This window comes from Struthio camelus, chromosome 13, assembly GCF_040807025.1.
Source record: "Struthio camelus isolate bStrCam1 chromosome 13, bStrCam1.hap1, whole genome shotgun sequence".
Taxonomy (NCBI): domain Eukaryota; kingdom Metazoa; phylum Chordata; class Aves; order Struthioniformes; family Struthionidae; genus Struthio; species Struthio camelus.
The window spans coordinates 7,891,256-7,950,411 of NC_090954.1; the positions used below are offsets into that span (position 1 = coordinate 7,891,256).

The 59,156-nt window shown below is 44.9% G+C and overlaps 1 long non-coding RNA gene across 1 annotated transcript; it reads right to left on the reverse strand.

Moving 5' to 3' along the window:
* Positions 1 to 979: 979 nt before the first annotated feature.
* Positions 980 to 19,175, reverse strand: LOC138069169 (uncharacterized). Its single transcript, XR_011143991.1, has 3 exons — positions 18,892 to 19,175; positions 4,639 to 4,897; positions 980 to 4,161 (listed from the first exon to the last, which is right to left on the reverse strand). It is a non-coding gene; the product is annotated as an uncharacterized lncRNA (long non-coding RNA).
* Positions 19,176 to 59,156: the final 39,981 nt, after the last annotated feature.

Consider the following 59,156-nt stretch of genomic DNA (forward strand, 5'->3'; position numbering starts at 1 on the left):
TAGGCCCTTGCCATGGTTAAAAAGCAAGTATACAGATGTGTGCTGCTGACAGATGGTGCCTGGGTGCCCAAGGACTGGTTTGTGTGCCTCCACTGGAGCATCCAAGGAGTGGAGTGAGAGAAGGAAGCACAGAGAAACTCTCTGCCCCTCAGTCACACTCTCCTTCCTCTTGTTGCTCTCTTGCAGGACAGACTCAGGGTTTGTGCTCACAAGGGACTCCGTGTGGCTCCTCCAGTCTCTTCGTTGAGCTCAGGAGAGCCCAGCCACTTGGGGTGAGAATGAGAGACGACAGGAGAGCCAGTTCGGGAGGATCGTCCTGTGCACATATCCTGAGAAAGCTGTGCGTTCTCCCTGCCATAGCTACAGATGTCTTCTGAGCCCTTGGGCAAGTGTTTACCATTTGCATAAGTGGCTCCAGAGCTGAAGTGCCTTTACAAACGAGTGGGGAAGGCTACAGTCCTTGACATTTGGTTCCTAGATCACATAGATATTTTCAACAGTTTGCCCTTAATTTTCTGTTAATCTTCAGTAAGACCTAACTCATCCTTAGCCCTCCAGACATCTGAAGAGGACATCCACCAATGTCTGTCAGGTCTTTTGGAGCAGACTCCACAGGGTGGTGCCAAAAAGGTTTTATCTGTGTTTACACCATATATGGTCCCATCCTTTCCCTAAACACCTTGCTGGAAGAAGGAAATCACAATCCAGAAGTGGTTTAGGGTAAAATCAGGTATTCTCATTTCTTTGTCATGCCTCAGTCTGACTGTATCCAGCTACCTTCCTGTTTTATACTGAGGCTGTGACATATTTGTAGTGGGAATTCCCATAGAGTTTTTGCTCTTGACCTGAAAGAGAATCCATGTCCTGAAGGAAAGGCAGTAGCTGTGTTATGCAAGGTTTAGGGGGCAGGAGGGTCCTTTAAAAGTGAAGGCACTTGATGGAAATGATCACACTGAGAATCTTGGACACAAACATCTCCAGAACATGCAGAGATACTTATTTTGCCAGTTACAATCAACAAATTTGCCTAACTGGGGACCATGTCTAGAAGCAAGAAGGGTGTTAAGCACTAAGATACCAAGATGATGGGTACAACAGAAGATCCTGGGTACAATTCAGCCTCCAAAGCTCACATGCTGCTTGCCTCTTCTCCTCAGACCACTCAGGACAGCCAGCTCCATCAGGCTTTGTTCTGTGATGCGAACTCTGTTTAACTTCTCCCCAAGTTTGGGGAGAAGTTTGCAGCACATCCCTCACTCGTATTGCATACACCACCTAGTACACATCAACTAGTTTGAATATTTCTGCTCATTAATGAGCATAGGCTAAATTCAGAGTAGCTGCATGAAAGTGAAAGGCACTGAGTCTCATGACCACCCAGACTCTTTATCCATCCCAGCCCATTCTGGAATGTCAGAACAAATATTGTGTGTAACTCCTTAAACAATGTAAGTAATTGCTTTTAGATGGGTTATTGTGTGTGGAATTCATCTAGGAGATGGTATCTGTGAATGGTGTTTTGTGTTATTGGTGTATTTTAATAGCACGAGTGATTACATCTCTGGCTAGTGTTTTTATTTGCTATAGTATAGTAATTGGGTGATTTTAATCTGTGGTGAGTTTTTTTTTTTTTTTTTTTTAAGAAGCTAGCCCTGAGGGAACTGGTGTAAGATTGTCTCTTCACTGGAATAAACAAACTCAAATTTTCCCCTTCCACCAGCTCATGTGCAGAACACTCACTCGGGATAAAAAATGCTTTCGAGTGAGACTCTAAATAGAAAAAGAGCTTGGGTTTTCTCTTCTACTTAGGTGATTAACCTCTTTGATGGAGGTACAGACTCAATATTTTGAGTGGCGTGTATCCTCCAGAATTCCTCCCCGCCCCTTCAGGGAACAGGAACACTCTCCCTCAAATCGCTAGGAAAGTGCTACAGTGAGGCTCAACTTCCTCCATCACAAAAAGACTGTGCGTTATGTCCTAGGACTTTTTTGATTGCATTTCTGGGGATGTAATGCCTTACATGTTTTTGCAGCTTGGCTGCTCCCACAAGGCAAGCAGGAAGTGTTAACCCAAATGCCTTTGCTGGGGATGTTGCTGCAGTGATGGTCCAGCCCTGGTAACCAGCGTATGTCTCCAGGAACCCAAGCTCTGTGCCTGGGCTCCCATTATACAGTCACCTGCATCCAGCTCTTTGAATCCATGGGGACCTCCTTGCCACTAGACACCTCTGGGAGGAGTTTTCTGCACTTACGTTTAGCAACCTCACTCTCAGAAAACTTCTCTCACAAGGCTGCTGAGCTGTTCTCCAGTGCATGGCAGAAGACCAGGGCAGGTAAACTGAGAATCATAATTAAGTTTTTAATGTATGGTTTGGGATTAATGTCTGCTGGCTCAGTCCCATCTCCCCAGAATGAAAGAAATTAATACAATGGTCCTGAAGTGCCTGTAAATATTTCTGCAGTGAATTGAGCCCTGCCCAGCCATTGATTTCCCACTTCAAAGGTCAAAGTCATTTGGTTTTGTAACAGCTTATGTAACTATCTGATGGGAGCAAAAAGCAGGGAGAGGTGTTTCAGAGACTTCGAGTGGCAGATGGCACGACTAGAGAGATCCCACATTTCCCAAATGCAGTGCTACAGGTCAACACAGATCCGGCCCTGAGGTTTAGGGAGGGGAAAAGGCAGCAATGCCACTGAGGGTGTTCTCATGGGCAGAGATCCTCCCTTCAAGCCACCCTGCTTTTAGCTGCAGAGCTTCTAGCACCCTCTTTGGCTACTCTGCCAAGATGCTCCCTTAGCCTGAGGACCATATGGCTGCTGGGTCCCTTGGAATTAGGATCTGAAGCGCTCTTTTCGAAAGGCTGTGCCTGTCTGATGTCTGTGCCTGACAGGGTCTGCTACACAGCTGAACAGAAGCAACATGCACAGAGCTCATACAAGACATTCATTTCTGAGGCGATGCTATAAGTAGGGATGCAGTTAAAGGAAGCAGTTTCATCTTTAAAGTAAAATTGCCTTGGAGGTCCAGCAGCTGGTTTCCTCCGGTGTAGCCCAATGCCAGGTGAGAGCTGGTGTGTTGTGTTCTGGTCTTGTCTCACCCCCTGGGAACTTTGTGGAGTAGGTAGAAACGTGCTTCCCTGCAGCAGCACGAGGGACAACTACATTTTTGTTTTGTTTTTTAAACTCTCTCCATGCCACCAAAATTCCTCATCATCCCTGTTGTCCCTGTCATTTATGAATTCATTAGTCATCATTGTTTCATTTGTAATGTAACCACAGGCAACCAGTTGGGTATATGTATGTTATGGATCAAAACACTCATAGGGAGAGATCTGCATGCATCAGTGCTGGCACCAACTGCTTCCTCTGCCTGGGATTAGGAAGAAGGGTGATGGGGCACGACTGGTGCGGACAACACTGGCTTCTGGTCCGTGCGTAGCTCTGTGTCTGCTTAGGGAACATGTGGCAGACGCACATCCCAGTATCGGCAGCTGCTTTTGCTTCTCAAGACTGAAGGATGTTGAGAGACCAATGTTCACATCCCAGAGCTGGTAACACCGGGCAGTGTGCATCAAGATGGAGATATATTGCTCCAGAAGGAAATGACAGGAACTTTTCCCTGGCATTCGTTTATAAAACCCTTGTTTCTGACCAGAACATCGCAAAGAATCCTTAGGTTTTTTTTTCTAAACTGCTCTTCCATAGTTGAAAGAAAGAGACTGATGTGTTCACAGCTACCTGAACCCTATGTCCCCAGGGAAAGACAGGGAACAGCTTTTGTAGATGGCCTTGACACTCAGCCAATGTGGCTAAAGTGGGCCAGGAGCTATGGCCACCATTAACTTAATTTAGCGTGGGGCTTTCTCCTACAAAGACATAATAGGTGTTGAGGTGAAGGCTTCCTTTCAGCTGTAATTCACCCCTTTAAACAGTTTCTGTGGCAACTTAAATATCTTCCAAAGTGACTGTCTAAACTTAAAATACCATGGGTGGTTTCACAGGCAAAACGCAGCTGCAGAGGAGACCTGGTGGTTAGCCATGTCTGATGACAGCTACAACCATCCTATGCAGCATATCCCAGACAAGATCACTCTTCATCTGGAAAAAGAATGTTGTCCCTTTCCAGATTTAGAAAATCAGGGTGACTTTGGTTGATAAACCCTGAAAAGACAGAAACAATTTATAAGAAGGCATGTGTTCTCTTTCCTTGTAAATCTCCGTTCATTCCTATTGCATTAGTTAAGGCAGCTGTGGGGTTTGAGTGGGTGCAGCTTTAAAAATGAAAATTCTGTTTGAAGTCCAAAATAAATAGCAATGAATGTAGCCACGTGAAAAGGAATTATAAGACTATAAATATATGTTTTTTAAAAATAGCATGTCTATCATTTACCTGCTAGTAACTTCGCTTCAGGGGTGCTATTTCCCCAGCCAGGGTGGATGTGGAGGCTTTATGCAAGCAGGTAAAGCAGCCCGGAGAATACAGACTGGCTGCTTCTCCCCTCTCTACGATGCCAAGCATAACAGCCTTCTCCATTAGACAGAGTTTGAGACCAGGAGGTCGTGAGTCCTGGCTCCACCACTCCCTTTGCCAGCCAAGTCGCCAAACCTTTCCTTTCCCCCCAAGAATTTGAAACTCACAGCCTGTGTTATTATTATCCTTATGAGGTCAGCGACTTTTGTGGGAGACATGGGAGACCCCGGTTCACAGGAGCATGGCTGGAAGCGCAGGAATGAAGGCATCTGGTGCAGCCCCTGGAGGTGCAGCTCAGCGCAGCCAAGGCAGAGGTTCTGGGCAGGCCCCCAGGAATCGTCATTACCTCACAGGATTGGGCCCTCTTTGTAAAGCCATCTGCATCTTCTCTGACAGCCTCTATAACCTTCTTGCAGGCAAAATTAGCTGCAAAGTCAAGGAGAGTTTTATCTGAATTAGAACTGTATTAACTATCAGATTTGCCTGGTACTTATTAGAGATCTTGATACTTTTAGATGCTTTTTTAAAATAAAACTTTGCTGTTTCCTTCATGCTTGGAGGCTGCTTCTCAGACCTGTTCCTGACGCTAAAATTTTTCAGATGGGAGTCCAAATTGAAAAGCAGGTGCCTCGTTTTGAACCCTGAAGAGGCTAAACAGGAGATGAAGGCACAGCGAGCATGGAGTTTGAAACTTCTGCCCCGTTTCCCGTATGAGATTGCACCATCTCACTGTTACTCATTGCTCAGGCCCCTCTTCAGCACATTCATAGTCATTATCAATCAAGACTACAGCCGGGTCCTACTGAGATCTGGATTTCTTTAAGAGCAAAGAAATCTCTTTTTTTTCCTGTAGCATTTTCTCAAATTGTACTTTCCACTGGTGTCCTCAGAATATACCAAGGAACATAATCTATGATTTGACCTCCAAAGCACCTTCAATTTTCACTCTGTGGGCAGTGTCCGCCAAAGCCAATAAAGCCAAAATCTTCATTTACTTGCCTACCTTCTACTGACATATTTTACTCAGCAAAATAAAAAGTACATTGTAAGTGTTTAGCATTTGCTTTTTTGCTATGTGAGAAACAAGCTTGTTGCTTAGTTATCCATTATTTAAATACTGAATAAAATTAAATAGTCCAGTCCTTTAAGAAAAAAGGGCTAGCCCACATATATCAATGTAGCATAAAAGGGGAATGCGAGAGTCACTTGGCAAGACTCTCCATGTGTTAGTTCAGTGAGCGTTTTAACCCAAGGGGCTGAGGGATGATGCACCAGGCTGATCTGGTGTCCAGGATGATCACTGTTTGCATTGGCTTTTCCCCAGGAAGATGTACTTGTGACGTCCCTGAAGTGCTGAGGCTGCTGGTGCCAGCTGAGCTTGTGTTTCTGCAGCTCCCTGTTGCAGGCCATGCACTCACTCAGCCAGAGTCCCTGGCCCCGAGTGCAGCACTGCATGCAGCCGAGTTCCAGAGCAGCCAGGGTGGGCCAGGTGCTGGATATGTGGGAGCCCTGGACCCGGAGGAGCTGGAGGGCCAGGACAAGTCAGGATGGATGTGTTTTGACCAAGTTGGACAGCAGAGTAAGGTAAGACTGAAGTTTATTCCTGAAGCTGCAAGGAGACTGGGACTGCAGGGCAGGGGTAGGCAGGGCTGTCAGAAGACCCCAGGACACCCTTGGCTCCTCCAGCTCCTTCTAGCCACTTCCACCTGGAGCAGCAGCCCCTTTCTGGGGGTGAGGATGCTCCTTGTTGCTCCACTCATTTTCCCTACTTTCTCACCAGCACTCAGATACAGCAAGCCAGAATAAGAGGTCAGCACTGGAGGTCCAAAATCAAGTGACTTTCTAAGAGGGTGACTCTACGGAGACACGGGGAGCTTTTCCCCTGCCCCTGCTTGATGAGCAGGCAGTGGTCAAAACAAACTCTGCTGCTGAGATCCTGGTTGCTAAGCTCAGAAACCTTGCAGGTCTTGCAGATGAGGGGCTCAACCCAGGATGAAGAAGGGCAGATACAGAGAAAAGCAAGAAACAAAACATCCCTCACTGATCTACACTTAGCTATCACTTATACTATCACTTAACACTGATCTATAGCTCAGAAAGTAGGCTCCATCCCCAGAAACACCCATTTCTGCAGGTCTCTGTCAGAAAGCTGTCATAACCACTGCTGGGAAAAGGAATAGGGCAGGAACTTAATTATGAGACCTTCAACAAGGAGAGAGGAAACACCTCATTAGTAGTTCTGGCTTGCAGGAGGGTTATCAGATCTGTTTGATGTGCCTGTGATTATCCCCTTTACAAGAAATGTTCCCGTTAATCCCCAGCTTCCTGTTCTTGTGCCATGAGGCCCTGACTTCACAGCTAATATCATTGTACAGTCTAACAGCCAGGGCGTCGAAAGAGCCATGGAGCAGGGGCAGAAAAAAGGACTTGAAGACACAGGCGTGATCAATTATGCAACAGAGAAACAGGCAAAATGCTGGTAGTCTCAGAAGCTGCCTTCTAGGCAAAAGGTTTCCTGCATGTTCTGGACCCTCCATGAACTCCTGCCTCTTGCTAAACTCTGACTTTCAGCAAGGCTCGAGAAGGGAAGAGCGTCGTCCTTGTCCTGGTAGTGTTATATGACAAGGGGAGCGCTGACCCTTCATTCCTGGGGACACGCTATCAGCTTGGCAGCATACCAGCAACTGTGGTTTCGCATCTTCTCACGCGTCCCATTTGCCCACCTCAAAAAACTCTCTGGACTCAAGTCCCTGGCAGAGCTGCAGGGTATGAGGATGTGAAGGAAGGTGTCTGGTTGCCAGCAATACAGCTGAGCAAGAGTGAGGTGCAATGGGTTCTTCCTGCAACAGGGCACATGCAAACGTTTAAAATAAGAGTGCCTCTGACTACCAATGATGGTACCATTGCAGGTGATCGAGGGTGAGGCTGGAATTCAAGAATCACAACCTTTTATTGCTATGAGCAGTTGTAATAGCTAGTAGTCATCTGTCATGATGTGCTGTGTATTGGGACCCATAATCTTGCTTAGAAACCCACTCACCCAAGACTGGAAATGTTATACAAGTAAATTAAAAATCCCTTCCCTCAACAGCAATGTCTAGCAAGGCCAAGAGACCTGTTCATAATTGTTTGCTGCCTTTGCAGCTCTGCTCTGACTGTTATCGATCTCCAGGCTCCAGGGGCCAGTAAAAAATCTGCAGATTTGCAAAGAGCATAAAACTTGCAGTGGGTCTCTTCCCTCAGTGACAAATCTACTCATGTCCTGTAGAGAGGAGAGAACTCTTGAAATGGAAGAGCCTTCTCCTCTGATCCCCCTAGCCTGTAATCACCATGTACCAAACCCAGTGCACTGTCACAGCAGAGGAACAAACTGTAAGAAATCCGACCATGTTAATGTAACCTCAGCAGATAATCCAATCAGCTCTTCCTTGAGACTTCACCTCCTCTTTCTGTTGTATCTCCACTGGCCATGGGTCTGCTGTGGAATTAGCTGAGGCTGTGTCCACAGCCCACCTTGTTTCTGTAGGCTGCTAGAGTTGGGAAAAGCAAGGTTAAAAGCCAGGTCCCCAGCATGCTGTTAGGCTGACCTCCAGGTCTTGCGCAGCTAAAGAATCACATTCTGCAACGGGCCCGTCTCCTAGGGCACAGAAAGCACACACTGAGCACTCACTTCCACCCCAGGAGCCAAATTTCCGGGACCTGAACACAATGCTGAGATCCCAAGGGACAGTTCTGGAACTCCACCAGGGCTGAGTCTACTTTGGGTTTTGTCAAATTGATTTTTAGAAAGAATTTTAGCACAGCTTTAAATAAAAGCTCTGCCAAGGGACAGCTTTAGCTTCAGGAAAAATTTGCCCAGAGTTCTGCCAGTATATCTCAGCTGGGACCTGCAGCGCCATCTCCTCCTCTGACCTCAGCCTGCAAACCAGTTCATACAACATCCCTGCGTCCTGACTTCATCTTGTTATCCCATGCATTGGCTTCTGCCCATTTTTTCAAGCAGCACTCCACCCAGATTTACAGGAACACCTAATCATCTGGACCTGGAAGCAAACGCAAGGTTGCTTCTTGATTTTGTGGTGTGCATAGGTAGGAAGATGTCTCCTACAGATGCACCTGCTGGTCTCTAGCAATGGAAAAAAATGACACCTATTTAGTGGGTCATTTCTAATCTCCTCCATCCTACTGGTGGAAACACTACTGGAACTGAATTTCTTATCTGAGATGCCAGTTAAGCCAAATCAGCTCTCGTCTATAATTGGTCTGTTCATTTCCGGAACCTTCTGCATCTGTTGTTAGTTACTGATAGCAGTTACCCACTCCTGCTTCTAGGACAGTGGCTAGAGAGGTGGATGTTTTATATCCAGGTTATCATAATTAATATCACAGCTCAAACATGGTTAGCCACCTGTCACTTAACATATTGATTTGGAATAAGAAGCTGCAGGAACCTCAGTTTTTTAACTAACTGCTGCGCCCCTCTCTGTGTTTTTACGCACATCTTTATATATACCCAATGATAAAGCTTGAAGGATTTAACTGGAGACAAACGTACTTCATATGGGAATAGGACAAAGCACTTCAGAGAACTGAGCCTTGCGTCAGTAGCTTTTGGACCACTCCCCAACAAATGTTTCTGCTGATAAGGACATAGCATTGTTAGCTTTGGATCCATCACCCAATGGGAAAAAAATAGGCGCGTAGCTGCTGTTGCACATTCTACATCATGGATTTCTTAAAGGCCTATTGGCAGCCGAGGTTTCTCAATGGCCTAAGATATTCCTGACAGCTCCTATTTATGCAGTTGTTCAACAAAGGGTGATCATTTATTCTGCTCTGTCAGGGAGGCTCTCCTGAGAAAACAAGTGAAAAAAAGTATCTAGCAGCAACTGCTGAACTGAATCATCAGCGGAAGGTAATGACCCTGATTTGCTTCTCTCAAAGATAGCATTCATACGGCCAGACGGCCTTTAGTTTCGGTGAGACTTGTCTGACACAAGAGCCAGTCACGTGGACGAGGTACCATGGCTGAATGCTTTATCTCTGAATAGCAGAAAATCTGATTGCACCATAGGAAGACACAGCTTTGGACACCCCTTTCAAGCTCACTTTTACCTGGCAATACATTGCATAAAGTCAGAGGAAGAGTTAAAGCCCTTTTAATCCCACTGTATCAGCACTTGTCAGTTCATGGCCACAAGGCCCAGGGATGACAAGCATGCAAAGTACCGTTTCTCAGTGTGACATCCTCACTCCTGGGAAATGGAGAACAGGGACAAGTGCCAAGCTCCCAGTAGGGCACAGAAAGGCACAGTCCCAAGTCATGGGACTGTCTTCTCGCCCAGCACAGCACAAAACAGATAGGTATCTAATCTTCACACTAGTGGCTAGGTCAAGAATAGGACACCTGGACACTTCTGAGGACTTACTCATGCATTACAGCACATCTTTAAGCTCTACCAAGATACAAGGATTAGGGAGGGACTTTTTAAACTGATTTTCAAAGATTGCTTTTATATTGCTTTTTTTATGTGGTTTGGCACAGAAGCATTGCAGGTTTTTCAAGGGTTGGTTTGAGTAGGTCAGTGACCTTCATAAATATGCCATCAAGAGCTGGTACTAAGGTCTGGTACAGCAGAGAAAGGGCAGAGACAAAGGGCAGAGACGTGAATTTGACGGCTCTTGTGCTGAAGCCTCTTCAGCACAGGGTTTGCTTGGATCAGGAAGAGATTAACACGGATGTTTTTTGTGGCGACTACGATTTTGTAGTAGTGCTGGAAGGATGTGTGAGTTCCTGGATTCTTAATTCCCAGCCTTTTTTCCCTGAGAAGGAATGTTCTCTTCTTTTGTGGTCCACCCATCTGCTGCTTGTCTACCACCCTGCAAGGCACATGTGATAGGAGTGCTGTCAACTCGCTCAGACAGACAAGTTTGATTATCAGACTATGAAGGAAAAACCCTGCTAAAAAAATGGAAGGGCAGCAGGAAAGGGACAGAGCCCCATGCCAACAACTGGCTTCGCTCTTCTGCTTCTTCTTCATATTTCAATGCCATAATGTAAGCAAATACATATCTGCCTGCACACAACCTAGCATGCAACAGAAGCAAGCTACAGAATCACAGAATAACTTAGATTTGATGGAGCTCTGAAGGTCATCTAGTCTACCTATTGCTTGAAGCAAGGCCAGCTTTGCAGTCAGGTCCGGTTGGTAATGTTAGGCCATCTGCACATCACACAAGCGTGCACACAGAGCCTGGGCCAAACAAGCCTGCTCAAACTATTTGGCTCAAACTATTTGACTCAAACGATTTGATCTACAATAGGTCCCAAGCGTCTCCACCTGCACTCATACTCTTGCACACCTGAGACTAAATCTTTTTTAAGCCTGGAAGTTTAAAGGAGGCTTGCCAAGGGTGTGATTCTGTATCCCCATACAGATTCCCCTGTTCAGGTGCCACCAGTAGAACATACATGTCCAGAGCTAACAGATGACCCAGAAAGGCACTAAGAGACGCACTCCTGACTAGTTCTGCCATTGCCCATCCCTGAAAATACTGCTGATATGTCTGTATTCGTGTCTTGTGGGAGATTTGGCTGGGACATCCAGTGGGTAGGGGTGCAACACAACCATTTCAGGCCCTGGTATTCCTTCTGGAGAAGCTAACATATTCTCAAGAAGTAGAAGCTGGTATACTCTCTTGAAGAAGTCAAGAAAATGTCTCTTTCTAATCATCTGAATGTTGTTCATTCATGCCTCGTGCTCTTGAGTCTGTTTGTGGGCAGCATGTAGGTCCCATTTTTTATCTACTCTTCTTGCCATTTTTTTTTTAACTGCTCTACTTGGCAGTGTTTCAATGTATTACTGAAGATGCCAGTCACTACAATATATAGAACAGTTGCCCAGAGGCTGCAGTCTTCTCCAGCAGTGGCAGCCTTTCTTGGCATCTGGTGAACACTCCTGTATACTCCTAGTACGGTTCTCCCCATACTAGAAACTTGTGGGATCCAAATGGGGCCTTGGTCACTACTATTCACAAAGAGCACATCAGCATTTGGTGAAATCTCTTCGGAAGTTTTTGGTTTAGCAAAACCCTACAGTATGTTTGCACCAAGACAATTAGAGTTCCTTCCTCTTCTGAATAGATAGGTGTATATGTATATATGTGTGTATATATATATATGTGTGTGTGTGTGTGTGTGTGTGTGTGTGTGTGTGTGTGTGTGTGTATTATTAACTTGAAGAAAAGAGCTGTTTTGCTTTCTCTACAACACAATCTGTCAGACTAGTCCATGGGGTGGAAACCCTAGCAAAACATTAGTGTCTGGATGTTGCTCCTGCCCCTCTCCTTCCTCACCGTGTTTAATCTAGCTGTGAGGCATTGATTAAAAACATCTTTTGCTCTTATAATTCAGCATGGCAGAGGAGAACTAAATAGAGCAGTTAGTCATTCCAAAGAGCCTTTATTGGAAGTAATGGGTTTTAGTGTAGCTAGGATCTGGAATGTAAAGAGACAAGATACAGGAAAATGAAGAATCCATCCAAGAGTGAGCACTAGTTTTATTAATGCAGAGTTCCAGTAATTTGATTTCATGAGGCAAATTAAATGACTGAGCGTGTTAGGCACCACAGTTTAGGTGGCAGGACTGGAGTAGCTGTTGCGTAGGCTAATGAACCTCCTGTATGCATGAGGAATGCCTTTGTGTGTAGAGATGACTCAGAACTGCTGGTGTGAAGTAAAATTGCAATGCACTACCTCTAGTAGCAGCATAGAGAGGAAAGGTCTTTTATTGTCCCTGCAGTGCTTCAGCAGAGAGGAGAAGTGGTTATTTCATTGGCCAAAGCAAGGACCAGACCCAGTTTCCTGAGTCTCTTCTAGAGTCTTGTTGACATGCTGTCAATAGCCTATTGAATACTGTAATTAACTTTAAAATTTGCTAGTGGAGTAGACAAATAGGGAGGAAAAAAAGTAAATAGCTGCTGAAGAAATGATTTCACCAAAGTCCAAGATGGGAACATCTCTTTGATTTTTTGGGGGATTTCCTCCTCTCAGACTGAAAGATCGTTTATTTTTCTTCCATACTGTCACAGTCCTCATCATCTGAATCTATCTCTAGATGCAAACAAGCTGGAGCGGGAACCAGTCTACGGAAGACACATCTCACCATGGAGGACACATATAGCACGGTGTGGGCACAAGCCAAAACTTTTGGAGCTCGCAAATCACACACTGGTGTTTACCAGAGAGGCTCTGGACAGGCAGGAAGGTTGTGCACATGCCTGAGTCCACTCTGGGTGCTGCATTTTGAAAATACAGTCACTCTTGATGAATTGTTTCATAAATGACATATGTCGTGCTCCAAAATGCTCTGTGACTGACATGAAATTCTCTGGAAGAGGTTGGCTGGTGCAGAGCTACCAGACAGCCAACACAAGTATGGCACAGACACCTAATCTTCGTGCTAGGGAGGGACAAACAGAGCAGTGAGCTACTGCACCCAGTTCAGAGGTGGATTTAGCTGTGCAAAAGTGTTAAATCACCTTGGCATGAAAGCAAAACGGTTCCATAAAAGGGGAATGAGTGCATGTTTGGGAACCGTTTGGCTTTATGTTTCAATTGTATGTGCTCATTTTAGGGGAAGGATATTCTCTGTCCTTTTCTGTTAGCCACCTATTGCTTTCACTAGCAGTCAAGTCCCCTGTGTTTGGGCACCTCCAAATTGCAATGGACATTTATAGTAGTAGCGGGGCCTCCCTGCTGGGAACAAAGAGATCCTTTGTTGGTGACCCTCATTTTCAGCTTTAATCTGATTCGTCTCCAGGGCTTGAAGCTGAGGCAGAAGCAAGCAGGGGAAAAGATGGAATCAGAGGAAAGAAGCAATATGCAACAGAAAGTGATTTTTGCAATATTGACAAACTAGAATTGTCTAAAATTGGATTATTTTAGTAGTGCCTGGACAACATCCAGCAGTACAAGCCATTCAGATTTCTTTCTGTTCCATAGCTCAGGTTCTTGGTGTATTTCACATAGATGAACTCTGTGTTCTCTCAGCCTCAGTAAGGGTTCTTCATGTTGGATTCTATTACAGCTTCCTGTCACACTATGAAAAAATGTCTTTCCCATTAGCCTCTTAGGTATATGCAGAAAATCCCACATCACAATGGAGCTGGTCAAGGTTCTGCGATTTGTGTAATTCAGAGCTGGATTTGAAACTCTTGAAATTCTTGGGACAGAGAGATGAAAAATCAACTGATTCTTTGGGATTTCCATACTGCACGCCATCTTCAAGGGATGGAATACACTGTTACAGAGGAACATTTAGGACATTAGCTGGCAGTGCTCCTAGTAGTGAATTGCCTTCATATCTGACCATATAGGGTACTTAGATTCACAGTCCAAAACTATTTTAATAAGAAAACAACATGAAATCTATGTTTTGCATCCAGTGAAATTTTGTGTTTGCAAGCACTGAAATGAGCTTGCGGTTGTATATGGTATTGAGAATTTGCTCCTTGCATTTTAGCTTATTCTTGAAATATTTCAAAGTTATACCTTGGAGCAACATCTGATAATGCTAGCTGGACTCTACGGTTACAGGTAATGAGGACAGCTGTGTATTGAAAATGCAAGGGAACAACCTTTCAAATAGATTTTTACTGTTCCTGAAGAAGACAAAGCATTTAATATAAGAGAAAAAAAATGAAGTACAGTAGGGATGATGTCTCTTCTTGTTTTCAGCAATAAAAGCAAAACTGAATGGGTTTCTAAGTGCCAGGAGCAATATTTCATTATCTGAAAGGTGAGTCCATAAAAGATGGGTACTTCCTACTTTAGACACAAAACCAGGGAAAGCTTAAAACAGGAGCACTAAGATAAGGTACATTCTATATGGCCAAGAATAGGTTTATTTTCCATATAAAGGCAAGATTAGAAGTGCTGCATACTGATGTCTTGTTGTGATGAGACTATATCTGACTTAGATCTACATGAAGTTTAATAGTGCTGATATTCTCTATCCTATGCCCAGATTAATGGAGATGGTGACAGCTTTGTGAACAAAAGACAGAAACAAGGTTGTTTCCCTGTTTCAGGCATGTAGTGCACATGAAACAAGTTTTCATAGTTTCTCTGGAGGTAAACATTTGTTCAGCTATATGAACACCTCCTTCAAATCCTTCTTCAGGTGTCTCCAGAGAATATTCACCTCCAGAGAAAATTCTTTCTCCTGAAAGATGCTTTCTTGATTTTTCATTTTCTTCAACTGAAGATAAATTAGAAGAATAACAAGATAAGACTTTGTAACCATTTAGATTTTAAGACATTAAATTAAAGAATCAGTTCAGTTTCAAGGGCCTTTATACATCATCTTTGTGCTTTTCCTCTTCCAGACCAAGGAAAGGTGAGAACCAAGACCAGCGGATAGGAGAGCAGCTGCAACAGCGTTATTAAGACTGAAAATACAGAGACAAACAACAAGCTTCTGCAGGTTTTCTCCTATTATTTGATGGAGACATCTGGGAATATATGACGAACGCTTCCTGTTGCAGAATGGACGTTCCACTGATGCTATAGCAGACCATCCTTAACAGAATGCTTATTACCATGTCCCCTGGATTTTGAACATTTTAAACTATTTTGGGTATGGTTTGAACGTGCAGTGTGATTTGTACAATACTTTTGGCCAGGACACTGGGCAATATTAGCCTCATCCTGGAATTTTGTTGCAAGCTTCCCAGCACTGCACAGTAAGTCTGAAGATTATCTTTAAAGTTTGTGCATGCTGACATAAACAGAGCACTTTGCTGCAGAAATAAAACTAAAGAGAATTTCTGGCACTATTCAGAACAAATGCATAGTTTTGTGGTGACCTCTCCATAGCAAATGCAAAGCTCTATCTCCTTGCTTGGCACTGTATAAAATGTTTGGCATGTGAATGTGACTTGGTGGTCTAGGACTCAGAAGTCCCTAAGGGCCAAAGTATCCAAGCCACCTCTTAAGGTCGTTGTCCTCACTACACCGTGTATAAGCAGAGAAGTGCTATCCTTACCCTTTTTTTTATCCACAAGAAGTTGAAATATGAAAAGGTTAAGTGAGTTGCTCAGGGACACACAGGAAATCAATAGCAGAGCTGAATCTCAAAGTTGCATTTCCCAAATGCTCTGTGCGGGTCCTCAAAGCACTACAGAGTGGACAACAGGCTGCCCTCAGCCACAGGGCCAGGAGCACTCGCTACTAGTGGGGAGGCTACAGCCCACTTCAGCCCCACGCTGGATCTGCCTCTCACACAATTGCACGTCTGCCCAGTTGCTTCAGTCTGTTTCCCTGCCCGGAGAAGAAAGAAAACTGTAATTTAGCAGCAGTTTGACAGCAGTTGACCTTTACATGATAAGCAGTATTCCTCATTAGAGGTTTACTTTGGTTTACATTTATTTGTTCAGCTTCGTTTCTTGCAGGCATCCAAAATGAAACTGATTGGATTAGACAGGCAGGGTCTCTCAGCATCTTGAAGTAATCTATATGGAAACAGCAGCATGATCGTCATTAGGCAGCAGTTGCAGCAAACGGCTTTGGGGAATTTGTCTCCACTAAAGAGAGTTCTTGTGTCAGAGGGAGGGTTGGGAAAGCCTCAGCAAACAGCGTTTTGTTTGTCTTGGAAGAACTTTGGGGAATCGCAGGGAATGTTGGAAGTGATTGGTGGAAATGACCCTGTCCAGCCTTCTATGTGAGCCCCTTGGAAGCTGTTGCTTTTCTAGCTTCCCGGTGTCTCTTTTAACTCACCCTCCTCTAACAAGCAAAGCCACAGCTCCATTCTTGCTACATTTATGTAGTATGCACACAACATGTTTATCACTATAAACATGATGAAATCCACCAATATCAGAGCATGAGTTATGGACAGGGATGGAATCCTAGAGCTTCAGCCAGGTGTTCTGGACACCCACTTTGGCTTGTTTTGACAGAATTCACTGAATTGTTATAAAGAGTCCCTAAAGGTGAAATAGTTAGACAGCAGACCTTCACATGCTGCTTAGCATGTTTCAGACTGTGAATGGGATTTTCAAAGCACATAGCTTTAGTCTTATACTGCTGGCATGGAAGTCAGTGCCAGTCTATTCAGGAATTGCTCTTTAATAGTCTTCCTAACCCTGGGATGCTCTCTCAGCATCTCCCATGAAGAGAGCAGCTTTGCAAACTCCAGCAGTCCTGAGCACCAATAGCTCAGCAACGAAAAAGAGACATAAAGAACAGTCAGGATTTTGGAGCTGCTGGGCAGGTTTGAAATAAAAGTGTTTTAAAGTTTGACAAGGTTGTTGGGGGGGGGGGGGTTTACACTTTGAAAGTTAAGGAAAGTGGGAAATAGAAAATTATAGTTTCTCATTTTTCAAAAAGGTTCTTTGCAGTGGAAAGGACTTTAAGTGTACTGCAGAGCTCAGCTTAGCTTATTTCGACTTTTTTGTTGGGCAGGGATAGAGGCATGTGGTTAGAGCCTCCAGGGATCTTGGCCATGGGGAACAGCACTTTTATAAGCTCCTTTTAAAAGGAGCAGGTAGGAGGAAATGGTGTGTCAGGCTGTTTCCCGGGTCAGTCTATTCCCTCTCAGAATCTTGATAAATCCTATCTGAGCTATTCCTGAACATTCGATGAGTTCAGCTCAGGAGTGTTTGTCACTGAAGACAAGTAACAGCTAGGCACAGGACTGGGAATGAGAACTCATTCCCAAAATCAAACACCAGCACAAAACAAATCCCATTAGGTTACCCTTGCCCAAGTGTCTCCTGAGTATTAAACCAGTCAGTTTGGGTTAAAAATTCAAGATCAACTCTGAAACTAAGATACCTTACAAAATTTTCCTGATCCCTGGAAAAAAAAGCTTCCATTCAGACACATACATAAAACTACAGCTTTCTCCTTGGTTGACCCTGGGCACCATGCTCTGCTGCTGCTGGATGCTGCGGAGAGCCTGTGCTGAGGAGCAATGTCTGTGCACCTGGAGAATGTCCACTTGGTGCAGGGTCCCCTGAAGCGTGCTCCAAGTATGCCCAGGCTTCCATAGTTTCAGAGGGTCAGCAACCGGCGTCAGAGCTTGTCTTGAACCATAAAATGTTGTGGAGGGACTTCAGGAAGTTTGGAAAGCTTTGGGACATAGGGGTTTGGAAAGTCCTTACTCCCATCCACAGTATGAGGTCTGTTCCTTCAACAAGTTCCTGTTGGCAGGACCTTCTCTGTGCAGCTTTTCCCAAAAAGAGGTAATATACACTGAAGCCTAAACATGTTTGTTCACAGGAGGAACAAGCGCCAAGGCTCCAGCCCTGACTCACACATCCAGGCAGGCTCCTAGTGACAGTGCTCTGGAGAGATCTGCATTTCCCAAACAGATACACTGAGCGACTAACATCGCACTGCATCTTGGCGCAGCCTTATCAGCTCTGTCACCAGGATGACTCACAGGAAATAGCAGCAGCCTTTGAAGCTGCTGAACCAGGCAGTGGTGGTCTGTCAGCCTGGCACCATTCCAGTCCCAGCAGGAAAAGAGTAAGAGCACTCCCCTGAAGCCAGGGTAACATGCTCTTCCAGGCATTAGCCATTGCATTTATTTCTTTTGCTGCTGTCAGAACAGGACAGCAGGATCTGGCTTTTTGGCAGAGACGTTGGTCATGTTTTATTTGTTTTCAGGCTTTTTCACAGCCTCCTGGTCTTAGGGATCTGTCATACAAAGATTTGGTTCCATGGGGGAACCTTGGATGAGAGTCCATTCATCATCACAACCATCTGGTTCATCAACACACTGTCGGGTGGAAGAACTGGATCAGGAGAACCGTTTTGAGTAGATTGCTTAAGAGTGGTGTCAGCACCAGGAACAGAACCAGAACACTTTATTGCCACATTACCACTTGTACATCTGATGCAATAGCAAACAATGTACTCTGGAGCTGTCAGGAAAACATTCTTTCACGTCTTAGAAGCAAACACTTGTACAGATCCTGGATACTCAGCAATGCAGTGATGAGACAGAAACAATCTTTGCATTTTTTATTTCAAATGGGATGGACCGTATCCTATGATTTTTGGCAAAAGGAGTATGAGCAAAAGACCATGTGAATAAAATTCGAGTTGGCAGGGCTTTTTGGTTTAGATCTGAATTAAGACTCAATAATCAAAAGCAAATTATGATTTGTGTGTGTGCGTGTGCGTTGGCATTAAGTGATACCAATGCGATGTCAGCATGCATATGCCTTCAGCAATAGGTAAACATGCACTCTGATTTATATTCATGCCCGTATCACCTGGATATCCACACCAGAAATGTCTATACTCACACCCCAGTCTAGCCCTAGCCTACAAATTCTGTTAATTTTCTGGATTTTTTTTTACACGACAGCCACTACTCACAAGACCAGCATCACCAACAGTAAACATACCTGCAAACCGGAGATCTGCAGTACAAGTAGTCCCACCACTCTTTTGCCCTTTTTCGTAACACTGATTCCCTCTTCTCATGAGCCTTCCAGCCTTCCTGCACACGTCTGCCTATGTGAGGTTTAACTCTCCTCCTTGCAGTTTTCCCTAGTCTACCAGCACAGTTCATATAGATCTAGACTGGCTGTCAGTCCATCCCATTGACATTCGGGTTGCATTTCCACTATGAAGCAATTCTGCACGTAAGCACTCAGCAGCCTTTGGCCTGATGAGCATGAACTGCTGTGAACCCAAAAGCATACGAAACAGCTCTGGAAAAGGGCAAACCAGTTTTTACTGCGTGAAGCTGGATGCAGGCAGTACTTCTCATAATTTCAAGCAACAGAGCCAGCATCTCCCCCGCCCTGCTCCCATGGAGAGGTACTTGCTTTCCAAGAGGAAGAGGAACAGCAAGCTGTGGCAGGGCAGTCACAGAGGACAAGGATGGGTAGGGCATTTGAACCCGTGGAGTGTGCTAACATTCACAGAACTGCCCTTTAGATGGCTTCTTCAGCTGTGATCCTACAGTCTTCCAACAGCAGAAGGTACCAAGGGCTGCCCATCAACTTTCCTTGGAAAAGCGTGGAATAGATGTCATGCTAGGTACTCAGTAAATGCTAGACTATTTTTCAGCTCCCTCTGAGCTCAGGTGGCTTCCCTTTACCATGAGGACTCCCAAGGGACAGAGGGAGGTTCTCTGTGTGCCTCCCAGCTCATTCCTAACCGCACACTTGCCAATATAGCAATTGAAGAGTAAAAAAACCACTGAGAGATGTCACATAGTATTTCTGTAGTGATGGAAGCCACCTTAATATGGGGACCCAACCCTCAGGACTTCGTACATCCACCAAGCAGATCTGGCATCTGCAGAAGTGAATTGGTGATCGCTGACACACTTGATGGCAAATCCCAACGGCTCTTCTTCTCCCCGCCCTGTGGCCACACAGCACAGGCACTCTTAGGAAAACACAAGAAAAGCCACACTACTCAGAGCAAAGGCCCGGCTTGACCAACATCCTATCTCGAGCTGTGACCAACGGGGGATGATAAGGGAAAGAAAACAAGTAGCAGAACAAAGCTTGCATGAGAGCTTCTCTGAGGCACTCCCAGTTCTGGCAATCAGCAGCTAAAGGACTTCCTGAGTCAGAGGTTGCATCCAAATCACAGATATGAGCAGAGGTGACACACCAGAAATACTAAGAGCTGTAGACTTGTTTTATAACATAGGATCATTGCAGAGGGGAGGTAGCTGATAATGTTTTCAAAAGAAATAAAGATCGGCCTCGATGTACATCCCATCAAGGAGGGAGAGTCCGACCACCCTCCCGTTTGGTTTCACCCTGTATGTGCTGTGGGTTGGGGAGGTGCAGTCTTGATAAGCCGTGTCTACAACATGGAGACACTCTCACACAAGCTATAGGCAGGAACGGGAGGAATACCTGTAAAAACAGAGCAGAGAGGGCAGAGTGGTTGGGAGAGGAGGACGGGCGCTCGGGGGGAAAAGGAGAACAATGGGGAAGCGCTGTGAACCATGGCCGTGACATGGAGTAAACCCTGCCTGGCAGCCCCACCTGCAGGACCACGTGGCTTGCCTCTGGGCACAGGCCCTGGCCTCTCAGAGATGGGCCAGATGCCTGTGGGCAGCAGAGTAGAAGGCAAGGGCAGGTTCCTGTCTCTGCATTGGTGTCATGTCCCAGGCAGCATTCAAATCCTTGCTGTTTCAACTTTCCCTGGCAATGCAAGAGGCATAACAGAAAGACATCTCATGGGAGCTGAACACCTCAGACTGCCCTGGGGGCCAGACATGCTGCTTTCACAGCACAGGAGAGGGAAAAGGAAGTCTGAGTATGCAGGCAGCAGGGGCTACCTCACTGAGCTTGCTCGCACTCACCTCTTGCTCCTAGTGGCCAAAGGCACTAAAGTGGCTTTGCTCTGCACTTCATCTTACTTCAGTTTTATGTCATTCAAACATGCTGCTGGCAGACAAATCTGACCATGCTCTTGTCACATGTATTTTTGTATGTAGATTTAGTGAAATTTCCTTTTTATCGAATTGGTTATTACTGTTCACATGATTACAAAATAACAGGAAGACATGGCAGAAGACTTTATCAGCACATACAACGCTAACAAGCAATTTATTCACCGGCATGCAAAAAAACTAGTAGAGCCAATATACTGCCCTTGCATAATCAGCCTCCTTTTGTTCTAGCGTCATAAAAGAAAATATAACTGGCAGTACCAAGCCCATAGCATCATGCTGCAAACTGTAGCAACCAACTGTACAGGTAATTATTCATTGCAGTGCTGTGAATGCCAGTACATATGGCAGCTCCACATTTTCCTACTATCCACTGACCTCCTGCCCCTGTGCCTTGTTTTGTCAGTCAGTTACAGAGTCCATCAGTGTCAAAGTTCAAATCCATGTGAAACATCCATGCCTGCAGATGTTAGGAGGCTTTCGTAGCTGGCCCCTGTAATGTGAAAGGCGTGAGCACCTTCGTGAGTTCGCAAGCACCCCCATCTTGTTTTCAGCTCCATAGTGCTGAGCGAGCTGGAAGAAACCTATCACATGCTCTTTGTTCCCAGGGCAGGCTCTTGTTTTTATTAGAACATCTTGGACAGAATGTTGTCTCAGTTACATTGATAAAAATCCGGTTATGCTACTACAGGCAACTGAAGTATTTCAGACATATCCTGGTGTGACTCAGAGCAGAATGTGTCCCTTGTGAGTACAGGGACAGCACTCCTTGGGGGAGTTGATAAACAGTATCTGGAAGCACAGGAATCCACACTGTGGATAAAATATGGCACACAAGTATCTTATGTCAAGGCATTCACATTGCACAGTTAACAGATGATGACAAGATTAGGCAGACCCTTTCCAGGTCATGTTTGCATTTTTTATCTTGCTGTTGAAATGCACTGTTTTGGCTGGGGAACCATGATAGAAAATGATAGGGGATTCCAAGCTGAAAATAACTGAACAGCAACATACTCAAGCTCTGGCCAGAGTCCAGCGTTGGTAATGTAGGTTCATCGTTGTGACTTTAATTCATTTTCAGAGGAAGGAACAGAGGCAAAGCAGCTAAAGGTTCATGTAGTTCCCAGGCTGGACTACTGAAGCTCAAAAAGCTATAGCAAGAGAGTTACTACCACCACTTTTATCTTTTCATGTGAGAAAAATGGAAATGAAAATGGAAGAATACTCCACAGCTGAACATAGGCTGCAATCCTCATGTAAACTGCACCACAAGGCCAGGGAGGCTGAAACACTCAGGAATTAAGAGGCTGCCTGCGGTCCGTCCAGTACTTTGACCCTCGTCTTTGCGAACTGTGGGAGGTAGGAACAAGAACACCCTAAGCTGCTCTTGCTACCAGTGTGTCATGTAATTGTGGCTTCAGCTGGGACATGGTGACTGATTGCTTTGCTTTGCAATACAGTGTCAAAGAGACAACGGTAACTGCTAGATATGGCTCAGATTTGCTAATTCGAGACTGCAGACTCAAGAGCTAAACGCAGTTTGAGAGCGCTAGGACTAGATTCGAACCACCATAGCCACATGCTGCAGAGCCCTGAACCAGCGTGCTGCCAACCTAGGTTTATTTCAAACACTGACAAATGGGCTATGTTTACCCTGGTAAACTGCACTCAGTTAGTCATCATCTGTCCTCCCTCAGCCGGCCCAAACAGCATGTCCTGTGCTCGGGTTAGCTCAGCGGAAGCAGGCTCACACAGCCCGATCCCGCCCCGGGCTGCGCTGTACAGCCAGGTGTGGAAGGCTGTGGAAATATATAGGCTGTGTAATGAGTTTTGGGCTTTATTTGCCGCTTGGGAGTTTAGAAGAGAGCTCTGGCTGCCGCCTATTATGAGCGTTTTATTGTTCCAGCACCTTCCTTTGTGAAGGAGCTGTAAGTAGGATCACTGGTAAAAACCGGATCCAACCAGCCCTGAGGCGCCAGGGTGGGACCGCTGCGGCGTCCCATAAAAGGAAAGGCTTCTGATTCTGAGCTTTGATTGGTTGGAAGCTTCCAGAACATGTAGGAAAGCCCACAAAAGGCCTTGGTACCGTGCTTAGGCAGCGTGTGTTGGTGAGGCTTGTGGTGGCTTTCGCTGCAGCGTGCTGTCTTCTGTAGCAGCAATGTAAAAATAAAGTTTCTGCTCTGATCTGACCAAAAAAGTAGGGAGAATTTCTCTGGCACAAGGCATGCAGCGTCGCGAGGTTCTGGCGGTTAATGGGTGAGGACCTGTGCTCTGCCTCGACAGGCGCTTCCCCGTGAACCTCTTACTTAACGCCCTCTGGGCTTTCTTGGGAATGGTGTGAAAATAGTACTGATTTTGAACTGAGAACATGATGTGTGAAGACTGAACTAAAACTCTGGGAAATTTAAACACAAAAATAGTAGACAGCAACTTAAACATACATTTTTTTTTTCTTTCGTGACTGAGTGCCAGCAGATAGAGCCACAGGATTTCGAAAACATGCACGTGACTGTTGTGACAGAGCAGCGTTGTGTCTAGGCAGCAGTTTCTGTACTACTGGTGCCCACATGAGACCTGAAAGCCAGTCCCCTAAGTAACTTCAGTGAGCCCTTTCCAGGAACACTGGTTCCAGTTAAAGATACAACACTAGGAAAGTTGGGGGCGGGGAAAAAAGGTAGGAGGAGAAATCTGAAAAAACTCACGTGTAAGAAACGGGAAGTGAGCGTTTCTGACGCAAGATCAAAAACGGTTTTTGCAGACAGCTCCTTCATTCAGGAAGGAACGCATGCTAGCACCTGCAGCTTTTTTACGCTGTTTCTCTGTACTGAACAGCTTCTGTTGCAAACAAAACGCCAATGTCAAGCTCCAGCCAAGGTGTTAACTGAAGCAATAGGTTGGTGAAGTTCCACTGTCAGGATATGAAGCGCAGAGAGACGCTGTCCTACGGACTCAGTTAGGGACAGGCAAGTTTTGGTCACACTGGGAATTCCTGCAGGGGACATAGCACTTGTTTGTAGATTGTCTTAGGCTAATAAATCGATGGGTCTGATCATAACCTCAATATTAAATGAATTTAGGACAAGAGGGAGGAGCAGGCTGCAATCCATCACATGGGAGACCTGGTTAAGTACTGTTTCAAGATAAAGGCAGACTGTCCTTGCACAAATCACTGCAGCTGCTCCCAAGAGGGAAGCCCAAAGTGCTGACTGGTTTAGGCAGAGGAGTCTGTTGAAAGATCAGTTGGACAGATTACCGACTTCCTGCTGAAGTGTTGTTTACTCTGCTTTAGAGGAGCGTTTGTGAAGGGCTTAAGGTCTATTCTTGGTTATCAAGACAGGACGCCATGGATTTCAAGAGCACAAAAAGTTGAAGGCGAGCATAACAACTTGTCATTTATCACAGGCTCTGCTCTTTGGTGAGCTCAACATAGCCCTCTTACCTGGCAGTGAAAAACAGTGTCCCAGACGCTGGGTGACAGGGCATCAAGACATGGGGAGAGGCACAGAGGTGGGTCAAGTGCTAAGCGCTGATGTTGGGCGCCAAGAGTGTTTCTGGTGTCCAGCGTACAAGGTGTTGAACAGACGTCCATCATGTGCTGGTCAATAGCAGTTCTCCACAGGCACAGTAGAAGGCTCACTTTTGAATGGATGATCCAAGAAATACCTAAATCTTTCTGGGTAAAGCGGGTAGCAGTATGCAATGCTGTGTGGTTGCTGTTGTTGAGTGAGCAGTATCTATTACATTTGTGCACGCAGTCACCGCAAGACTAATCTCTTAACACATTCTAAAACGACAAGGAATTTAGAAATAAAAAAGGATTTGTACAAGGATTTTTCTCTTTCTTGAGATGCTCTGTTTTCTATAAATGTAAATTACTTTCACCTAAAATCTTTGTAGCTATCTTACCTGTGCTATTGAGCTAGCAGCAAAAAGGGATTTCTTTGTCACATTCTTAAAATCTCCATCAAGGCATCTTGTCCTATCAATGTAACATTTCTCATTTGGAACTTGTTAGGAGAGCCGTGACTTGTTCATACCCCCAAGTTGTGCCTTTTCTATTCAAAACTTGGTAAACCATTTTACAATGTTATGCTGTAAAGAGTGACATCAGAAACAATGAATTTAAACTTTGAGGTTGTACAGAAGTTACTCAGCATTAAAATAAGAATAATCAGCAGAAAGCCATTTTGTGGGACTCAGGAGGATTAACAGTTGAAAGTCAGAGGAAGGTCAGTGGGGTTCCTGACTGCCCTTGGAAAGGTCTCCTAATGTTTCCTTTTCTGGTAGACTCCTTTGGAGAGTGATTCATGGTATTCTGAAAAATGGAAGCAGCTTGATTACTAGCAATCAGCCCACTCTTAATATTCCTTGGGAAGGAAGTGGGGATGAAATTGATGATTAAACTGGGTTTAATTTACTTTTTTCCCCCTTGGGCAAAAGAGAGCACTTCTGGCAGAGAGTATGAAAAGTGTGGACCGTTCTGATTATTCTGTTTCATCTACAGCTATTTTTAAAAACTATACAGAAAAAATATTTCTTCGATACCAGGGTCTGCGGCCTGCAGAATTTGGGTGGCTGATACATGCTGGAGTAGATCAATATTTTGCCAGTCCTTATCAGGTCTGCAAAATTACTTCACCTGAGAAAAAAATCTAAATTCAATATTTTTTTTAATGAGACTTTCCGGTTTTTCAAATAAAGTCAATGCCTCAGTTAGAAATGTATTTTTCTTCTAAAATTTTGGAAAGCGTCAGTAAAAACTCGTTGTGACGGTCTTTGGAGTCCTATACAATACTTCATTTGACCCAAATAGAAATTATTAGGGGCACTGTGAAACTGGAAATAAAAGTCAAAGTCAAGTAATTGACTAGCTCCGTTATGTTGGAGTAAGACAGCCTAGTGCTCAAAAAGAACAAATTTATATCCAGATTTTTATCAATGGAAAAGGAAATTTCACCATATCAATTCAAGAACAGAGTGGATGTTGCTAGATTACTGCCTATGACATTAATAAAACATGAGAATACGTTTGATTTTCTCTTAAAGCAAACAGGTTAATTTTCAGACTCCCACCCTTCTTTACAATATTTGTAAAGTATCTTCGTGGATAGAGAAGGTGTTGCAGAAAAACTACGATGTGATTAACTATTGATTAGTGTTTTGTACGTTGTGATCAGGATTTCCATCGTGGGCTATTGTGCTTGTTAGTTAAAGGGGAGGATTTGGCCTTTGTTCACCATTGAGCTAGCAATCTTTTTCTGCTCTGGCTGATTGGAAGCCTTTCACCTTTCCAAAGAATTTATGCAGCTACCAAACAAGTCAACGACATTTAAGCTGGGAAAAACGGCCAAACAGTAAATAATATTAATTGCCTCTTTCTGTGACATGTGGTGAGCAGAGCAAAGTTCACCAGTGTGTGATGGGAATTACCACTGTCAAAGCACCCTGTGTGTGCCTGTGCGCACACACCTTCCCAAGATTCTCTTGTCATGCTGATTTATATCTCCACTGTGGGCACATTGGGAAATTTATGGTGCCATGTAAATTAGTCCTACAAATGGTGACACTGCTGTATGCGTTTGTCCTAGCGCTCCTCAGCCTTTACCACTGCTCCGAAGTCACTGTAGGAATTTAAACCTGATTTAAACAAAGCTGTGTTCGGCAGGCAGGTAGGAAATTACCATTCCAGGAAACAGCCCATGTTTTCCTTTTCATACCAATATTTCAAAACAATACATGAAATCTTTCGGGAATTGCTCTCAAATAGTCATACATCCCAAGAAGACTTTTCTTTTCTCTATCACTAAGTGGTTAAATGAGCTGTTCAGTGTTTGTGTTTTCTGCTTGGGAATAGAAAACTGGCATGAGTGTGTGTCGTTCTCTGGGACTGTTCTGTGTATGTTTCCGATACTCTGGGAGTAGCCATTCTCTGCCCAATCCAGCAGCAGCCGGACCAGGTTGTTGTCTGCTGCCAATCCAGGTTGCTGCCAGATATTTTCTCTAGATGGTACAAGATGTGGGGAAAGGGCAAGGGTTGCGAATAGCAGCAGGAGTGGGTGTCAGTACCGGAACCATATGGTGGAGAAAAGCAAGAGTCTGGCCAGTGACGGAGTCTCCCTAGGCAGAAATGCCTCTGAACAGGCCTATATTTCTTTTTCCCAGACACACTAAGGCAGATTTGTGCTCCTGAAGTCATTTTTGGTCCATTTAATTAGATTTGATGCATTTTTTCTTCCTCTGAGAGAAATAGGTTGAGGCCTTTCTCCACATCTGTCCTGTTGCTAGGCTTCTATCCTCCAATTCCTTGCGTCTGGTAGTTCTACGTCTCTTCCACCTAAAACCGTACAGCCTCTCTGCTCCATGGCGGCTGTGAATCTGGAACAAGAAGTGCTCTAGGTGAAGGCAACTGTCTGACCTCTGCTGAGTTTCCATTCCCTCAGGGAAGCTGAGACTTGGCTTCAGCAAGTAGTACGAGAAAAGCAAGAGGCAGTTGTGGTCTGTAATCTGGAAGGCAAAGGCAAATCTAAACTACATAAATTTGTGGATTAGAAGACTGGAAAACTGACAAGATTGGAAAACTTTTTTTGCCATCCCTGTCAGCAACAGAGCAGGACAAAAAGAAGAAAAACAATGGCAACCAAATAGGCTCAATCACCCACAGCACTTTTAGTTAGTGTTAGAAAAGCCCCAGTTTTCCCCACTGGTTTTGTTCTCTCATCCAAAAGATTCAGAACGCCATTGAACAAATAAGCACTACCAGGGCACCAGGCCAGCCAGCATGCCAGCTCCCAGATAACGTGTAGGTCATTTCCTTTCAGTAGATCTGTTTAGTGTTGAAGTCTTAAAAAAGATTTACATGTTTCACCACCTCCTTGCAGGACTTTGAGGACAAATGGGTGCTTTATCTGCGCCTGAATATCTGCAGATGAGGAAAGGGAGTAATAACAGCATGCAGTCTTGTTGGGGAGCCTGGGACCTCATTTCTCGCTCTTTGTAACAGGGATGTTGAAACTTTAGGCAGGCAGTTGCAACCGAGTAAGGTATTCATGAATTGTTTCTGAGGAGATTTAGTTGTGAATACAGGACTTGCCTATAGACCCTTTAACTGCCTGATCTAATGTTCTGTCTCCAGCAGGTTGATCAGGGTCATTCATTCCGCCTGTAATAGTAAATACATGGAGATACATTGTAAAGAAGGAAGAAGGAACTGGTATATAGTCTTCTGCTGAAGAGATGCCAATGCAACAATAACAAATTGTCTCCCGCATGCCAGGCTTCCCAGACTTGCAGGGACATCCAGCCTCGGCTTGGACACTGATTTCTTTATTCTCTCTTTGTCCCTTCCCACTTGAACTAAAGCACAGAAATTTTTCATGAGTGGGAAAACCCCAGTTCATGCTACTTCCTCTTCCTTCACCTCACTCCAATGCCTGTCTCTGCCTGCCAGTGGAAAAATGCCAAGAGAAAAGCATACCTGTGCCTTCAGCTTCTTCTCTAGGAGAAGGGATTGAATGCTTGGTAGCTCTTTTGCAGGAGTACACAGAGTAACACTTTGTAGTTCAGTTTCCATGGGCCTTGATCTGGGCTGATGGCTGTATCACAATCTCTTCTTAAGTGTAGGCTGGCCTCATCCTGAGAAATGGCAGAAGAAATTGTGCTCCAGCATCTGCCAGTCTTCTAATCTTCTACGTATGTGCTGTATCTCATCTAACTGGTGAAACTGGCTAGGGGAGGGAAAGTTTTGTTTGGGAAAGTTCTCCATTGTAGTTGGTCAGCTTGCAAGCCCTTTAATAAAAAGAAGAAAATGGGCAACACTGCATACCTCTTTGAAGCACACACAATTCTAGTTTTGGAGTTGGGATTATTATATTTTCACTCTTTTGTGTTTTGTACAGTGCTTGGTACGCTGGTGTTCTGTCTTTCAGGAGAGATTCCTGACCCTAAAAGTAATAAAAATAAGAAATATTTTTTATCTTTTCCGATGTGAGAAGTTTCTAACCAGTGAATCCAGTTCCATCTCTGCAAGCAGAGCATTTGATGAACAGATAGCGTTTCTTAGCAATACCATTTCTAGTAGGAGGAGTCCTCTTTTCTTCAGTCTGGTGGTTAGGCTTGTGTTGCATTTGAATACTGCAGCAGGCAGCACATGAGTGGGAACATGGCTGTCTGAAGCATTTCTCTTTGAGGTTGTTTTAAGCAGTAGATGGAAAGAAAGTACCAGGAGAAATGTGATGCATCGGCTGTGCAGCAAGGAAACTGAGTGTCGAGATGGGCAGAATTTTCAGAAAAGTTTCCTGCCAATGAGGTGTGCTAGACTGAGGAGCAGTCGACCAGAAGGAGACCGGTGGAAACTACTGGCAAGCTTTAGAAACTAGCTGAGACTTGTAGAGCAGTCCTGTATTTGTCAGGACATGGAAGGGAAGATCTAATAGATGCCATTCAGGCACCATAAGGGTCATTACATTTCCTTCATTTTTTTCCCCAATATTGTTCTTTTGGACTCATCTATGGAAGAAACTGCGTAGTCTGCATAATGAATATTCTCTTTAGACAACCAGCTCCTAGTGCTTTTCCACATTATCCCTTCACCTAACAGTGGGATCACATGGAGCCAGGCAGGGATGACCAGTCTCCTGGAACAATTTTTCTCAGAGCTGTAGCAGTCTTTGCTGAAAGAAATGCTAAAGTTCAGCTCTACTCAAAGAGGCTGGAGAGAACTCAAGATCAACAGAAACTCTGCATTCTGGGCTGCCTTTGTTTATTACCAATTACATTACTATCTTCCTCTGGAGCTTAGAATTTGACAATAACAAATTTTGTCAAGAGGCTCGCTCTTTCCCTCTTCCTATGGCACACTTTGCTAGTTGCGGCTAGGTGGTACTGCCAGAACTGCAAGGGACATTGAGAAAGGAACAGCAAGAGAAGGGTAGCCCCAAGGGGCACTGTCAGAGCTGGAAAACACCAAGCCAGCCTGCCAACCCACCACCCCAGAGGGGCAGTATCTTCCCAGAGAGACAGTTTAAGAGGTTAGGATGGCATGGATCACAGGACTAAATGAGAAAATGAATGATCCTCCTAAGAAGGGGGAGTAAAGATACAAAAACAATCTGAAGTTGTTTGGCTTTTTGCTCAAAGAGAAGGATTCAGTACACAGGAAGGGTTCAAAACAGACACACTCAACGAGTGTTTGAGATCTGGAGGTTAGCCTTTCAGCCACCATTTTAAGGCAGCAAAGGTCTGTGTCTGACTAGGAGTTTCAAGAAATCAAGGATTCTCATGTCCGAGACTGGGTGGAAATTCATCTGGACTTTATAGACATTCACATCGTTTTGCCATTAAAGCAATCGGGGACAACACAAGAGGCTCAGGAGGCACAGGCTCAGGAGCTGATCTATTGCCAGATCAATGGAGGGTTGAAGCCTCGAGTGTTTGGTCCAGGTTTGAACAGCTCAGGAAATTGCATTTCCATTCTTCTTACAATCTTGTTCCACAACCCTGCACAGCTCACAGTTAGGAATTATTTCCTGACATTCAGCTTACATTTTCCTTCAATTAGTCATTTTATTTCTCTTAACTATACCCCTAATGTTCTTCTAATTGCTTTCTTTTTCTTGTCCCTTTGTACAGCCTTCTTGTACTTGCAGACGGTTACAGTGTCCCATTAGTCACTGGTTAATTTGTACCTCTTCCGTTTGTCTTCATATGTCAACAGCTTGAGGCCTTCCATTTATTATCTTGCTTTGACTTTCTTCTCACTTCAGAATGCAGGCATATTTCCCAGCACAGGATAGTTACACCACCTCAAAAGATAGGTGAGTAAAAAACACTGTCGTCTGTGGTGTGAGTTTCAGGAGATTTCCCCCATCTCACATTTAGTTGATTATTTTTATGATTTTTTACCTGGGGTGCAACTTCCCATACTGATAAGATGAGAGATTTTGCTCTCTCTCTTTTAACCAAGCTGAGGGATGTTATTTGCTCATGAAATACTTGAGGGAAGAGGGAAGAAGAAAGCTCCAAAGCTTTAATGGGGTCAGATGACTTGGGCATGGCACCAGTCTTCCCTTGGGGTGTGTACCCCCAGAATGGGATGCGGCAAAACAAAATAGCAACCACGGCTGCTCAGGAATGGTCTGCAAAGGTGTGGAGGAGCTGCACCAGGGCAAGAGCAGGTGGTTCACACTTGCAGTGTAAAAACTGAGGTCTTGAGCATTTGCCATTGAGATGGGGCCTCATAGCGCTCTTGTCGTTTGCTGTTCATTCTGCTACACGAGACCAGCTTTAACTTGAGTGATGATAGGGTAGGGAGGATGTGAAGGCTCTGGAGATCTTAAATTGCTGTTGGCAGCAACATAGAGATCCTGCAATAAGGTTGAGGGTGAATTCAGTGTCCTCTTGAGGACCCTTCCAGCCCTAAATGAACACAGAAAGTACAAATGATCTTCTAGGGTCTGAGTCCCCTTTGAGCCAGGTGCTGGTAATGCTTGGTATAGGCGATAAAGAGCTGGTTGTGACCCTATCCAGAAGTAACTGCACTTCCCCAATGCTATGATCCTTGTGTGCATTTTGACGATCTCCAGCATTTGGTACGTTTTCAGGAAGCGCTGTAGTTCTGGTTGAAATTGCTCCACCCACAGGGATGTAAATTAGCATGCTTGCATCTCATTGTAACTAGTGTTTTACCTTTTCAGGGCAGTGCCGAAGGACAGGGCATACCACCTCGAAGTTGCCGGATCTCAGCCTGCAAAAGACACATTGGTTGCAGGACCGTCAGCTGTATGTTCATGACCACAGGAAGTAAAAAGGTTAAACTTTAGGCTGGCAGGAAGAACAAAGCCTGATGCTGTCTGCAGTATGCTACTCGCTTGGTTCTGTTGTTCCTGAGGTAGGAAAGACGAGGACCACAGCTTGAGACAATCAAAACCCTTCTTGGATAGGTGAGATACATTTTTAACAAAGTTGAAAATGGTCCAAAGCTCAGTGAGGGTGACGTGACCAAGAGCAACAAACGCAGATAAAACACATGGGTGGAGGAAGAAATAAAAGGTCTCATAAATCACCACTGCAGCCTCAGCTCTTTGGCACAAGAAAGACAGCAGGTTTCTCACTCTTTTAGTCTTTCTTTAAATAGCCCGGCTGAAAAAAAACAATTTTACTATTAATGCCAGTTCTTTGGACAGCTGGCTGTTGAAATGTTGGGCATACACTTACAAAAGGCCTGAATGAAGACTTCCAGGATAGGAATATAAATTACTGCTTCGGCACCTTCAACACTGGTCTATCTCTTATCCCACTGTCAACCCAAGGCCCAGTGACACCCAGAAATGACCTTTCCCAGCCTGCAGTGCTCTCTCACAAGCTTGGATAAAGACTGCACAGGTGGTCTTGGGACCATTTCCATACTCTACATCAGGTAAAAATCAGAGCAATTGGTCTACTTGGTGCAAACTAGGGATGGCCCTAGTTGGTGGGGGGGGAGGGGGGGGGAGAGCTGGCAATTCACCTGTGATTCAGAACAGCTGGACAATTTTGCTTTAAGTTCCCAGAGTAGCATTTTAGGTAAGCAAGGAAATGAGGTGTGAATGTGTGAATGTTTCCAAAGCAATTGTGAAGCTGTCTGGCTGAGTCACTCCCAGATGGTTCTCATAGGTACCATTCACAAAACAGCTGCCTGATGCCCAGGGGTCAGCAGCTGGAGGTGATCTCAGCTGATACCTAAATCTAGCTATACCCAGATACTCATGCACAGTATTTTGCCAGGTGTTAGCACCCATTGACTGGTTTCTGCTGGGCCGAGTTTAGCTTGGTAGTTCTTTGTCTTGCTTTGGAGAAATTTCACAAATGAGGGCTTCATAACACAAGCAGCTTCACTCTGGAAGCTTGCAAAGACATTTCACATGTTACTCGTGTGGACGTCTGCCCTGGTGCATAAATACAAATACAAACCCAGCCTGGACACCAGACAAATGCCACATCCCTTGAAGGGATGTTAGGAGCCCAAATACTCTCCTAAAGCTGGCTTTTAACCCTGGCACGTTCCCAAGCTTGTAGCTGAGGATGGACCAGTGCTCAGGACAGTGCCTAGGGGAGGGGGGCTTGTCATACAGAGAAGGCCCCTTCTTTTATGGACGCAATGGGAAGGTAGGTTGGGACGGCTACAGCACCTGCCAGGACTCATCATGGCCGGTGTTATTCTAGCAAAGACCGTTTCCTATGTTCCTTGCACCTGCCTTTTGCTTCAATTTCTGTTCCGTTTTACATAGTGCCTTTCCCATGATCCTACAATACTGTACTTTTAAACTTCAGTACCAGACATGTGTCTTTCTTACATTTTCCCAGGATGCAGATAAATAACCTCCCTCCACCCACCAGAACTGATAAAGAGGCTGAGAGGCTGTTGTAACCAATGCAGCTGGGCCCTTGCCAGCTTGCTGGCTAATTCTGGAGATGGCTTTGCTTGCTGTCTGGAGCGGCCAGTCTTCCCCACTCTCTGAGAAGAGCTGAGAGCTGGGGGAGAAGGAATGAAATTTGATCTTCCTTCTCCCAGTTCTGTTCAACTATACGGAAACAGAGAAGCCTTAAATATTTATTCTGAGATCTACATGTTCTTTTTCTTTGGAGAAAATGATGCCATTATTATTTCAGTAGTGTTCACCTGCTTTTCTTCTTGCAAACCCTCCAGAGCTCTTCTGTCCTCCCTTAATTCCTAAGCAAGGCATGTAAATAAAGCCACATCATGCAAAAAAGCACATATTTCCGTCAAGAAAACCATCTATGTTCACTCCACCCCAATACGTACTATGGACAAAGCTGCAGAAGAACAGAGGTGTGAATGGGGGTTAGCAAGCATGTGGGTAAATAAATTCCTTGGCTGTTGTTCATACCATACTCTACTCATTTAGATTTTATTAAAAAAAAAATACCATCCCCTAAGCGTGTGAAAGAGGGAGTGTTTCCATTAGAGAAGCTCTGCTTACAGGGTGTTTTCACATTTACTCACATCTCTGACTCATGAGGTTTCCAAGCATTAGCTGTGCAGATATAAGTGGTTACCACCTCCTTTGGAGAAACTGCAGGCATGAACGCCTGTGTTAATGTCTTAAACTTTATCTTAGCTAAATCTAGCAGAGCTGTGAGTCAGAGCCCCCAGCTGTGCCTCCCCCAAGGCCCCCTTACACGCCCTGCAGGTCTGCAGTGACATATTGGCCTGGGGCTGATCCAAGGAGGCTGCCAGCATTGGCTGGATTCAAGACTGGGCCATTTTGGCTTTCCCAGCTCAACTGTCTCAGGGGGAGTCTCGACTGGCAACAGCTGGAGAGATGATGGATACCCTGCAGAGCGGGGCAGGCGTGCTTATCTAACAGTTCCTCTGGGGGGTTGCGCCAATCCCACGCTGCACTTGGAGGAGCTGAGGCATTGAAGAATGTTGTATTTTTAGTGTTTAATCTTTTTTTCTGTGCTTATTTAAATTAGCATATAAAAATAATGTTCAGACTAATCTTTTTTTTAATTTACAGGAGGAGAGAGCAGTGCCCAGAAATAAATAATTCGGAATAGCTGGCACGCAATTCCCATGTAAGGTCCTTTTGATAAGAGATGGTATTTCAGAGACAACAAGCAAGTTAGCACCTCCTTGGCTATCAGAGGGGTGAAAACAGGAAGACAGTTTATATCGGGTCTGTAGCCAGAGTTCGATCATGTCAGATCCTCCTTTCCAGGTGCTAAATGAGGACGAACCTGACAGTAGCAAGCACCTGGTTGAGCAACCTTATTTATCTTTGGGAGAGTTTTCTCACGCAGTCCTGACAAGGCCAATGCGATGCTCACCCAGCTCCCATGGACCCAGCAGGGGTTTTGCTAGTTGTGTCTGCGCGTGGCCTCAGCGCACTGCTGGCACAGCACTTCGGCTAGGAGCGCGCTGCTGGGCGACTGTTGCTCCTGGGGACGTGCCTGTGCTAATGCTAACACAGCAGGCATGAGACACGATGCTACACAGTGGAGGCAACCTGGCACACAGGGTGAGCTAATCACCCAAGTATTGACTTTTCAGGCTAGTTTTTGCAGTCTAGATTGATATCCTTGCTGCGGGAGTGTAAATGCTGGCAGTGCTGGAGGAAGGTAGCACAGAGCTGGTGCAGTAGGGCTGCACCACACTGTCATTACATGCCGGCAGCTCAACTGATCCAGGGTCACTTACTGACCCTGTTAGCGTGAGCGCAGCCGGACAAGCCCTCTGCAAACAGCCATCCTCCAGCAGCCTGAAGTGGCCGTACTGTTCCTCTGCCAAGGCCACAGCCCCGCTGGCAAAAGCACTCCTGACCTGGCTCAGAAGGAGTGCCAGCAGTGGTAGCGGGGCCCAGCATCAACAGTCACCTGCTTCATTTCACCTGACCCATGCCAGGAGCCAGAAAACGGCAACAGTCATCAGGGGTGGCAGTGTGTGGATGGTGGTGGGCTGCTGGCCCTAACTTCTCCCTCTCAGCTGACACCAAAAGTGTCTAAGTGCCTATAGCTTTGCATTAGCCTGGCTTAAACTGACTAAGAACGGTTTAAGCTAAAACTCAGACAAGGTTTGAAGGCCTCTGATTCATGAGTCCTGGCAATCCCCAGCAGAGAGCTCTGAGGCGTTACAGCTCCCAGCTGTCTGCCCTGCACCACTGCAGGGGTGAGTGCGCAGCAGCAGCAGCGGCAGGGAGCGGGAGCGGCAAGGTGCCTCCCCAGCTACTGCAGCCAGCCAGCTGACTGGCTGACAGACAAGCTGAGGTTAACAGCCTGGCTGTGAATTGCAACTGAAAGAGAAGACTCACCAGGAGAAAACAGGGACAGATGACTGGCTGGGAACACTTACATCTTTCTTTGCTCCCACATAGAAAGCCCAAACTGATGATTCAAAACCCTCCAGCACATGGGCAGGTCGTTGCAGCTCAACAAGTTACTGCGCATCAGCTGAGCTGTGGTAACCCATGGTGCAAGCACACGTAGCAAATCACATGTCCAAGGCTAAAAGCATTGGCTTCAGCCTCTGTGAAAGTTGTGTTTTGCTTCTTTGGCTGGCTAATTAAAACATTTCAGGCAGCAATTCCTGAACACCACTCTGCAGGCACACATTTTGAGAAAATTAATAATTTACAATGTCATTAACAAACTTTTCAAATTAGTGTACATTGCCATGTGGCTGCCATCCAGATCCTTGGGAATAGCATCAGCCTAAGAGTGGCAGCAGTTTAAAATCTTTTATTTGTGAATATAATAATGGGTCAGATTTGTTTAATATATATATTCAAGCAATTCCAGCTTCCTGATTTCTCTCTGAACAAGTCCGCTCTGTAACTGCACTGTCTTTTCAACTGTTATCCTCCAAATTTTTCTTTTCTCTGTTCAGCTCCAGTGAAACTATGCGGAACGGTTTTAAGGTACTATTTTCTAAAAACGTATCAGCAGTTCGGGAGCTTGCAGCCCAGAATTTTAATACATTTGGGGTTGCTGTACTAAGTGGTCATATCTAGGTGACTTTGTTACTTTCTGAAATGTGATACAGAAAAGAAAGTTTGATGTAGGTTGGTTTCCAAAGCAGACACATTCCAGCAAGAGATGTTGATGCGTCTGGAAACTCACCTCTCTGCATCTTTCTCCTCTCTACAGACTCCAGCTTTGCGGGTGCTCTCTTTGCAGTGCACCAAGGCAGGTTTTCAGCTGAACAAGAAAATGCAGCTTTTTCCCTCTTAATTCTCAGACCTGGCTCTCAGCCACCATTAATACAACAACAAATGGCACTGGGCGCAGCATGAAGCTTTGAAGTCCAGAATGCAATAACGGAGATGTAGCAAGGGGAGCCCTCCCTCTTTGTTTTTCCAAAAGGCACATTTCCTTTTGTGCAGCTGGTGGGTTGCCTGGCGTCTTCCTGCAAGACAACGTAATGCTGTTCTCTCCGCAGGTTTGGACAGTGGGCTGTATACTCTCCCTCCACTCCTTGTGAGTACAGTGGACCCCAGAGATGCTCTTTACCAGGGCCAACTCAAATGCCATCTGCTGGCCTTGTGCATCTTTTGGATAGTGCCACTGCCAGCCACATCCTCGCTGATTATAGTGGTGTTTAAGGGGACTAAGTGTTAGGTGCCTCATTTCTCCTCCCTCCATTCGTCAAGGCTACCCCTTTCTTGGCTCCTGCACTTGTGCTGGTTGGTTGAGCGCATCATTCATCTCCTCTCAGCTCCCCTCCTTTCCCTTCCTGCTGTTATTTCCAGTCTTTTTTTCTAAGCAGTCCCCTCTCCCACTCATCACCATGCTCTCTCCCAAGTCCTCTCCCACCACTCATAACACGCCCATGCAAGTATCTCCATTTGCTCTTCCAGGTCTTTCTGCACAGCTTCCTATCCAGACCACCCCCAAGTCTGTCATTGCCTCTGCTCCCTGCTGTGATCTCCTGTGCTTGCATCAGGCTGGGTTAGACTGTGAACTCTTTGGTATGCAGGTACAGTCCTGGGGACACCACCTGGAAAAGCACTATGTGCATGTGCAGTGCTGTTTATAAGGGTTGGAAATCACAGCACTGTTATGGAGTGCAGCCTGTGTAAGTGCCTTACATCTGCCTGGTAGCAGGTCTCCTAAAGTGGGAGTTACCTCCATTTATTAGGAAGGTTTCTGAGGGCTGAGCTTTCTCACTGTTGTTCAGACAGATGGGACCTTTCATTCTTATATGAAGTGAGATGTTGATGGTGCGGTCTGTTCTCATGCCAGAAGCTGGAATGCTCCTCTTTGCATCTCCCCGTTATTTTATAGCCAGGCAGCTGTAAAAGCCCTGGGAGCATTAAACTCCAGGGAGATATTTATGTGAATGCGAGGCACTTTGCAAGCAAATTAATGGGATGTATTTCCCCCCATGTCACCTCCCTCCCACCCAATCTTTTGGTCACATGTCTGATAAGGGTCTTAGAGGCTCTTCTCCTTGACAACCCCTTTCTTAGTGCTCTAGTGAAAATAACATGCTCCTGCTGGTTGGCATTTGTAGTGGGCAGAGCTCTCCCCAAATATTTCTGATCCCCTGCCTGTTTTCCTTTAAAACAAACCCTCCTGCTCTCTCCTCTCCTTGGTACGTCCTATAAATAGCCTTGAATGTCTGGCTCCTGGAGTGATGTCCATATCTCAGGGAAGTTGTATACGGTTACTGTGTGCAATTTGGTCTCTTAAATTAGCTCAGCCATGAGAAGATACGAAGAAACAACAGAAGTTATGTGACTGTTTGTGTTTATTCCTGGGGAAATAGGAAGGAGGGGAGTTTCATAATGTTCATGATCTTTAATGTTCATGGAAATTATGCTTTGGCACTAGCAAGTAGCAGACAGCTGAATCATAGCTAAAGCAATACAAATCAACCCAGTCTGCCACAACCCGGTCTACCGCACGCTTAGGCGTTCCCTCGCCTTGGTCAGTGCCCCTCGGCCCCAACCTCAACCTGCTGCTATTCAACATGGCCCTAGTACTGGACTTGCAGCCTAGCCAGAGGAATTGCCAGCTCTTTCCAGTTCTCATTTCCAAAGCATGTATCAGTCTGATAAAAAATGCCTTAATTTTCTACCTGTATAGCTGATAAGTTTGGTCAAGATAACAGTGGCCATTTTGCAGCAAGCAGCTCACTTCCCATGTGCTGTCAGCCATGTATCACAACCCAAGCCAGGTCCTCAAAAGCAACTCTTCTCAAGCATGCCCCATCTGTTCTCCAAGTGGAGTAGGGAAGCAGTGGACACCATGAAGTAAGAGCCACCAAAGGCCACCTAGATCACATACATGTCTAATCTCCAGGAAGAAGCATCGCATCAGCTTCAGGAGAGCATTTTTAGGAAGGTTAGGACTCCTTGCTGTTCTGCAGGGCATGTTCTAAAGCCCATTGGAATGAAAGGAAAGGCTCCTGCTGGTTTCATAGATTTGGTAGGAAGCCTATTAGAAGGGATTTCATGTGAATCCTTAAATTTCTGAGTATGTCTGTTGACTCTCTAGGTGAGCTCAAGTTCTTTTAAGTACACTGTATCTCACATTCTCACAGGAAGGACCTCTGTTTTTTCTAGGACAGAACACATTTCAAGGGAGGATTAGACTATAATATGAGCTCATGTGTGCAAAAAACCTCAGGAAGGGGCAGTAAGTGGATTAGCCTGCCAAAATAACTTTGACACAGCCTCCAAATATCTGCACAGTACCCTTTACCTGTTCTTCCATCAGCTACTCATGAAGCAGGCATTAACTGTAAGCTCCAGTTGAATTACTTGACATGTACTTTATGGCCTTCTCGAGTCTCTCCTGAAGGTTTTAGCTGCCACAATGAATTAGCTTCCTTCAAAACTATCAGGAATTAAGCAAAAACTTTGGAAGCTGACTGCTAGTTCCAGAAACTTTTTAAGGAGTCAAGTCCATGCTGCTTCCTATCTATTAATCATGAGTGTCACAGAAACAAATTCAGAACAGAATTCTCATTTCTAATGGCACAAGAATGATTTTCTTGACTCCTGAGCTTGGGCACATGGATTTGGTGTTAATGCATTTGTGCCCCAAATATTCCATGAATAACTACCTGGATTTGAGTAGGTCTTTGGACTGGTATGAGTAACTTAAACTGAATAGGAGTTCAGTTGCAAATTGAACTTGCTGGTCTTGTGGAATTTCCTGTGTATAAGTGAGATATTTGGGCAGCAGCTGAGGCTGTGAACCAGTTCTGACTGATTTTCATCTGGTGGGCTCCAGTGGTTTGGAGAACTGTTGGCAATATCTGCATCACAAATCCATTCTGCAATAGGCCCAGGTGCTGAAAGGTCGCTGAGGGGAACCATGCATTATAAAGGCTTTGCAAGAATAAACTCTCTTCTCCCTTCTGGATGTTGTTCCTCCACAAAAGCAAGACTCGGCTTATGCTGTAGCTGCTATGTAAAAAGGAAAGATCAGTTCTCAAGGCTGGCAGGTTGGGTATTTTTATCAACACTATACTTTAGTCATAAGTTGTTCAAAAAACACACCTGGCATTAAACAATAAGGAAAATGGTGACTTTAAAACCAAAAAGTTTTCTGTTTGCTGATTATTGAACTAGCGCTGAAGCCACATGGAAAGATTTGTTCGGTTCCTGGTCGGTGTTTCTACACTACTTTGTCCTAAACAATGGCACTGTAGGTCATACTCCAGCTGGGGACTTTGGCCCAAATAACTGAACAGAGTATTTGGGGCAAAGTGTGCCCAAGAGCTCCATGCTAGTGTCCAAGGCTAGACACCTTTTGGTGCAGGTCTGGCTGCTCTGTATTTGCCTTCTCAAATTCTAAAATAATACATTATCCACATACCCATATCTCTTCCTGAAGTTCTCCATGCACACCATATAGCCCTCTCTATTGCTCATAAAATTGCCAGATACTAGTATAAGGCTGTATATCTTGCTACTGCTTTCCCAGGTGAATGGGGACATGTCTCAGACCTTCCTCTTGGCCTCCATCCTGGCGTCTCTGCAGCGTCCTTAAGGCTGGCCCTCAGCTAGCTCCTGTCTCAAGGTGAGCCCAAGGCTCCTTCAACACTGAGATGGTGTGTAGAAATCACACCATGTCTTGTTTAACCCCATGACCCTACTGGAGAGATCTAAACACTCAACTGGATCTAAATCCGTTATGGGAGGCTTAGCAGTCAGTAGTGACGTGTGACAGGGGTCTTATCAGTTGTCTGGCCAGAGAAGGCAAGTGGCTCCAAGCCAAAAAGCCAAAGCTAGATTTAGCCATGTCCTTGAGTGTTAAAAGAGATGTTCTACGTGTTATATTCCCTATTTCTCTTTTCTGGTTTTCGATGGATTTTTCCACATATTTTGTCTGAATGGGCTGTAGGAGAGGTAGGAAGAAGAAAATGGGGTTCAGGTTTTTTATTAAAAGCCATAGGTTTTGCCTTACCTCTTATGGCAGACAGGACTGTGAATGGTCCTGTAGGCTACTGTGTCTTTCCCATGGAGCCGTCAATGAACTAAGGATTCATGGTGTGGCAAGCTGCTGAAGAAGTTGCTTGTTTTTGAAGACCTGGAGTCAATTCCTGCCTTGGCTTAGGAGTGAAAATAAGCATAGTGGGTCCATCCATCTGTCTATCTGCCCATCTTACAAAACTCACACATTTTTTGTAGCTGTTGTTCCAGAAATACACATTTGAATGATGGAGAACTTTCACTGATAATGATGCTGAATGGCTACAGGGCTGCCTGAGTTTTCTCAGCATGTTTTATACTCTCCTTGGGCTGCTCAGACATAGGAGTCGGCAGGAAATTTTGGAGGATGAAGTGGTAAAATAGAAGACACAGTTCTGACTGCACGTGCTGTGCCTCAGTAAAAAGGAATGTGAAGCAGTAATACAGCTTTGGGTGGGTACAGGGCCACTGCTCCCCAATCACTGCTAGTACTGGACCATCTGTGGCAGGAAAGGGTCTCAGCACCAGGATACAGGGCACGCCAATCTGCAGGCAGGGCGTTTGCATGTCTTTCCCACAGCTCTCCCGGAGAGCAACTGAGCTGTATTTAAAGCAGGTGGAAGGTATTGCTGGCACTAAGGTCTTCTCAGAGTTTCCCAAGCAAAGACAGTTCAGGAAGGGAAGAAAAAGTCCCATAAAATGAAAAGGGTCTCTGACAGTGACTCCCAGCAAGCACACAATGAATCTCAGTTGCTCGGTGGCAAGTTGCTTTGCTATTTGTAGGCAGGCACCTCTCTTCAGTGCCAGGACACTTCTTTTTCCCTATTCAGCAAGTGCTAGTTGAAGTTCCAGGACTTGGAGCCATCCACGCTTGCTCAAAAGACACAAACGAGGGCATGTCCTTAGCTACTGATTATATAAACAGCCATTTGCCATAGGACTTCCCTGCAGTTGGGTATTATCTCTGTGTTGTGTGCTCCAGAACATCCTCCAAAAGCTTTGGGCTTGTACAAGCAGGAAGGTGGAGGGTGGAAAGGGCCAAATAGCCTCAGCTGCTGGAAATTTGTTTCTATTGTAATCTGGCCAAGGCTCAAAATGGTGGCTGTGAGCTGTTGAAACTAGTGGAGATAGGCACCCTATTGACTTGGGCCCTGCAGCACCATCTGCCAGCCCAACCTCTCAGTGCCTCTAGATTTAAATTTTAAATTTCTGCTATGGCATGGGCACCCCTATCCCTCCTCTGCTACAGTACCTCAGCAGAAATCCTCTGCCTTTTTAGTGTAGGCTTTCCCACAGCTCTGCGCTCACTGTTCCCACTGACTGAAAAAACAGTCTCTGAATTCCACTTCCCAAATGTCACAGCTGAGAGCTGAAGCTCCTCGCAGGAGGCAGCAGGGTGCCCCAGCGCACACTACCTCTGAAATAGCAGGGCTCCTTTCTCAAATTTATTTTTCCGCACTCAGCTCAGCACCCCGTTAGATGAAGAAGCTACACAGAGGCAGTTACCGGGCCAGATTCAGGTCCTTGGCATGTCCCATCCCAGGACACCTAGACAGCAATTCCTGTTTTGCAGGGGCTGGACTGGTGAAGGTCTTTCTGAGAATGTCCTGGACATCAGCATGGCTGCTCAGCCACTGGCTGGCAGTGCCAGCTCACTGCGGAAGGAAAGAAAACGGGCACAGTGAATCATTTCACAAAGGACAAAAAGCCCCTTTTGGCAAAAAGTGCAATGCCTTGTCCGTAGAACCTTTGGGCCAAGCAGCTATGATTTTAATTAAAGGACACAAGGACAAATTGGGTACCTTAAAGAAGAGTCAATTAAAGCTAACCAAAAAGCAGTACTGTCTTACAGAGCCTTGGGAAATTACTTTGTTTATCCGGTATAAAATAATAACACATGGTCTATCTAGCCACTGCCAGCTCAGGATCTCCCAGCTTTCTGCAGCCAGCAGCCGCCTGATTGTCACAGTGCCTTTAAAGAGAAACTAATATAACTATTTTGCCTTCTCAAGTTGAAACAGAATGAGGGGAAACAACTTCCTCAGAGTTATCAAAGAGCCTTGTCCTGGCCCCTGGCATTGTGGGAAGAGCCAGGGATAAGTCTTCTGGCATCGAGTGGGTATAAAAAGAGACTCAAATATCCAGACTTACAGCTTTGCCTCATAGTGGAGTAATAACACACAGGCAGCCAGATCTCATATTTGGTATTCATATTTCCACCTGTTGCTAATGCATTTCAAGTCAGTGACTATCAAGCCTGCTGTATGTTCTTGTATTCGGATAGCACCTTAATATTTTGAGGACACCTTTGATCAGTATTTCCTGCATGCCCAGTGGACACAGCCATCACACAGGTGGCCTTGGCCCTCTGCTTACTGAACAGACAGCAACTCTGGAAGTGGTTTTGTGCTGGGGGGCCAAAATACCCCCCAGACTGTAGCTGAAGCTAACGTGTTGTCATAGGAAAAAAGGAAAAAGATTTTCACTGAAATAATTTTGGGGGGGCATTTGAGTTGCCATGTTTTTCATCAAAATCAGCTTGAAATTGTTGGCAGGGAAAATTGTGAGGCAGGTTACATAAATGCACAGTGTTTTATAGTATAAAAAAGGTGAAAATGATGAAATAAGCCCACCTCTGGTACTTTCAGAGAATGCAGCGGCAGAGTTTACATTCTCAAGGAGACTTGGGCAGTGGTGGATTCAGCAGAGGGACAAAAGTCAAGATGCTTAATGAGGAAAGCTTAACTCACTTCTTTACCATAGAAATCATTTTGTAAAAATGTGTTTTAAGAAGCCAGATCCCACAGGCCAAGACCTACTGAGGGGAAACAGTGGGTTTCAGAGCAGTAATTTGATGTACCTGGTCAAAGCTGTCCTTACAGCCTTGCTATTCTCTTGAGAATTATGTTCTTTTTGGGCATCCCCTTTTATGTGACCCTCCCTCAGTCTGCCACAGTGGAGCTGTATGAGGTGCAGAGCTCTAATTTTAACTCTGATTTCTGTGTATGTGATCTCTGCAATTTAGGGAGGAGTAAGAGATTTGGGTATTGCCATACCACTCAAATTAGGTCGCTAGGTTACAGAAAAATTGGAGAACTTCCAAAGAGCTGAATGAAGTGTCTGTGGCTCCATTCACATGGTTTTGCCGTGCTCACCCCAGCAGGAAGGGAAGACAGTTTGCCCCTGGAGTGTGAAAGTGCGGGGGCCTTCACACTATTGTTTTTAAACTTCAGAATTATGCTCGTCTTCCCCTTGAAGTCCCATTTTCCACCTCCTTGAAATCCTCATCATGCCTCCTGCTCTAAAACATGCAGAACGGCGGGAAAGGTTGAGTCTTCCTGTTCACAAGCAAAGAAAAGCCCTTCCTGGCCAACTCCTGTCCCACCTCCTAGTCAACACAATTAACATTGATGATTGTTTTTCCAGGCAGAAGTGTAAAGAAAACATTTTTCCTCTTGCAGAAGACATGAAAGGCAGGATACAAAACAGGAAAAAATATTTGGAACTGCTCCACCACTTCAGACATAAACTGTCTATTTCTCTACGTATATCACTATGAACAGCGTCAGTTTGTACCACTGTTTCCAGCCTTTTCCAACTCCTGATCCTATTCGTGGTACAGAAACAACTAAATAGGCAGCCATCCCTTCTTCCAGCAGCAGAGTTGGGGAAATAGAGATGGCGATGCAGCTTGTTTTGGCAGCCCCATCAAACAATACATCTGTCAAAAGACTCCCATTTTCCGTTTTGAGTCTAGGGAAAAAGATCCTCACGAAGAAATTTCATGAGTGGTTGCTTTCCTTGGGCCCCCTCTGAGAAACGACCACAGCCACCATGACCTTCCAAACTGAACAGGCCTAACTGTGGCTGGGATGGATAACCTGAAGCTACTGTGCAAAATCCTCTTGCAGAACTGTGTCAAAAAATCCCAGCCCTGGCTTTTTGCCTCCAAACTCTTAACTTCTGCTGGTGCTTTTCAGAACCACTCTGATACTCAGGTCTTCATGGACCGTTCTTAACCCAGCACTCAGGTAAATCACGTGGTAGCTTCAAGGCATGCACTGAGAGGACTCAAGCTGACACAAGACAGGAATGGGGCACAACACCACGTGCCATATCTGACCTACACCCAGCGATGAGAGGCTGGAGTAAGGACACAACCCATCACTACCCTGTGACCACTTAGCATCCATTGGGTCAATGCAAAATCTAGCTTTCAGTATGTGTCTTCTGCATCCTGCAGCTAGCTGCACCTTCCTTCCAGGGCATCAGCCTCCAGTGTCATGCTACTTATTTTGGCTTCTGGGCAAACTGGAAATCAGCTAGAACAGAGTGGTGTTAGCATGATCTCTTTGCTGTCTTTTTATGCTTTAGCTGCTCCAGGCCTTTGGGCTGACCCAATGATAATAGACCAGACAGCCACTTTTGACGGGTCTCAAGAGCCTGGTTATTCTATTCCTTTCACAGACTTCAGCTTTAGGCAATCACAGTTAGAAAGCTTGCGAGAAAGGTGGTGAAGAAGAGGCACAAAAGTCCATTTGGCAGCATCTTGCTGAGTTTCGGGAGGTCCCAAACACCTGCAGTTTCTCCTGATGCTAGCCACCATGTTTGGACTACTCAGTGAGTTTGGCTTCTGGTGTCAGCAAGAGGTTCTCCAGGTCTTTCCTGGGCTGCCTCTGGGACTGCTTGAAACCAAGCAAACAAGCATGTTCTCCGGTGGTGCAGAAGCCACACCAGGTTGTATGTGCAGATGCACTCTTCATATTGAAAGGGAGTCTAATCTAAAGGGCACTCAGAGCTGTTGCTCACAGTTTGGCTTGTGGAAGCTGCAGGAGCACGGCAGCACTCTGAGACTGGGGTCTGGACTCTTTTCTTCCAGCACTTGGGCTTGAAAATGTGCCTCTGAATCCCTCAGAGTTTCTTTGTCACGGGCCGTAAAACACAGCTAACAGATGAAACTAGTAAGTGCTAGTGATGTAACAGTCTGGAGTAAGTGAAAGCTATTCTCCAACAGCAAGACCCTGACGCACATGAAGCCTTTATCTCTGAAATTCGCTGCAGTGTAGCTTATCATTTAAAATGCTTCCAAATGAAACAGGCTTCTAGTGTGAAAGGTAGCTCAATATCTTTATTTATAGCTCCATTCTGGCTGTTCTTCGAAGGTGCCCATCTAGATAGTTCTCATTTATTTAATGAGGACTGAGCAGAATCAGAATTGCATTTCCCCTCTGGGCAGATTTGCCTTGGGGTATTTTGCTTCCAATGCAATCAGTGATTTATTTCCAAGAATTTTGCAGCTGGCTCAGCCACACATTCTCATTTGTTAACTAGCTCCCTGGTGATTAGACAATGCATTACCGCTCACAGGACTTTTTTAAATTTGTTAAATAAATTGAATATCGATGAAGGAGCAGAAATACTTTCAACAGCAACACACCCTCCCACATATACGTAGTGCAAGAGCCAAGCTTACAACTTCTCTGCAGTGCAGGCAGAACTGAATTTTAGCTAAGGATGATGAGCTGAGGGTTGGTCAGGATTGGACCAGTCATATCATAGGAAAAGGGAGAAAGGGAAGGAACAGAGCAGGGCAGAGATCTGGAGAGGCTGGGCTGGCTGTTCCTACTGCCACTCTGGGATGGGAGAGAGAAGAAATAACTGTTGCTGCAGGGAAGGGTTGCTGTGCTGTGTGTACATACCCCCACCCTTCTTTTGCGAGCAACAGCAGCCAGTTTGGCTTTTCAGGGTTCTGATGTAGGCAGAACAGCAGCCATGGCTCTTTTTTCTCCCGGGAAGTCACTAAACTAGGTAATGCTTCCTCTCCCGTGCCTCAGGCCAGCTTGGCAAATGCAGACAACCTAGACAGGTTGTGAGCTGAGTGACTCTGCCATTTACTCACCCCGTGCACAGTAATCCCTTTCTGCATGAACACATACTGTTTTCTTCCCCTGCTAAATACTGAGATTTTAGCAATGATTTATGTGAAGGTGGCTGGTCTGTAAAGGTGGCTGGGCAAACAAGACCGCAGACAATAAACCAGGGCTGGGCCCAAGTAGTGAGGTTGCACCTGGGAGTTCCTTCACAGCTCACTGGACTTGTGGTACAGGCTTTGGGTTCCAGAGGCTGGAACTCACCACATGTCCAGACCCATCCATGACCCATTTTTTGAATGCTTGGACCAGAGTGAAGAAAAATCCACTGTCTTTTTTCTGAACTCCTGTTCTCTTGCCAGCATATCAGAAAATAATCTGTTTTCGCTAGATCTCACCCATGTCATAACCGAAGCGATTTGGATTTCAGATAGAGATTGTGGGATTAGGACAAAAAGTCTGTCTTATAGGGTTACTTCCTGGAGCAGGAGGTTCTCTGAGAGTCTCACTGGCTCAGCTGAAACCTGTTAGAGCTCCTGTGCACAAAGTGAGTCAGCACTGGGCTAACACAGGGCAGCTGGGGATTGCCGGGGTGGCTTATAAGGTCACTGCTAGACAGAGCAGGGATTTTAATGGGAAAGCGTGTGGAAGGACTTGAGGGTGAGGAGGGAGTATCTGTGGCTCAGTTGGCAAGTCTCTGCCCTCAGTAAAAACTGTATAAAGCCTAACTCTTAGCCTTGAGAAATAGCAGAGAGGAAAGAATAGGGTGCAGAAGAGTTAGTTGCTCACTTATGCTTTCCTGCTAGAACCTTGCTCTTGAAGAAATAGTTTCTCTAAGTGTAAATTATGCAAATTTTTTTTTTCCTATTCTGTTTCCTCTTCTCTAAGAGGCTTTAGAGAGAAAGTCTGTCTGAGAAAGGACTTATGCTCTTGGGTTGGGGAACAGCATAGCAAAGGTTGTAGTGCAGGTGAGGAAAGAAAGAAGAATTTGAGGAATGAGCTAGCTGTGTGAGCAAGAGTCAGAGAGCAGGAAGAGAAACAGATTCTGACCATTTTTGTCTGAACTACGTTTCTAGTTCTCTGGGGCTTGGCCTGTTACTAGGGCATTTCACAGATAGATCTGCAATTACAGTATTAGTAACAGAAGAAGAATATTTACACTTATCAGTTGCTGATAGTAACAGCTTTTTGAAGTCCTTAGTTACTGCTTATCTCCTGTCTTTTTTACCCTCTAGTTCTTTTTTTTTTTTTTTAATCTCCAGTTTACCCTTAGAATCAGTTATAGAAGTGTGGTAGAACGATCCACTTTCTGGCTCCCACACTAAACTTTTCTCTTCTCACTGGCTTCTGAGCATTTAATTTTGTTCATTATATTAGTTTCAACACTTCTGCTGATCTCAGTGCTTCACACTGGCTACCACAGGTGAGAGCTCCATAAACACTGCACCCTCTGCCTCCTCCCTGAAATGCTTGTGAACACTAGGTTATTTTCTTGAAGGTTATGAAGCTTTACTCAAGCAGTGATCTTTACTGCAAGGAAGTTAGTGATGCTGTTGTTTTTTTTTTTAACAGCACTCAGCGGCCATTCAAAGAGCCGGAATAGGAGTTGGTACTGTCCCTCTGAGCTTATTTACTCTTATCAACAGAGGCTAATCCTTTTCTCCCCTTTTTAAGAGTCTCCTCTCTCTGAAACAGACCTGGAAGCATGTGTGTTTAGGGGATAATGCTAGACATAGTTGAGTCAAAGGGAAAGCTTGATGAGCGACAGTGTACAAACTTGGCCTAATACAATAGAGCCCCGGAAATGAATAAAAGAGCAGTGTTTGATGGCAAAGTTGTAATTTCACTACTTTGGTTCCCCCCTCTCTCTATCCCTTTCCTGTGTCTCTCTCTCCTGACTAGCCCTTGTTTGTGTCACAGGGCCTTTTCGGGAGCACCTCTTCTTTCTTATCCATAACATAATACCCAACACCTGAGAGATTATGCAGCCCAGATAAGCGTGTCACGTGTGTGGCAGGATTGCCTGTAGCAGTCCAGACCCTTTACCACAGCATGACTAAGTGAGCTCAGTAACAAAAATAGCTGACCTGAGGCTCTCATGAGAGAGGCTCAGCCGTCAGAGGTTTTACCAGTTCGGAAGCTAGTGGTGAAATTTTAGCAGGCTGTCAGGGTGCTGCTGTGATATACAAGCACGTGGTTCCTTGCTGAATCCTCACAGTAGTCCAGCCTTTGGTCTGCACACCTTTATTGAGAGGGTCAGAAGGTTAAAAGCTTGCTTGGAGTCTCACAACACCACTTCTCGTTAAAGTGTTTGGCTGTATGTCCTCTATACAAACTCTGTTAGGAATGGGCTTAGCATAGACACCTTAAGTGTAGTAAAATCTTTTTACTTTACAGTCTTCAGTGAAGAACTTTGGAAAAAGGCTATGCCATTGACATCGAAGCATATTCTTGGCTAAGGCTTTCCTGCACACTTTTGGACTTGTACACTCATAAAGCAAAGCCTGCTGGCACCACATCTGGCCCTTTTCTCAGGGTCTTTCAGAACATTAATTCTTGAATAGTAGGGAGGAAACAAGGGATTTTAAAGATATCTCTCCTCCTTTTCTCCCACTGAAATTCGGAATTCGGTCACTTTTGCCAAAAAGCAACACTTGAACAAAAAGTCTAGATGGACTTAATTGTTGACAAATGGAAAAGTGACTAAGTTGATTTTTGACAGGCAAATCTATCAGTGCAACTGGTGAGGCAAGAAAGGAAAAACAGACCTGCATAAGAAAAAGCTGACAGAGAAATATGAAGCAGTGATACGCTCAGATTGGTCTTGAAGAGTTTCAGGCTGAGTCCAGAGCCACGTCTGCTTCTTTGAGAATCGCATCCAAAATCTGTGCAATTCATAAGCGGGGGGAGGGGGAATATCACATTTGGGAAGGCATATCAAGGACTAATTTCCCTAAATTATTAGTATTATGAAAAGTGGAATGTACTGATTCCCATAGATCACAGAGATAAACAATAGGCTGTTAAGGTGTTATCAGAATATCTACAGAAACAGAAATTTTCATTTTGGCAATAGTTTTAAAATCTGTTTTTTATCCGGAGATTAATCTTTTGGGAAGAGTAAGTTTCTAAAATACTTGCTTTGGTTCTCATGAAACAGAGGGAACGTTAGCACTAGCTCAGGATATTCATAATACTGTTCAGGCTGTCTAACGCATCTCCTCTGTGCTGCCCGGCCCTGACAGTTCTCTGCAATGTGATTCTGCCCATGTCCTGCAGAGCTGCAGGTCAACACAAGCAAGGTGCCTTGGCCAGGTGACAGGGGAGATGTGCACAGCTCTGCATGGGTCCCTCCTAGGACTCAGTGCAGCAGCTCTGCAGGTCCAGAATAGATGCCCCTTGAAAAAGTCGAGAAGATTTTCTTGTTGTATTATATAGGCGTGAGACTTACTCGGTCCACAGGGACTGAGATGAAACGCCGCTTCATCTGTGGCCAAAGGAAACTTCCAGATACGAAATACACAAAGATGCTGCTGCCTTACCATGAGCCTGGAACCCTCAAATCTTTGATATTTATACATTTTTAAATACAATGTCTCATGCTTGGCACCTAATTAAAGAAATTAATCAGGCTGCCTTAGTAAAAGCTATGTTGGTTAAAGAACTCTAATTCTCTCCCAATTCTCGCCTGCTAGGGAAAATACTAAATGTATGGAAAGTTATTTGTATATGCTAATTGATACAGCTAAATGCTGTCATGTGTAGTTGATTACTTGGGAAAATTTATCCCCATAGTTGATTACAGGCATAAAAATCAGAGGTTTTTCTTTTTTTGTAAGAACATAAATTATGCCAGTAAATTTTATGTTCCAAAGTTGAAAAGTTAGATAAATATACACATAGAAGACTCCTCCTAATGATAGGAAAGCAGGCTGGCAAACTGATTTTACAGACTGGCATTGTACTATGATCACAGGTGATGTCCTTTTCCAGCAGGCTGGGCATTGGCAGCAAGGGGCACTGAAATGCCAAGAATAATTAAAAATCTGATTGCTTCCAGTGTCCCAGATTATACTTACTGGAAGACATTTCTTGCCGTGTGAGTGTCTAACCAAGCTGAGCTAAAGCCAGAAGGGTATGAGGTTTGCTGGTTGCCTCAGTTTTAAGAAGTGCTTCAAGTAACCGTTTTATAACAGCTAGCGCATTAAAAGTTTTTAAATGACTACTACTTTAATACCAGCTAAAGGGTTTGGTTTTATTTATCTATGGCATCAAGTTGTTGGCTTAAAAAATTCTTAAGTGAGTTCTTTGGTGAAATCAAATTTTGTTTCTTCTGTATCTGATTGATGCTTAACACACTGGAGTCCCAATGGTGGCCAAGATCTGAACAAGATCCTGAAATACACCTAACAGTGTGTGCACAACATTACATTTTGATTTTATGCTGCGAACTGTTGCAGTTACTTACATGATGGCCCCAGAAAAGTGTAATGCTTTCTGCCTCTTGCTGTGTCTTAGTCTCTCTGTGTTTTCTCATGCAGCTCCGTTAACCATCTTCTGAACAGCAGGGGAATACCACAGCTGCCTTAAATAACATTACCACCTACAATAAAACAAGCTGTATGTCAGGACTGAGGGACAAGTGTTCAAAAGCTTCCATTGTGCTGTGGTCTAGCAGGCTATAGCATCAGAGAGAATGTAATTGATGTTTGCATGGGGACAAGTCACAGGCGCATCCTTTTTAATGGTTTGAAGCCTCTGTGATTAGTAACAGATTATAGAATATCTCTCTGGGGAGCCCATGCTGCATATCTGCACAAAGCACAAATAGGCTTGAATTATGTGCAGACGGGAGGCATTAATTAGTGATTTACACGCCATTTCTCCTGGGGCCAGCCTGATTGCCACACGCCTGGGAATCAGAACAAAAGAATGGGGAGAAAGTCTGGCTTGTTAGAGCTTGGCCACAGCTCAGCAGCTTTGTCATGTTACTGCAGCAGTGCCTTCTGCTGTCAGTGCAAAGCGCTTTCAGCGCTGCACCAGGGGATGTGGACAGGACTCGCAAGCAACTCTGCTAGTCTTCAGAGACACTGAGCCACCGGTGTGCTAATTCAGCAAAAACTGTTATACCATCTTGCCATCTGCCCTTTGGTTTCTGGATGTCTCGTCAAACAATTAAATGCCTTTAGCAAACTTTTAGGACAACAGAGGAATACTGTCGATATCATAAAGAATATTGCCACTTAGGGTAACATACCGGTAGAATGCACAGTAGCTTATGCGATTTTGGGGGACCCATTTCATGTTCTGTAACAATATCCATAATTAAAGGTTTAATTATTAGCTTTCCCAGGTATTTTCAGTCAGTCAGACATGTGACATTCAGATGTATAGTACTTTATTGCTGCCTGAAATATGCAATGAAAGTTTCCTGACTAGAGCTGCCCTTCACCAGTGTTGGAGAGTGGAGGCTGCAAGGGCTGCCAAGACTGTTTCAGGTGGCAGCAAGAAGAAAAAAGTGAATGAATTGCAGTCTCCATACCCTCCTGCAGGAATCATGGATTATGGATGTGCTTTATTAAGACATAATTTTCTGAGTGAAGAAGATGGTCTTGGTAAGTAAGTCCAGTTTAGACTACGCTATGGATTGCCCTATATGATATACACCAATGGGAAAGGGAAAAGCTTGGAGTACGATGGTGTTGCTCAGTTCTACATTTTAACTTGCTTTGGTTATGTCTTTAATTTGTATTTTGTTACACCTTTTTTTTTTTTTTTTACTTAACAGCCCTCTGTAGTTTCTCTTAGAGTTAATTGTGGACCCTGGTCACAGGACAACTTCACCTCCACTTTTAAACGCTAAGATATAGTTCACTGACTGCAATGAGTCTTGGTGGAGGAAGGTCTAGATGAAATCGGAGCCTGGGTTTCTAACAGCCTGTTCTGAAGCATCTACTGCACTAACACTTGATGATGCTTTCCCCAAATTTTGATGTACAAAAGATCATCCATTCCACCTTCCACTCCCTCTTACCTCAGGCTTTGCCCTGGTTTCTGTTTGCTTTCTCAAGATTCTGTATATCTGTAGGGTATAACAGCACTCTGTTTTATAACATAAGAAATGCACTTGGTACTTTATCATCCCCATCCTCACTGAGAATAAATCCAGCTTGCGCCAAAAAGGGTCGCTTCCCAAGAGTGGTTCACACTTCTTCTCCATGCAGCAGCCTTGGGAGATTTCCCAAACATAAGCCTATGCAGAGAGAAGAAAAAGTTCCCAAAATGCTTTTCCCTCCAGAGATTTGATCTTTTCCTGACTTATAGTTCTTCCTCATGCCTGGCAGCCACTATAGAAGGCAGCCATTAACCCTTTCTCCAGATCCCAAATATTAATTCGAACAGCTAACTTTAGACATCCATGTTTCAAATGCTACCTTTTGGCATTTACCATTTTTCCCCACTTTGTCATCCCTGTTGAATAGCGGACCTGCTTGTACAAGTGTTCAGTCCAATGGCTGATGAACATTAGGTATTGTACAGGTCTTCAAATTAGCCATTATTCCTGTTAATTAGCTATTACTCAATTAGCCGTTGACCTTTACTGGAAAAATGTGAGTGTGACAGAAAGTGATCAAGAAATTTCCTGAGGAATATCAAACTAGAAGTGATGACAAACAGACAAAAGAGCAGATTGCAGCAAGTTAGAAATTGGATTCTCCAGCCCACTGTTTATGCTCTTTCAAAAACTACCTCAGAGGAAAGAGAGGAGCTGGAGAAATCAACCAACAATGGAAAGAACTGATGAGAAAAAAATTATTCACTGCTTTCAAGGCCCTTCAGTTAGATCAAGAGGAATCATTAATCACTATCTTTCACAAGCACGTGTGAGCACAAAGCCTGCGGGAGCTGCAAGCGTTTGTGGGAGAATTCAGTGAGGACAAGGGCAGGTAGGGCTGCACCATGCAGCTTGCTCCATCTGGCTTCATCCCCTTCTCTGGCATTCACATTCAGTTCAAACAGTTTACTGAGCACAAGTCGTCTTGAGATGCAGAAGAAAGTGGGAAAACAGATCCAGTGTAAATCCAGTGCACAGCCTGCTTTATATTATAAATGATCCAGTTGTGTTGCTATTCTGTTATTCACTATGCCAGCTACCCCTCGGCATGAACGGGAGACAGAGCTGACAATGCCACCGTGCTGTTCTGGCATTCCTACCTGGAGAGACTAGGGAAGTGACTACAACTAGAATGCTGCCTTTCCCAGCTCCATAAAGGACTGTGAACATGCGTTTATGGCTAATACGCTTGCAAACTTGCTAATCCCCTTGACCTTAGGCTACCATCTCTGATACAAGAGTGCGAGTCCACTGTTGTGTTCAGGAGTGGAAAGCGCACTGGTCCTATTTGACACGTTGTTATAAGCACAATCGTGGTGCCGCTATTACCAGCCTAAGCCACAGTAAATCACTTCCTGCTGTCCTGAAGAGCATGTTATGCCATCATCAGTAATCAGAATCTGTCTGTGGTATCCCTTGCAGCCATGCTCAGCCCACAGAAAGAATCTTGCCTGCTTGAATTCAAACTAAAAAGAGAGCCAAATGAGAATACTTTTTTTTTTAGAGGGATAACGCTGGACATGTTGGAGGAGACGTGTCAAACCTCTTATCCTTGTTCCTGTTGGATGTTTGCAAGGGTTGTGTTACACAAAGCAGCCTTTTATTTTTCCTCAGGGGCCTGTGTGAAATTACCAAGTGTGTGGCTAGGCAAATAAATGCTGTCTGCTAAAAAGTAAGCTTATAGATCAGCACTTGTCCTCCCCAAATGCTGATGTTATCAGGATGATATCCCTGGTTGAATGCAAGTTCTCTCTCTCCCGCCGGGGCCAGGGTTTGAATCCCAAATCCTGCACTCTGATTTGTCTACGCAGACTTACCTGGAAGTAAGGTACCTGGAAGTGGCACACCCTGCCTGGAAGAAACACATGAATCACGTTTCTTGAAGAGTGTTCCTATGATGGGAACCCATAGCTCCTGGGGGAATGGCGTCCTGCTCAGAGCCGGCATGCACAAGGACAGGAGGATCTCTCTCAGAGTCTGTAGGCTGGGAGCGCTGATGCTCTTCCGGCTGCATGTTGAACAGGCCCAGGAGGAATTCAAATCAGCTGTCAGGGAGTGCAGGGAGTCATCATAAACCTGCCTGGATAAATATGCGTTGATGAGGTGTTGGTCATGGCCTAAGCACCGAAATTTGTGGCCGCCCTCTGCCTACGGTGGACAAGTCAAGGTGAGGGCTGAGCTGAATGAAATGGAAACGATGGCAGCCATGAGTAGCTGTGGGAGGGGACTGGGGCTGCAGTTTCAGAGCTGCTTGGCAGCACCACTGCCTGGCTTTGGCTGCTCCCAATGACAGTGGAGGAAAATCAGCCACGTGACACATCCCCATCACTGTCAGAGGTAGGAGCAGCTGGTGGGTCGTCATCAGCGCTTTCTGGCAGCAGCAGTGGCCTGGTTTGACAAGAAGCAGACCGTACGTGACATGTGGGCATAAGCCTCACGTCCTCTTCGTGGACTGAGAGCTCTGGGCGGTAATTTCACTCTGCGCATGAGTGTTCACCCTGAGCAGGAGCTGGTAGCCCAGCCAAGAGCAGCCCCATGTCAGCATGGCCTGACCCACCAGGCAGATGGAGGTGCCAAGTGGATCCACACTGCTCCAAACCCTTTAAATTTTTTACTGCTTCCTTTCACAAATTCCTTTTCGGCCACACTTTCCAAAGCAAGGCAAACAGACCTTGTGTTGGGACGTCTTCCAGTGCGAAAATGGGATGTGTTGCTTTTCTTTAACCCGTTAAAGAAATAGAAGTCAGTTCCACAGTGGAACTAGGCCCAGTTAGGCAAGCAGGCCAAGTTCCCTTCTCCTAATAAATCACAGGCTGATTTGTAAGAGTCTTTGTGAAGCACTGCTGCAAAAACCCATTAGTGTGGGGTACGCTTCTCTCTCCCAGCACCTTCACCCCAGCGGCATCTGCAGCGCTTTGAAAAGAGCGCTGCTCCATGCACCTGCTGACGTTGGTTGAGGATCCCCTGTTGCTCCCAGGCAGGGGAACAGTGATGAGCACCCTCTTCATGGTGCTTGAGAATCTTCTTAAATAAAAGAGCCTCTAACTAAAATAGAAGTTGGAGTTAGTGCCAAGTCTCCAAAATGCTTCTGTGCTACATATCGCACAATGGTTTGCTCCCAGCCTCAGTGCAGCCTTCTGTGGTACCTCACTGTAGTGGCAGCGACTAACTCTTACTGGAAGAAGCAGGGTTAGGATAAAGTCATATGTGCCCCTAGCCTTGCTATACTAAAGGAAAGTGCAAAGTTTCTTTCCCTCTACTTGTTTGTAGGTGCCATACAGCACCTTAGGTATGAATCTGGGCAATAAGAATACAGTCCTAACACTGAAACGCAAGAGAGGGTGTGTTAGTCTTCGCTGTTCTCAGTTGACTTACTCTTTAAATATCACCCACCTGACAACACCAAAGCATCAGAAAGGTCCTGGCTTTTCCCTGTTTCTGAACTTCTTTCCCTTACCCTCACAGGTGAAGCCCTCCAGATTGTCAACATCCATATCATCCTCTTAGGTTTCTGGGTTTGTAACACCCCGAGGAAAGTTTTTAGCATCATTTTCCACAGATGATGGAAAGTTTTTGTCTTTAGCACAAACATGAAGTGATTCTGGGCAACGCCCAAGAATTTCTGGCTTCCTTTGAACTGTATTCTCATCAGCAGCTTTATCATCTCTCTTAACTGTCTGCTCTCTTCAAAAACATCAGCAGCTAGAGAGAACATTTCACTTCCAGTGGTCAGAAACTGAAAGTGCAAGAAAAGTCACAAGGCACTCCTGAGAAAATACAAGACAGAAGGTGGGAGGACAGAAGTGCCCTTGGAGGTTAACGTTCAAGAACAGGAAAGGATGCATGTTCCCTCTATGCATGTTCTTAAAAGTGGATGCAGATGATGAGCCCTGGGAGAAACTCTGTCATAGGCTAGAGTGAGCAGTGTTACAAGGTAACAGATACCCTGAGCCCTGTAACTAATGTGTCAGATAGGTCCAAGGTCCAACGTCAAGCAAGAAGTTTTGCCACTGTGAATGTTGTGGAGTTTGTTCTATTTATTTTTAATATAGTTTACTACAAGAGGTTGTACTTTGGAGGTGCATTTAAGATATGCTTATTGAGAAATTACTCCAGAGTGTTTATTCACAAGGATAACGTGGAGCATTTGGCTCAAAGCCTAACAATACACTAGTTGTGAATTAATTAAGTAATAATCTTTATTGGTCTGCAGTATACATGGCAGTAAACTTCAGCTGGGAGTAGATTAATAACTGGAGTGACATTGAGACAATAAATCAATCTCAGAATGCCATTTATTGCATGTAACCTACCCAGCAACAAGGCTCATGGAGCAAAGAAAATGAGAGCTGCATTGGGAGCCTCTGATTTGAAGCTCCTGATGTAGATGGGGCCCAGAGAGAGGTGCATGGCACTGTTACAGGGGCCTCCAGCAACTAGCTGCTTACCAAGACACTGGATGCTGCTGACTAGAAAGCCCTGCAGATCATCTCTAGAGATGAAGCAGAAGATTCTTGTGAGAGCACATATTAAAAAATACTTCCTTCTTCAAAATGGTATACTTCCTGATGGGAACTCTGAAGGTCTAACAACTACTGAAGGACTGCCCCTGCTGAGCCGGTCAACCACTAGGCTATTAATTCCCTCCCGAGGTACTGAGGCAGCTCCCGGATGCTGAATGAGGCAGGGGCCAAGGAACGCAGCCGGGCCTGCTGGGTCTACAGAATGCACACGGGACTGCAACAGATCCAGGCGCTGTGCAAACCTCAGCCAGACTGCACCCTTGTAGGCACAGCGTTTCATGAGCAGTATTTTTTTTTTTTTTTGATGCACTACCTTACTACTACTACATAATTTCCAAACTTGGTGTTCAGGTAGCTGCAGGGCCCCTGCAGAGTTGCTAAGAAAGGCAAGCCCGCTGCCAGTAGAGTTCCTATCACAGTAATATCACAGTCCGTTAGGGTGATTTGCATACTGCTGTTAGCAAAATCGAGAAGGCTGCTAATTTATTTTAGCTTTCTAAGATCTGGATGTTCCTATTTTTAATTTTCCTCCCTTCTCCTAATTGAAGAGTATCTCCCATCTATAGAAAGCATAGCATTTCTGGCTGGAGACCAGTCACAATATATCAGAGCAAACATTCTAGTCTCACTATGCTGGCAGCATCATAGCTTGCAAAGGCCAGCAGGGAAGCTGTGAGCATCCAGTCTTGTCTGCTGAGGAAAAGAGGCCCTGAACCATCAACCAGCAATTCCAGTTGCCCAAAAGCCGTGACAAAAAGCACCTGTTTTTGTTGTCTTACAAACAGCTTTTACAGCTTTACCTGAGGCCAGAAGAAATCATTTCCATGACTGTTCTTCAGCTTGGTTGTTGGCTTGAGCAATTAGTTCCTTGAGTCTTGGCTTTGGTCACTGATAAACAACTAGTACCTTTAAGCGTAGGCTGTGTTGTTCACCCTGAGCCCAACTGACCCACTCTGCTGCTTTGGTGCTCTCTGCTCATGTTGGGGTGGGGCTAAGAGTGTCCCCTTCTCTGCAAAGTAGGACACTTTGTACTGGTGAATAAAACACATGCAGCTGCTTCTGGTCAAGCAAATTAGGACCTCCCCCCTTCCCCTTTTTTTTTTTTTTTTTTTTTTTCTCTCCAGAACACCAAGAACTTACAGAACAATCATGTGGGACCAGGATGCTTTTGTTTTTTAAGCAGACTGTTTGTTTTAATTACTTGCAACTTGCCAACAGGAAACGAGTTACCATGGCATATGAAGGGAGAAACTATGGCATTTTGGCATATTTCACCAAGCCCAAATCAGTCGCCTCTGAGAATAATGCTGTGGGAGGGAGATTGGTTGGGAAAAAAAAAGATTTTGTTTTGTTTCCTTTCCCATCCCGTCACAATGTACATCATTGCAACATTTGTATAAATTGTTTAGGGAAGAAGGTCATCCTCCCGCATACATAGAGTTTTGGGTGTCAGCGCGGATGGACCAATAGTTAGGTCTCTTTTATGTCACATATTTATAATGAGTCTTTTGGGACTTCTTTATGACTTGGAAACATTTATAATGGAGGACGAGATGTTTGCCCCTCTTGCTTTTTCCATATATTTTTGTTTTTTAGAACAAAGTGTAATATTGTTAAGTGGTATAATATAATACAATGACATTTTAAAAGTATTTTTGCCAGTAACATAGTATAATATGATAGTGCAGTAATGCAGTAGTGGAATTTACTTGCCAAGAGAGTTTTATGAATTTTGGCAGATTTTCACCAGATAATTTTTCCCTAAGAATTTTGTTGAAGTTGTGGCCAACTTAATTTGTCAGCCAAGTGGTGGTCAA